Source organism: Cololabis saira, chromosome 3, assembly GCF_033807715.1.
Source record: "Cololabis saira isolate AMF1-May2022 chromosome 3, fColSai1.1, whole genome shotgun sequence".
Lineage (NCBI taxonomy): Eukaryota > Metazoa > Chordata > Actinopteri > Beloniformes > Belonidae > Cololabis > Cololabis saira.
The window spans coordinates 44,709,503-44,775,940 of NC_084589.1; the positions used below are offsets into that span (position 1 = coordinate 44,709,503).

General features: G+C 41.0%; 2 protein-coding genes across 2 annotated transcripts; both read right to left on the minus strand.

The window, feature by feature from the left end:
* Window positions 1–7,887: 7,887 nt before the first annotated feature.
* LOC133441177 (glutathione S-transferase 3, mitochondrial-like) lies at window positions 7,888–8,491 on the minus strand. The gene has a single exon (XM_061718577.1). It carries the CDS (start codon window positions 8,482–8,484, stop codon window positions 8,005–8,007), a length of 480 nt encoding a protein of 159 aa, XP_061574561.1. The 5' UTR covers window positions 8,485–8,491; the 3' UTR covers window positions 7,888–8,004.
* Window positions 8,492–18,025: 9,534 nt separating this feature from the next.
* LOC133440668 (zinc finger protein 436-like) lies at window positions 18,026–36,743 on the minus strand. Its single transcript, XM_061717990.1, has 4 exons — window positions 36,638–36,743; window positions 25,819–26,848; window positions 22,506–22,509; window positions 18,026–19,343 (listed from the first exon to the last, which is right to left on the minus strand). Exons 2-4 carry the CDS (start codon window positions 26,694–26,696, stop codon window positions 18,321–18,323), a joined length of 1,905 nt encoding a protein of 634 aa, XP_061573974.1. The 5' UTR covers window positions 26,697–26,848; window positions 36,638–36,743; the 3' UTR covers window positions 18,026–18,320.
* Window positions 36,744–66,438: the final 29,695 nt, after the last annotated feature.

Genomic DNA, 66,438 nt, shown 5'->3' on the forward strand with positions numbered 1-66,438 from the left:
TGGGAACGTTCTCTGTAACTTTTTCCACATGTTTTGCAGACGTAGAGCTTCTCGCCCTTGTGGATCATTTTATGTTCCTTGAGCGTTGCTGAGTTTCTAAACGATTTTCCGCAGGTGTTGCACAGGTACGGCCTTTCACCAGTGTGGATCTTCATGTGATCCATTAAAATACTTCTTTTACTGAAGTCTTTCCTGCAAGTGCTGCAAGAAAACGCCTTCTTCCCCGTGTGGGTCCTGGTCAGCTTTGATTTACAGTTGCTGTCTGACGGGACAGCAGCATCTTCGCGGCCACCGTGTCGTCTCATATGCTCCGGATCTGCAGTTTTACTGGAGTCTGAGCGTAAACTTTCAGTCCCTTCCTCATCTTTGTTTTGAGCTTCAGGAGAAGTGTGCAACAGCAGCTGGCCACAGTTTGGTCCTGGTTCACCATTTTCAACTTTCACATCAGTGACATTGACCAATGAGACATCCACCTCTACGTCCTCGTGCTTCATCTCCTGACCGCTGGAGTCTTCCTCCAGTTCTGTAGTCTGTGGATGCCCTGGTTCCTCCTGGTCCGGGCTGCAGTTCCTCTCCAGGTTATCCAGGTGCTGGTCACTGAAAACCCCGTCCTCCTCCACCTTACAAACATTTTCTTGTGGGAGTTCTGGAATTACAAAAAGAGACAAAAAGATAGGATTTTAACAAGTCAAAAGTGCTTCCCAGTGTTGATTGTTTGGTTGTATTTGTGAGGTTTAAAGTTTGTCCTGAACCTTCGGTCTTCCCCTTCATCTATGTAGTATATTTGAAAACAAGTGCATTACTCTGTGTGACCATTAGGCGGCACTGTGACTGTACTCTTGTTTTACTGCGTTGGTATCGAGACAGTTGAAGAATAAAGTTGTTTCATTTCAGGTTGAGCAATTCTGAATTCTTGTGAATTCTTGTATTGTCTGCATCCCGTTTGTCCAGTCTTTTACACACTACCCAAAGTGCACAAAAGCCTGTCAAATCCTCCTGGTCACCTTATTGTGGCCCAGATGAACGCTTTACTATCACCTTTGTCAGAGTTTGTGGATCACTATATCAAACCGTATGTCCAAACACTACCAGCGTATATTAGAGACTCCACGGATTTCATTAATAAGATCTTTAACCTCACTAACCTTCCTGATGATCTACTGTTGGTAACCTTTGACATCCCCAGTCTCTACACTAATATTCCCCATGATGGAGGTAGAGAAGTCTAAAAGTTCTATTTGCAGGACTTACTCATGCCCCCGGGTACGTTTATTGTTGACTTAGCTACTTTAATCATGAAGAAAAACTACTTTAACTTTAATAGTGAATATTATTTACAAGTATCTGGTACCATCTCTATTTGTGCTCCGAATTACACAAATCTATACGTGAGTCACTTTGAAAAAAAACTTCGTGTGAAATCCTGAGCAAAATATTTTTTTGCCAAAAATCTTAAAATGGTACAGATTTATTGATGACATCTTCTGTCTAATTAAAGCGGCACTATGTAACTTTTCCACCTTAATATCATATTTCCAGGTCATTGTGATGGTACATCAACTTCCAACAGGTTTAATGAACCTCTCTCATGGTCTGGGGGGGTCTGTATCACCTTCACTGGCACTATGTAACTTTGAGGAGCATGGTAGGAACCCTGCCACACTAAAAAACTACACATTTTTACGGCTTTGACTGCTTTACGGCATACGTCACTTCCCCCTCCTTCCCGATTCGTAGTCGAGACGAAAATGGGTGGGGCTTGGAGCGCAGCTCCACAGAAGCTGGTAACCCGTTGCTGTGTTGTGGCTGCAGCAGCTCCACATGACAGACGTGGGGAAAAGATCGCTAATGGTTTAACTTTTCACCGGTTTCCTGCTTGGAGGCAGAACCACAGAGGCCGGCCAATTATCTGAGATAACAAATTAAAAGAGTAAAAGAGTCGTCGGCTCGGATGGATCGCGGCTGTAACGACCAAACATAACGTTCCTCGGTAAACAAACAAACACGCACACAGACGGGTCGGATCAAAACACGGGTTTATTAAACCACAAAACAAACACTCACAGACCGGAGTCGGATCATTCAAATGGGTTTTATTCCCCACTTCTCCAGCTAAACGCAGTTGTTGGCCAGCTCTCTGCGGTGCGATTCATTTTGTTGAGGAAAAAATATTAACTATTTGATTTCTTGCTGCAGAGGAAAAAAAAATATTGCTCATGCCTCGGAGCCGTCAAAAGGAGTCAAAAAAAGAAAAGAGACGTAAGAGGGATACAAAACATGTACTGTATGTTGTACTATTATACTAATTCATTGAAACACATGGCGAGTCAAACATTTACCAAAGCAGCTGCCAAACACTCCTAAACAAGGTAGTAAGACGTGGGTTCTGCAGAACTGCGTCAGTAAATCCTTCTAAAGAGTGGAGCTCCGACGAGGAACTCCATTCTTTAGTAGGGATTTCATATGGATCAAGACCGTTAATAATCATTATTTTCTCCATATACCGCTCCCTGGCTTCCTTGTTTAAGGTATCCCGGTAAATTCCAGTTCCTTTCCAGCAGTTTAACATCTTTTTTTTGCGTTCAATCAGTTCACTTGGTGAAACAGAAAAGCGTCCCGTCTTCTCTTAAAACAAATGTACGCGACGGGACAGGAGTTTTCCGGCAGTACGCGCTGGTGCTCATGGGAAATGTAGTGTTCTTTCTGGTAAAGCACTACCGCTTTTGTCCAAAAGATGCCGACAAACTCAGAAAAGCTGAAAGTTACGTTGTGCTGCTTTAAAGCTGATGCTAATGAACTGGAAGACTTTTTAACCTTACTGAATAGCTTTGACAGCAACCTCCAATTTATAATGGAGTATAGTAGTGAAAAAGTTCATTTTCTAGATATGTGGGTTGAACAAAAGAACGGCTCCTCATCCACTTCACTCTACCGCAAAGAAACCGAAGGAAATACGTTCTTATTGGCTAGTAGTTTTCATCCTCCTCCCCTTAAAAGAGGCCTACCCAAAAGCCAGTTTTTTAGACTCCGGAGAATTTGTAGCAGTACAGAGAATTTCATAGACAAGGCATCAGAGAGGAGCTCTAGATTTGTCCAGCAGGGATATCCTATGGATTGTATCCAGAGGGCGTATTCAATTCAATTCAATTCAATTTTATTTATATAGCGTCTAATACAACAGAGTTGTCTCTAGACGCTTTACAGAGACCCATACCCAGAACATGACCCCCGAGCAGTTATTACATAAACAATGGCAGGTAAAAACTCCCCTAGTGGGAGAAAAACCTTAAGCCAAACAGGCCTTTAGGAGGGAAGAAACCTTGAGCAGGACCAGGCTCATCAGGGGGGACCCTCCTGCCGAGGGCCAGACTGGTGGGTCAGGGACGGCAACAGCACAGCAGGCAGGTGGAAGCAGCAACGGGATGACCGGGGGTGGGGACCGCAGGCCAGCACACAGCTCCCGAAGCTCCGGCCCAATCAGCAAGTCCCAGGTTGGGGTGCAGGGTCAGGAAAAGACTTGTGCTCCGTAATGCAAGCTACAAGCCACCCACGGCCACCTGCAGGACAAAAGAGAGAAAAGGGAGGAGAAGGGGGGGGCAGCAACGGGATGACCAGGGGTGGGGACCGCAGGCCAGCACGCAGCTCCCGAAGCTCCGGCCCAATCATCAAGTCCCAGGTTGGGGTGCAGGGTCGGGGAAAGGTTGAGAAGGGGCAGGGCCAGGGAGAGGAGTCTTGAGGGACGAACATTCTCCCCCGCCCAAAAGGGGCCGTTACCCTGCCCCCCTCACTCCCACACTGCAGGTTCCGGTGTCCGGCAAAGGATGCTGCAACATGGACAAAAGAGAGAAAAGGGAGGAGAAGGGGGGGCCAGCACAAGAAACCACAGGAGCGACTCTGACACACTAAAGTTTACACTACCTAGAGATTTACCAACACCAGCTAGAGGTTTACTAAACACTAACTATAGGCTTTACTAAACAGAAATGTTTTAAGTTTAGTTTTAAAGGTGGAGGTGGTGTCAGCCCCCTTAACCCAGATTGGAAGTTGGTTCCATAGTAGTGGCGCCTGATAGCAGAACGCTCGCCCTCCAAATCTACATTTAGATACTCTAGGAACTACGAGTAAACCTGCACTCTGAGAACGGAGAGCTCTGACAGGAACATAAGGCACTATCAGGTCTTGCAAATAATGCGGAGCTAAGCCGTTTTGGGCTTTATACGCAAGTAATAAAATTTTAAATTGGATTCTGAATTTTACGGGTAACCAATGGAGCGACGCTAACACTGGAGAGACGTGGTCTCTCCTGCTAATTCCTGTCAGTACTCGTGCTGCTGCATTTTGGATCAGCTGGAGCCTATTCAGCAAATTACTTGGACATCCTGCTAACAACACATTACAGTAATCTAGTCTAGAAGATACAAACGCATGAACTAGTTTTTCTGCATCACTCTGTGAGAGGATTTTCCTAATCTTTGCAATATTACGGAGATGGAAAAAGGCTATTTTACAAACCTGATTGACATATGGTTTAAACGACAAATCCTGATCGAAAATAACACCAAGATTTCTCACAGTTGCACTGGAAGCCATCGCAACACCATCTAATCCCTTCCTAAGATGCTCTGGACCAAGAATGATAACCTCTGTTTTATCTGAATTTAGAAGCAGGAAATGTACGTATGATGCGGCACGGAAGAAATCACGCTCAGAACTGCTTCAAAAAAGCCAAAAGAAAGAAAGGAAGTTCTCTGTGATATCCACATTTGAGAAATACTGGCACATCCTGACCTCGGACCCTGAATTGGCCCCCACTTTTAAAGACCCCCCCCTCTTTGTATATAAACAGAGACAAACCTCTAAAAGACCTGCTTGTTCCCGCTGACTATACTACCCAAACACCTAAGTCACCTACTCAGAGACTGTTGGCTCCCTTACCTGCTGGAAATTACCGGTGTGGTAACTGCGCACATTGCAATAACACCTCCAAGACCAACTTTTTTTATCATCCCCACTCTAATAAAAAAAAGTTCCATCAAAGAGGTGATTACTTGCGCATCTACACATGTCATATATATGCTACGCTGCCGTTGAGGTCTAGCATGTGTGGGAAAAACTTCCAGACAGTTAAAACAAAGGATAAGTGAACACAAAAGCTCCATATGGAGAAAAGACATTAGCTATCCTGTGGCTGTTCATTTCAACGAGAACAAACATGATATCTCAACTTTACGTTTTTGTGGACTTGAAAAAGTCAGCCTTCCACGGAGGGGTGGGAATCTGGACTTGCTGCTAAAAAGTCGAGAGCTCTTCTGGATTTTTACTTTGCAAACACTGGCACCGAAGGGATTGAATGATGAACTGCCTTTGAGTGTTATGTTATGATTTGGTTTTTTATCATGTGTAGTTTCTTTCCTCACACTTCCCCACAATAACGATAGCCAGTATCTATATGTATAACTTGTGTAATGTGTATATATATATATATATATATATTCACGTCTTTTAAGTATCTTTAAACATTTTGTGAGTTGAATTTGACCAGTTTTCCTTTCCCTTCCTTTCTCCAGGGAATGGGTCGATTAGGAGACTGGCCCTGACTCCTAGTTATTCTAAGATGTTCTCCTTATAAGTTTTGATGTACTTTGTGTTTTTACAGTACATTCATCCTCCCTATTTTTTATACTGTATAAGATCAGAACACTTAGATGGGATTTTTGCTGTGTGACTCTCTTCCCTCATTGTGTATTTTTTAAATTTTTGTAAATATTTTAAATTGATTGCTACCTAAGATTAACACTTTACAGGTATAATCATCCTCCCTTTCTAATGATTATACCTTTGGATTCAATGGTCGTTGATTGATGTATTTGATGTATACACTTTATGGGTGTTGTCTCTTTTCCCTGGTTTTTGGTGATGCTTACTGACTGTATTTCGGTATGTGACCTTGTTTGAAGGTGCTCAGGTGTTTGTGTGGCGGCGCCTGATTGGACCACATAGTCCTACCAGCCTATAATAGACAAGCTTTTGTTATGATCTGTTTGATGCCTTGAAAAAGGTCTATGACCGAAACATCGGCCCAATAAACACGAGTACGGTGAGAAGAAGGTGTGCGGGAGTTTTCCTTTTAATATTTGTACAGTAAAATTGTTTTAAATTCACTGTGCCTGTAGTGAGTCTAGTTAAGAAGAGAGGTATATGAGGTATTGGGTGAAATTATGGGAGAATTCATTTTTACAGTCTCTGCAAAACAGAACCTGAAGCAAAAGGTGATTGATTTGTTTTAGAAAAGTAAGGTGTTTGAAGTTTACACCTTAATATTTCAATTTTTCCACAGTAAAATGGTTTGAAATCCAGTGTGCCTGTAGTGATTGTAGTTGTGAAAAGGGCGAAACACTTTTCTTTTAGATCTAAACCTCAAACACCTTTTCTAAAAAAGTCAGTCTCCTTTTTCGCTTAAGGTTCTGTTTTGCAGAGACTGTAAAAAAGAATTCTCCCATAATTTCCCCCAATACCTCATAAAGCCCTCTTCACAACTACAATTACTACAGGCACAGTGAATTTCAAACAATTTTACTGTGGAAAAATTGAAATATTAACATCTAAACTTCAAACACCTTACTTTTCTACAAAGGTCAGTCGCCTTTTTCACTTCAGGTTCTGTTTTTCTGACTATAAAAATGAATTATCCCGTAATTTCACCCAATACCTCATATAGCCCTGTTCACAACTGTAATCATTACAAGCATGCTTAATTTCAAACAATTTTACTGTATAAATATTAAAGGTGTAAACTTCAAACACCTTACTTTTCTAAAAACTTTTCATAATCTTGGAACTGGAATAACCTCATTATTGTACTTTGCTATGTTTTTAATTGATGGCAAAGTTTTATTGATTGTTTTTAATGTCCTTTTGTACGGCGACCTTGGGTGTCCTGAAAGGCGCCTATAAATATTTATTATTATTAGTATAGGAATATAAATATTTAAAAAACACAGCTGAACAATAAGGACAGTAAAAGATAAAACACATTGAAATACACCTTTAATATTTATACAGTAAAATTGTTTGAAATTCACTGTGCCTGTAGTGAAGAGGGCTATGTGAAGTATTGGGGGAAATTATGGGAGAATGAATTTGCATAGTCTCTGCAAAACAGAACCTGAAGGAAGAAAAACATATCTGCATTATCTCAAACTCAGAACTTCATATATTTCCGTTTCTGAGCCGCGTTCATTCATTTACCGTAAAGACTGAAATAGGAGCACATGAACATTTAGGAGCGGCTGATTTGACAGCAGCTGGTTGAGCTGGGGAGTTTCCCATTTAGTTCGTTTGCTTCATCACCACGGCTTTTAACTGGAAACAAAGGGATCTTGTAGGAGTCATACTCATGTGTTCATTCATTCAACTTTCCAGGGTTACGTACCGACTCTGTGGAGTCTGATTTCAGGTTTCCAGGCGAGGTCCAACAGTCTGCGCTGACGGTCGAGCTCTTCTTCATACTCCAAGATGCTTTTTTCAAACACTGACAATATTTCTACAGCAGCTGCTGTTAGTCGCTGACCGATAAACTCTCTCAGATGATTCACCTTAGACATTGTTGAAGAGGAAAAAGAAAGGAAACAACAGAACCGTCCTCCTCAAAGGAATCACTGCTCACGTGTTCCGTTCGCTCCAAACTTTCGCTCTTCCGCCAGGTGTTACAATCTGGATTTCCGCATAGACATGTCTCCTCCTCCTTCCATGGAGCTCATGGATGTATTATATAACTGGATACCGGATCGAAAATGGCCGCCCATTCATTTTTTTTTTTTTTTTTTTTTTTTTAGTCTAAAAACCTTCTCCTTTATTAACATGACCTAGATGACACAGACACTTAGGCTCTGTTGATTCTTTTTATATGAGTGGTCCATAACGGCATTTAATAAACTATATTGAGACTGTAGTATTATTTCTAAAAATGCTACAGGAAAATTTGCAAACAAGTTGACAACCATCTTAAAAGACTCCGAGCAGCTGCAAAGCTACAGAAATGGATAGAAAGATGACTCCAAAATATCCAATGTAGCCATAAACCCCCTTCATCCTCTTCGCTGGATCTCCTGTGTAGTAGCCCCAGGCGTAGGAAAACTTGCTGGTCACCCAAATACACCCCAGCACAGATGCAGATAACGGATAAACAAGGGCTGCAATGGTTTGGAAGACGAGCCACTGAGGGTAAACCTCCAGGGTATTCTGATGGGCTCTCTGGATACAGTTGAAGACCTGTTCCTTGTCACTGTACATCGTAGGATACTTCACGTCGTACTTCTTCCTGGCAGCCCCAACCTTGATGCCCAAATAACTGAGCATAATCCAGCTGTAGAAGTAAGTAAATATGACATATCCGAAGTCGGACGGTAGGACGGTGAGGATATTCATCTTGGACCAGAATGAAAGTGCCTGATGAGCCGCACTGAGCTGCAGGTCTGTGCGCATGCGCAGCCCTCACTCGACCCTTTTTTTTTTTTTTTTTTTTTTTTTTTTTTTTTATTGAAAATATATTCATATACAAACAACAAGGCATAACATTTTTTTTCAACATGTATCAGGGAAAAGGTGCATAAAGAGAGAACAGAAGGAAAAGAAATAAAATAAAAAAGGAAAATAACTTAAGGGGCTAGGGCTTATCCAATAAATTATATTCTTCAATTGTGTTCAAAAGTTGTACTGCATTTCTTTTTGTCATGAGTTTAAGGGCTTTAAAAAAATGGAGGAATTCGTTGTGGAATATACAAAAACGAGGTTTCACCTTCATATACTTAGATTTGTGGATGTGGAATTTACCCAGAATTATAATATTATTGATAAGGAAATCATCGATGTTATTGTTCATTGAAAGTCCAAAAATAATAGCTTCACGTGAAAAGTCTTGCAGGTCAAAAACCTTTGGGTGAAGCCAGTCATGTATATCCTGCCAAAGGGTTTTAGAATACATACAATGAAAAAATAAATGATCAGTAGTTTCACATCCATCACAGAACATACAGTTATTAGTATCAATACCAAATCGTTGTCGCAACAGATCACTGGATGGATATACACCATTTAAGGTTTTAAAATGGAGTTCTTTTGCTTTGGGAGTGATTGGAAATTTTAAATATTTTGTTCGTAACATGGTGATGATATGTTTGGGGTAAAATTGTAAGATTGAGTTTCTATAGGATACCAAAGGGTATGAAATGAAATGATTTGTTTGGAATTTTACCGTCGTTAAAGTCACAGCCACCAACCAAAAGTTGTGGAAAAAGAGGGCTAATAGGAGCAGGGTTAGTTACAATACCCTTTATTAAAATCAAAATAGATTTGGGGATGGCCTTGGTAATAGATTTAAATGTCGTACGGTTGCAGTCTAGGTCATATTTAAGGCAAAAGTTCTCATATGATAACAAATCACCACCACTGTCAACTAAGTGAAGGACAGACCAAATATCCTTTTCCATCCAGTTCTTGTTGTACAACGACTTGTTTCTGACTGTGATATAGCGATTGTTCCATATTAGACTATTGTGGGGGGTAAAGTTATGATTATACAATAGTTTCCAATACAAAAGTACCTGCTGGTGAAAACTGGATAATCTGATTGGAAGTTTTTGAATGGCGAAGTCGCATCTTAGTAACAGTTCAATGCCTCCCAGTTTATTAAAAATTACTCTGGGGATATGAAACCAAAAGCTCTTATTGTTTAGAAAAGATTTCAACCAGTTCATTTTTAGAGTGCCATTAATAAAATCAAAATCAATAGCTTGCAGGCCTCCATCTTTGAATTCTTTGGTTAGTTCGGTTTTCCTGATGTAATGAATTTTCTTTTTCCAGATATAGTTAAAGTTAACCTGGTTAATCTTTTTAATTACACTATTGGGAATAGATAGTGAGTAAGCCGGGTAAATACATCTGGAGAGGCTTTCCATTTTTGTCAAGAAGATACGACCCAGTAAACTTATGTCTCTTAATAACCAGGAGTTGAGCTTGGTTTGGCATTCATTAATTACCCTCCAGACATTTTTATTTTCACTTTCTGCTGAATCTTTAGAGATAAAAATGCCAAGATATTTGACAGCGGATTTTATAGGGATGTTGTATGCCTCTGATAAGTGACTATGGTGGATTGGCATTAGCTCACATTTGTTTAAATTTAATTTCAGCCCTGAGGCTTTGGAGAAAATATCAATAATATGCAAAATTTTAGGGGTTTCAGATAATTGTTTCATGAAGATGGTAGTGTCATCTGCTAACTGGCTAATGATTACAGGTATTCCAAGAACCTCTAAAGGTGCAATATTGGAATTTTTGATGAGGATAGAGAGCATTTCTGTAGCTATTATGAAGAAAAATGGAGAAATGGGACAACCTTGTTTTACTCCTCGTTTAATTGTGAATCGAGGTGATGTTCCTTCTGGTAAGGATATACAGCTATTTGAATTTTCGTAAAGGGATTCAAAGATGTTTCTGAATTTATCACCAAAACCAATTAATTTTAAACACTGAAAAATGAATGGATGCTCAATAGAATCAAACGCTTTATAGAAATCAAGAAACAAAATAAAACCATCATCTTCTATTAAATTATTATAATCTAGAAGATCAAGGATTAAGCGAATATTGTTGTGAATGGATCTACCTTTCACGAAGCCAGATTGGGAGTCACTTATGATTTTATGCAAGTGCTTTTTTAATCTGTTGGCATAGATAAGGGTAACAATTTTGTAGTCGTTGTTTAATAAGGTGATCGGTCTAAGATTTTCTAATATTCTTGGGTTTTTGCCCGGTTTTGGAATCAGAGTTATTATTCCTTGTTTCATACTAGAGGGAAATGTGATATTGTCTGTTGCTTCTTTTAACATAAGAGAGAATGGCTCTTTCAATAAATCCCAGAAATGTTTATAAAAATTTGCAGTAAGACCATCACTCCCTGGGGATTTGTTCAAAGATAAACTGTTTACTGCGCTGTCAAGTTCAATAGAGGAGATATCGGAATCACATAAATCTGCAAACTCTTTCTCTATAGTAGGAGTGAGACCTTTAATATGGTTAAAAAGGTTGTCAGCATCATCTCTAGAGAAAGACGAGGAGTATAACTTAGTATAGAAGGAAACAATTTCTTTTGCAATTATAGCTGGATCTGTGACAGTTTGATCATTAATCAACAGTGTTTTGATTGAATTTCTTTCCTGTCGTCCTTTTTCTAATCGACAAAAATATGCTGTGCTTTTTTCTCCTTCCTCTATCCATTTTGCTCTTGATCTAATATATGCACCTTCAGCTCTTCTGATATAGATTTCATCGAGCTTAGTTTGCAGAATTTGTAATTTCTGTTTATCTTCATCAGTCTGGGAAGTTTTGTTACTGTAGGAGTTTATTTCTTTAATGATATTAATTTCTGATAATTTGTTACTTCTGTTAAGTGATTTTCCAAAACGAATAGCAAATTCACGAATTTTGAATTTTAAGAATTCCCATTTAGAAACATAAGATATTATTGACTCATCATACATTACATCTGAGATTAAGGTTTTGATACCATCATGAAAGGACTGACATTTTAATAAACTTGCATTGAATTTCCAGTATCCTTTATTCCTCCGATTGATACCAGGGGGTCCCAAATTTAGCTTGATGGTAGAGTGATCTGTGAGAGGAGCAGCAGAAATAGAGCAATCAGATACGGAGGCCAACAACAAGTCCGAAATTAACCAAAAATCAATTCTTGATTTTGCTAAATTATTTGGTTTGAACCATGAATACTGTTTGGAATCGGGATGTTTAAGGCGCCAAACATCCAGTAGGTTATGGGAGCTGCAGAAATCAGAGAGGACAAGGTTAGCAGAAATGTTTTGAGATTTGGGAGGATGTCTATCAAGGCATTCATCATTAACCATATTGAAGTCACCACCGATAATTACATTGGCTGTTGGGAAGAGCTGTTTAAGGTTTGTAATGGCAATGGAAATATCGGAAATCAATTGTTTGTTCTGATTAAGGTTATTAAAACCATATATATTAACCAGGATAATGTGTTGATCATCTAAATTCAGGACACCAATTAACCAATGACCGCTATTGCTATTTCTAGATGTCACCAATTTAGCAGGAGAGTTACAGAATAAGATGGCTATCCCTGCTGATTTTTTGGAGCCATGATCAAAGATAATCTTGTCGCCCCATTGATTTCTCCAAAATGTTTCATCTTCTAACGTAGAGTGTGTTTCTTGTAACAAAATAAAATTAGCCTTTTCGCCCTTACAAAATAAAAAAATAGATTTTCTTTTAGTGTTATCTCTTAAGCCCCTAGCATTGAGAGAAATACATGAAAACTGAACATTCATTTTGAACAAAGACTAGCAAACGCTAGTAAAAATGTAAATTTAACTTAAAGAGAGGTGAAAAAAACCCCACAACAGGCAGCGTCCCTTCAAATTCAACAGTCATAACTTGACTATCCAGCTTGTAAACACATTAAAAGTGCCTTTTAACATAAATATCACATGGATTATCACTGAAAACCTTATGAGATGAGTAGTTTTAAGTAATTTTTTGTCCGTCGATATAACCTGCACCACCTCTGTAGTACGCTCGTTTTCCAGCTGCTCTTGCTTGCTGAATCCTTGGCCACAGTGCTGCTCTCGATTCTCTGTCAGCCTTGCAGAGGTCCTCCATGAAGCCGACCCCTAGCTCCCTGCAGACTGCCGAGTCCTTGCTCATCCTCCACAGCGCGTCACGATGCATCCTCTGGGTAAACTGGACGATAACATGCCTTGTTTTGTTTTCCTCACGTCTGCCGAGTCGGTGGACTGAGTCCACAATATGATTAATGTCTGGGGACCATGACGGGGAGATTTTCAACAGAACATTAGCGACCAGTTCACGTGTATTTTCTCCATCCTTTTCTTTTATTCCTCGGATCCGAAGATTCCAGCGGCGCTTGTATCGTTCAATCTCCAGGACTCGCTCCATTAGCTCAGCGTTGTCTTTCTGTAGCGCCGACACTACTCGACCGGTGCTTTGAAGCTGAGTTTTACAGTCTTTGATCTCTGCCGCATTAAACTCGACTGCTGTGGCTATGCTAGATAGCATTACGGAGTTTTGTTGCATCTGGGACCCGAGTGTATCCACTTTTTCAGTTAGCTGTTTTATAGCTTCCAAGACAACATTCAAAGCTTCATTACCGTTTTCTGCCCCTGTATCCGCTTTTTTAGTTGCTGGTGGGTTCTTGAGTGGCGAGAAGGGGTCTTTTCTTTTGGCGTTCACTGTGGAAGTTTCCATCTTAGCAGCGTAGTCATGTCCGGCGTCGGCAGGCGTGCTGGCGCGGGTTGAAGTAGTATTATTCTTTTTTGTTGACATTATGGTGCAGAATTCTTGGAATATCGTTGTTTACTTAATATCCAATATATGCTCAGTTAAAAGGGGGAATAAAAGCAGAGCTGGATAGTAAAGTTCGTGTACAAATGGGACAGGGAGACAGAGCTTAAAACGTTGACTGCACCCGTTCCGCCATCTTGCCCCCGCCCATTCATTTCAATGGAGTTTGCTCACCCAGCGCATCCGCCGAAAAGATTTCTGACTTCCTGGTTTACTTCCTGGTACACGGGCCCATAGAGCAGTGATTCTTAACCATAGGGCCGCGGCCCAACGTTGGGCCGCGAGCGCCCTCTAGTGGGCCGCAAAAAAAATTCAGTTTTGTAAGTGTGGGCCGCGAGGGCCGCGGGACTGCATAGCAACTCCCGACCAAATGAGGAGAAGAAGACACTCAGCTAGCTGTACGTGTAATAGTAAGAGAAATGGTGTGTATTTACAGAAAAAATCATTTATTTTGCACAGAGTAGGTTTAGATCCACCAGGATCAGGGATTCTACGGCGTAGGCTCTGCGTCGATTTACACGGAACCATAATTCAGGTTTAAGGCGGACGTAATTGAAGCCACCATGAGAAGGGGGAAGGAGGGCGTGATTTGCCAGTGATTGCCCGGCGGCGGCTCTGGGCGGGACACCTGGGGCGGACGGCGAGACCTGGGGCTCGCAGCCGAGAAGGAGACGAGACTCCCGGGGGAGCTCCCCCGCAGAGGCGGGCCGGAGAGTGGGAGGAACCTCCCGACTGAGTGGGAGCCGACGCGTCCCGGCGGCCGCGGAGCGGCAGAGGGCTCCGTCGTTACTGCTGAAGGATTGTAGATGCGTGGGCTGAAGTGTCTGCTGGACTGGACTGTTGTTGCAAAAGCATCGGAAAGTGACTGGGCTGCAGCGCGTCGCAGCCCGTCGCAGCTGATCAGGCTCGGATGGAAGCCCGACACGCTGAGTCCTGACAACTGATTAATTTAATATCTTAAATAAAATAAATCTTAAAACACCCATGTTTGAGTCCAGATACAGCTGTGAGGCAGCTTTCTCCACAATGAACATGATTAAAACTAAATATCGTTCCAGGTTCACCAGCACCTTCACATGTGTATGAGAACCTGACACCATCCAGCCCAGATTTAAAGTCCTGGCAGGAGAAATTAGAGCTCAGTTCTCTCACTGAACAACAGAAAGTGGGGGCATACGATTAAAGAAAGACAAACTGCAAAACTGTTCAATTGCTAAGATGTGTTTATATTGATTTATTATAAAAATGTGTTGAGACAATTAACAAAGAAAAGGGGAAAATCAAACTGCTGGTAGAGAAATAAAATAAGATAGCATTTGAAAAATAAAATAAAATCAATTTTATTTTTAAGAGAAAAAAATGTGTTATTCAAATTACACATGTTAAGTGGCAAATATTTTTGAAATGTACTTTTTTTAATGTAACAGTCAGATGCAGATGTTGATACAACTAGTATGAGGCTACTTGAATATATACACACACATAATAAATATATATATATATATATATATATATATATATATATATATATATATATATATATATATATATATATATATATATATATATATATATATATATATATATAATGATGTTCTGGACCTTCGCTTGAGTAAATCTTCTCTAAATGGACCTCTCAAAGTTTTAGTTGAATACCCCTGCTATACAATTTTAATATTTAATGGGCCCCGGGCCACTCTGTACTGAAAAAATTGGGCCCCACGGTCTGAAAGGTTAAGAACCCCTGCCATAGAGCATGCGCAGTTGAGTCACCTCCCATGATGCTCTGGGGCCTCCCATCATGCCCCGGGGCAATGTGAACGAGCGCTGCGCGCTCTGGACAAGCGCTGCGCGCTCATGAGTCCTTCAGACCGGTAATGATAGATGTACACAATGAAATTAGGGATTTATAGGGCAAATCAACCGATGCTGTTCTCAAACTCATGGTTATAGACTATACATGGTTCATTTGTGTGTTTTTTTTAATTAAAGATAAAACGAGTCATTTTTATTTAAGATGAGACACCCCAGGTTAATAGGCTAAAATAGGGTAAAAATGTAAATAGCAGGTATCACCATGAAACTTCCCAAGTGTATTACTTACATTAAGACAAATATTTTTTGTATTACAAGTTTTGTCAAGTATTATGTTTAAATATGTCAAATATTATGTTTAAATGTGGTTAATTTGTGGAGTTTAATTTTTTTGAGTAAGGATAAAACGAGTCATCTTTATAAAAACAAACAAACAAAAAAACACATGGGATTCCCCACAATAACACAAGCTGTCATATGCTATTTATCTATATACCTTTGGGTAAATCTTTTTGTCTATTAATGATCGTGCAGTCCGAATGTTAGGCGTAATTAACTTTGCATTTTCTCTGATTCTTTTACAGCTTCTGGGCTCACATTAAGTGTTATTCCTGCCTGATATCTTATTTTCACAAACCATACACCGTTGGCTACAACGGAAATGTTTAAGTACAAGAATGACAAACCATTATTATTCTTGCTATTAAACATTTCCGTCTGTGATCCCCCTGGTCAGGGCGTTTAGACCGAGTGTGACCTGAGCGTCCCACCTGAGCTCTGTGCCATAGCGCGCAGCTCCAGCTCAATGAATGACAGAGGGTCTCCTGCTCAGCTGCTGCTCAACACTGATCAGAGCAGCTCCCCCTCGTTTACTGAGGTTTTATTATAAACCCAATGTCTTTTGTCATGGAAAAAAAAATTAAGAGACCACAAAAACACACCTTTGAGCCGTGTTTTCCACTTTTCTGAGTGATTATTCCGCCGAACGGTTTAGATTCAGCCATGCTCGTTCCCGAGACACACACGACCGCGCTTTGCGAGTGCACGGACAAAGCCGTGACGTCACGCCCAGAAAGAGACTTTTCTTTGACTTTTCTGGCCGTTATAAAACATTTTTGACGGATATAAAGTCCATGACTTAAAAATATAGAATACAAAGATTAGTAATTGCCGGTGATTACAGCTGGAGGTGTCCTGTGAACAGTTTTAGAGGCTTCTCTTTTACTATTGCGGTCTATGGGAAAAAAGCTTTCTGGGCCCCATGGGATTTTTTGTTGCAGTACCGCGGCTGGCCACTGGAAAAAATCGGCGTGCCTTCTGAGCGCGAGACTGGGGGCCTGATGGAGCTGCTGATACGTCAACGTCGCCGCCATATTGGATGTTCAAGACTGCGCTGTAAACTAATACAAGTAAATGGACTTATTTTCATAAAGCGCCTTTCTACAAAGAAATGTACGTTTTACGTCTCATTTATTCATTCACACACGCACTAAAGTGCATAAACAAACAAATAAACAAATGTACTTGGGAAACAGTTAGGCACCAAATATAATATATTTAATTTTCTGAGATGGCAAAAATAAGAACTTTATTGATCCCACATAGGAGTAATTCATCAGCTATAGAGAACAAGGTAGTGCCGAAAAACAATATATATCCCCCCTCACAAAAATAAGAAAAATAGAGAAACATATTTTCTCATCAACAAAACAAATTTTAGATTTTTCAAATAAAAAAATAACATATTTGAACCATTTTCCAGACAATATCTGTCAATATCTCTATATAACTGAAAAAATCTGAAAAATGATTGAAATGTTATTTTGTTACTTGAACAATGTTAAATATGTTTATGTAAAATATGCTACAGGAATATGTAGTATATGTATATGTAGTATATGTAATGATATGCAATAAAAAATAACAAAACAATTTATGTTCAAGTAGAGTTTATAGTTGTGTTGTAATCCTCACTCGCCAGTGCGCCCCCCCAGAATGTTTTATCACCAGCCGCCACTGCTTGTTATTATTATTATTACAATAGATTGTTCACTCTTGGGTTTATGCTGAGCTTTTATAACTCACCACCAGGGGGCACTGCTGCTCTTTCTACATATGGAGAGTGTAATATTCCAGAATTATAAACAATAAATCTACAATGAAAACTTAATTACATTTTTCATGATTATTTCTGACTAAATATGAGTTGAGGTAAAAAGACATTTACTCCTAAACGGATGTCTGATATAAAAAGGTTAAATCCAAAGTCTGTCCTCTTCCTGGAATCTGATCCCGATGATCCTCCCTCTTCTTCCTGCTCTCCAACCTGCAGATCTGCAGCTTCAACACGGATCTCAACATCAGCTTTAGAATAAATCATGTGTCAGACGAGTTGTAAATCTAGTACAACTTGATTGTGTACATGTGACTAAATAATATTGTTAATTTCATATTATTTAAATAATATGAAAAAAGTACACAAATATGTTGTAACTTATAGTTACAATAACACAGCATGGATCATTTGAATTACATTGTTTTGACTTAGTTTGTTCCATGAATTATCACAATAATCTGATGTACGCGCAGCTCAGATTTTAAAATGCATAAAGCCTTTTACAGTTTTCAGCGAACTATGTATAACATCACAATATATAACCTCTGAACGGAGTAGAAGGAGAGAGTTTAACAACATGGAGCTGCAGATTAACTTTACAAAGAATGTGAGTGAAGAAGGACGTGTGTGAGAGGCTTTGTAGATGAATTAAATAAACTGTGACGTATAGCAAATACTAACAAACCTTTATTTGCACCGTGGGGACGGTAAGTTACCAACAGCAAAAAATAAAACAATTTTAAGAAGGAAAAGAGATTCAAACAAACTTAATGCAGAACTTTAAAAAAAAGTACACAACCATATCGTTCCTTCTGTGTCAAGTTGACGGAGAAGCATAAATCCAGGTTGAACCTGCAACCCTTGTGGGGAGGGGATTAGGCTCATCAGCCACAGGAGGTGGTGGTTGGACTTCTGCGGGTTCTTCTTCTGTGGGTCAGACAGGAGTGGACAGCTGCCCCGGGGACGACAACATGAGCTTCATTTGTCACGAGTCAACAGACTTCTCCTCTGGGTGATTTTTCATGTGACTCAGCAAATCAATTCTGTGGCTAAAACCTTTGTTGCACGTCTTGCACAAATATGGCTTCTCGCCCGTGTGCGTGGTTATGTGCTGTTTAAGAGTTGATGATTCAGTAAAGGTTTTTCCGCAGGTGTTGCACAGGTACGGCTTTTCACCGGTGTGGGTCCTCGAGTGAATCACCAGGGTGGAACGTTGCGTGTAACTCTTTCCACATGTTTTGCAGATGTAGGGCTTCTCGCCCGTGTGCGTGGTTATGTGGCTTTTAAGATTTGATGATGTAGTAAAGGTTTTGCTGCAGGTGTTGCACAGGTACGGCCTTTCGCCGGTGTGGATCCTCGAGTGAACCACCAGGTGGGCACGTAGCCTGTAACTTTTTCCACATGTTTTGCAGATGTAGGGCTTCTCGCCCGTGTGCGTGGTTATGTGGCGTTTAAGATGTGATGATCTAGTAAAGGTTTTGTTGCAGGTGTCGCACAGGTACGGCCTTTCGCCAGTGTGGCTCTTAATGTGATCCATTAAAAAACTATGTTTACTGAACTCTTTCCTGCAAGTTCTGCAAGAAAACGGCTTCTTCCCTGTGTGGGTCCTGATCAGATTTGATTTGCTGTCTGACGGGACAGCAGCATCTTCGTGGTCACCGTGTCGTCTCATTGGCTCCGAACCTGCAATTTTACTGGAGTCTGAGCGTAAACTTTCAGTTCCTTCCTCATCTTTGTTTTGAGCTTCAGGAGAAGTGTGCAACAGCAGCTGGCCACAGTTTGGTCCTGGTTCACCATTTTCAACTTTCACATCAGCGACATTGACCAATGAGACATCCACCTCTACGTCCTCGTGCTTAATCTCCTGACCGCTGGAGTCTTCCTCCAGTTCTGTAGTCTGTGGATGCCCTGGTTCCTCCTGGTCCGGGCTGCAGCTCCTCTCCAGGTTATCCAGGTGCTGGTCACTGAAAACCCCGTCCTCCTCCACCTTACAAACATTTTCTTGTGGGGGGTCTGGAATTACAAAAAGGGACAAAAAGATAGGAATTAAACAAGTCAAAATTGCTTCCCAGTGTTGATTGTTTGGTTGTATTTGTGAGGTTTAAACTTTGTCCTGAATCTTCGGTCTTCCCCTTCATCTATGTAGTATATATTTGAAAACAAGTGCATTACTCTGTGTGACCATTAGGCGGCACTGTGACTGTACTCTTGTGTTACTGCGTTGGTATCGAGACAGTTGAAGAATAAAGTTGTTGTTCTAGAAATGGCTTCTTCCGCGTCATAAAACGATCTAAATACAAGTACTGCATATAAACACCTATATGAACATCCTCCAACCATCATGTTTTTTGCCAGTGTCATCTCACATCTTACAAGTTCTAGTTCTAAGGTATAGAGTGTATAACAAAATAAATGTTGACCGGTTTGAGATGCAGGTTGATGACATCCTATGGGATGATGGATACACCCATGATGATGTTGAACAAGCATATCAGTCAGTTTTCAAGTCTTTCAACTCTGTATTCAACAGGTGCTTTCCTCTTCATCGTCAGCAAAAAAGCAAACAAGGTCTCTGCATTTAGAAAACCCTGGTTTACACCAGATCTCCATAAGTCTCTGAAAGCTAAGAATAGATTGTATAAGAAATTCATCAGTAATCCATCCCCAATTAATATAGCAAATTATAAGACATTTCGTGACAATTACAATCATCTTGTTAGAACTGCCAAGAACTTTTCCGACAAATTCAATGAGGCTTCTAATAACATAAAAACTATCTGGGGAGTCATTAACTAGCTTCTAAATATAAGTCTACAGCCACTCTTCCATCTCGATTTGTTGATGAAAATAGAGTCTACTCTGACCCATCTGACATTGATATGTTTTTAACAATTATTTTGTTAATATTGGTACAGTTCTTTCAGAAAGGATAACTCCTATAGCCGGGTCTCCATCTGAGTTTCTGTATCTTGGACATAATGATGTGCCTGAAAGACTCAGCTGCTGGTCATGATGAGGTCAGATCTAACTTAATTATGAAAACCAGACATTCAATTGCTAAGCCTTTGACCCATATTTTCACCAAATCTCTAGAAACTGGAATAATACCCAATGACCTCAAAATTGCCAAAGTAGTCCCTGTTTACAAATCTGGAGACCATAGTGTATTTAGAAACTACCGGCCCATTTCTGTTCTCCCATGTTACTCAAAGATCCTGGAGAAATTGGTCTATAACAGAATGATGAAACATTTGCAGGACTGTAATATACTGTATAAACACCAATATGGATTTAGGAAAAATCATTCTACAGAAATGGCTTTACTTCAATTGGTTGATAAAATTCACACTGCAATCAATAATAATGAATACACTTTGGGAATCTTTCTTGATTTATCCAAAGCTTTTGACACAGTTAATTTTGATATTCTTCTTCAAAAATTACTACACTATGAATTTGCTGGAATCACTCATGTGTGGCTTTTCAATTATATTCATAACCGTCAGTAATTTGTCATCATTGACCGTAAATCATCAGAGAGGACCGTCTTAAAATGTGGGGTCCCCCAGGGGTCTATACTAGGGCCCCTGTTATTTTTGATTCATATAAATAATTTGGCCGCAGCCTCGTCCTCCTTGTTTCCTGTACTTTTTGCCGATGATACAAACGTATTTATTTCACATAATGATTTTCATCTCTAATGGGAAAGGCCAACCATGATTTACAAAACATTTCAAAATGGTTTAATATTAACAAAAATCACTGAATATAAAAAAAATCTAATTTTATTATATTTGCATCAAAAAATAAATATATTGTAAATCTAACACAGGTCTGTCTATAGGAGATGTCCCGCTCACTCAGGTTACATCAACAACCTTCCTTGGTGTAATTATCCATGAAAGTTTAAGCTGGAAAAACCACATTAACCATGTCTGTAAAAAATATCTAAATCTATTGGTATTATTGGCAAATTCCGTAGTTTGGTGAATGAAAATTGTCTCCCAACTCTTTATTATAGCTTCATATATCTATATCTCATTTACTGTAATATTATTTGGGGAGCTACCTACAACACACATCTTCATAAACTTCACATTTTGTAAAAAAGATTCTGCAGGATTGCCACACACAGTAATTGGTCTGCTCATTCTGCCTCTCTTTTCAAACAACTCAATATTTTACACATCTTTAAGTTAAATACATATCAAACCTGCAATTTTATTTTCAAAGTATTTTTCCTTCCACTTTCATTTTCTTTGCCATGTAAAGATTGTTTTCAGTTCAACAGTGATATGCACCATTTTAATACAAGACAGGCTAATCATTTAAATCTCCTGAAGTTCCGTACTGGTTTGTGTCAGTTCTCCATCAGATACAGTTATGGAACACCTACAGCAATCTCGTCTACCTCTACTGCATTCAATCATTTTAAACGTAAGCTCAGGACACATTTAATTGATCACATTACCTAATGATATTTCTAGATGTGTTATTTTTTTCTTTAATCATGTAGATACCATGTATTCTATTCATGCTGCTGTTTATTTGCTTTGTCTTTGTTTTTAGACTGCAATCATGTATTCTGCATATTTTAAATCTTTGTACAATATTTTGCTGTATTTTACAGGTAGAGGCCTCTATAAGCCCCTTGGGCAGCCGTCAAATCAGCCGCTCCTAAATGTTCATGTGCTCCTATTTCAGCCTTTACGGTAAATGAATGAATGAGGCTCAGAAACGGAAAGTTCTGAGTTTGAGATAATGCAGATGTTTTTTTCTTATACCCATACTTCCACTGTAATATTTACACGCCATTACTGTAAAAGAAAAGGATGAAACACTTTTCTTTTAAGATCTAAACTTCAAACACCTTACTTTTCTAAAAAGGGCAGTCTCCTTTTTCGCTAAAGGTTCTGTTTTTCCAGAGACTATAAAAATGAATTCTCCCATAATTTTACCCAATGCCTCATATACCTCTCTTCACAACTAGAATCACTACAGGCACAGTGAATGTCAAACAATTTTACTGTGGAAAAGTTGAAATATTAACATCTAAACTTCAAACACCTTACTTTTCTACAAAAGTCAATCGCCTTTTTTGCTTCAGGTTCTGTTTTGCAGAGACTATAAAAATGAATTCTCCCATAATTTCACCCAATGCCTCACATACCTCTCTTCACAAATGCAGTCACTACAAGTATGCTTAATTTCAAACAATTTTACTGTAGAAATATTGAAATATTAAGGTGTAAACTTCAAACACTACTTTTCTACAAAGGTCAGTTGATTTTGTTGCAGAGACTGTAAAAATGAATTATTCCATAATTTCAGCTAATACCTCATATACCTCTCTTCAGGACTACAATCACTGCAAGTATGCTTAATTTCAAACAATTTTACTGAACAAATATTGAAATATTAAGATCTGAACTTCAAACTTTTCACTACAGGTCTGCTCAATTTCACATTCACTGTAATTTTATAATCCACACAGAATCACAGGCTCAGTCCCGTCACCACAATCGCCTCATTGTTTTATAATCATCCTTAAGCACACTATGTGGATATTTGATTTAGTTTTAGAATTCATTTTTACAGTCTCTGCAACAAAGGCGACTGACCTTTGTAGAAAAGTAGTGTTTGAAGTTTACACCTTAATATTTCAATATTTGTAAAGAAAAATTGTTTGAAATTAAGCATGCTTGTAGTAATTGTAGTTATGAAGACTGATATATGAGGTATTGGGTGAAATTATGGGAGAATTCATTTTTATAGTCTCTGCAGAACAGAACCTGAAGCAAAAAAGGCGATTGACTTTTGTAGAAAAGTAAATTGTTTGAAGTTTACACCTTAATATTTAAATAATTGTACAAAAAAAATGTTTGAAATTCACTGTGCCTGTTTAGATGTTAATATTTCAATTTTTCCACAGTAAAATTGTTTGAAATTAAGCATGCTTGTACTAATTGTAGTTGTGACGAGGGCTATGAGGTATTGGGTGAAATTATGGGAGAATTTATTTTTATAGTCTCTGAAAAACAGAACCTGAAGTAGAAAAAAAAAAGTGTTTTCCTCTTCCTTTTATTTTACAGTAAGAGTTTGTAAATATTACGGTGGAAGTTTGGGTGTAATCAAGGTAATGAAAAAAAAATATATGAAAAAAACATATCTGCATTATCTCAAACTCAGTACTTCATATCTTTCCGTTTTTGAGCCGCGTTCATTCATTTACCGTAAAGGCTGAAATAGGAGCACATGAACATTTAGGAGCGGCTGATTTGACCACAGCTGCTTGAGCTGGGGAGTTTCCCATTTAGTTGGTTTGCTTCATCACCACGTATTTTAACTGGAAACAAAGGGATCTTGTAGGAGTCATACTAATGTGTTCATTCATTCAACTTTCCAGGGTTACGTACCGACTCTGTGGAGTCTGATTTCAGGTTTCCAGGCGAGGTCCAACAGTCTGCGCTGACGGTCGAGCTCTTCTTCATACTCCAAGATGCTTTTTTCAAACACTGACAATATTTCTACAGCAGCTGCTGTTAGTCGCTGACCGATAAACTCTCTCAGATGATTCACCTTAGACATTGTTGAAGAGGAAAAAGAAAGGAAACAACAGAACCGTCCTCCTCAAAGGAATCACTGCTCACGTGTTCCGTTCGCTCCAAACTTCCGCTCTTCCGCCAGGTGTTACAATCTGGATTTCCGCATAGACATGTCTCCTCCTCCTTCCATGGAGCTGCTGATACGTCAACGTCGCCGCCATATTGGATGTTCAAGACTGCGCTGTAAACTAATACAAGTAAATGGACTTATTTTCATAAAGCACCTTTTAACAAAGAAATGTACGTTTTACGTCTCATTTATTCATTCACACATGCACTAATATACTTGGGAAACAGTTAGGCACCAAATATAATATATTTAATTTTCTGAGATGGCAAAAATAAGAACTTTATTGATCCCACATAGGAGTAATTCATGTTATACCAGATAGAGAACAAGGTAGTGCCGAAAAACAATATATATCCCCCTCACAAAAATAAGAAAATATTTTCTCATCAACAAAACAAATTTTAGATTTTTAAAATAAAAAAATAACATATTTGAACCATTTTTCAGACAATATCTGTCAATATATATATATATATATATATATATATATATATATATATATATATATATATATATATATAATAACTAAAAAAATCTGAGAAATGGTTAAAATGTTATTTTGTTACTTGACAATTTTTAAATATGTTTATGTAAAATATGCTACATGAATATGTAGTATATGTATATGTAGTATATGTAATGATATGCAATAAAAAATAACAAAACAATTTATGTCCAAGTAGAGTTTATAGTTATGTTGTAATCCTCACTCGCCAGTGCGCCCCACAACATTTTTTATCACCAGCCGCCACTGCTTGTTATTATTATTATTACAATAGATTGTTCACTCTTGGGTTTATGTTGAGCTTTTATAACTCACCACCAGGGGGCCCTGCTGCTCTTTCTACATATGGAGAGTGTAATATTCCAGAATTATTAACAATAAATCTACAATGAAAACTTAATTACATTTTTCATGATTATTTCTAACTAAATATGAGTTGAGATAAAAAAGACATTTACTTCTAAACGGATGTCTGATATAAAAGGGTTAAATCCAAAGTGTGTCCTCTTCCTGGAATCTGATCCCGATGATCCTCCCTCTTCTTCCTGCTCTCCAACCTGCAGATCTGCAGCTTCAAGACGGATCTCAACATCAGCTTTAGAATAAATCATGTGTCAGACAAGTTGTAAATCTAGTACAACTTGATTTTATACATGTGATTCAATAATGTTGTTAATTTCATATTATTTAAATAATATGAAAAACGTACAGAAATATGTTGTAACTTTAGCTTGTATAGTTACAATAACACAGCATGGATCATTTGAATTACATTGTTTTGACTTAGTTTGTCCCATGAATTATCACGATAATCTGATGTACGTGCAGCTCAGATTTTAAAATGCATAAAGCCTTTTACAGTTTTCAGCGAACTATGTATAACATTACAATATATAACCTCTGAACGGAGTAGATGGAGAGAGTTTAACAACATGGAGCTGCAGATTAACTTTACAAAGAATGTGAGTGAAGAAGAAACAGACGGGAAAAAGGACGTGTGAGAGGCTTTGTAGATGAATTAAATAAACTGTGACGTATAAAGAAACTTCAGCAAATACTAACAAACCTTTATTTGCACCGTGGAGACAGCAAGTTACCAACAGCAAAAAATAAAACAATTTTAAGAAGCAAAAGAGATTCAAACAAACTTAATGCAGAACTTTAAAAAAAAGTACACAACCACATTGTTCCTTCTGTGTCAAGTTGACGGAGAAGCATAAATCCGGGTTGAACCTGCAACCCTTGTGGGGAGGGGATTAGGCTCATCAGCCACAGGAGGTGGTGGTTGAACTTCATATGTCACGAGTCACCAGACTTCTCCTCTGGGTGATTTTTCATGTGATTTTTCAAACCAATTCTGCGGCTAAAACCTTTGTTGCACGTCTTGCACAAATATGGCTTCTCGCCCGTGTGTGTGGTTATGTGGCTTTTAAGTTCTGATAATCTAGTAAAGGTTTTGCTGCAGGTGTTGCACAGGTACGGCCTTTCACTGGTGTGGATCCTCGAGTGAACCACTAGGTGGGAAAGTTGCTTATAACTTTTCCCACATGTTTTGCAGATGTAGGGCTTCTCACCCGTGTGCGTGGTTATGTGGCTCTTAAGAGCTGATAATTGAGTAAAGGTTTTTCCGCAGGTGTTGCACAGGTACGGTTTCTCGCCCGTGTGGATCCTCGAGTGAACCAGCAGGTGGGAACGTAGCCTGTAACTTTTACCACATGTTTTGCAGATGTAAGGCTTGTCGCCCGTGTGCGTGGTTATGTGCCGTTTAAGATCTGATGATTTAGTAAACGATTTTCCGCAGGTGTTGCACAGGTACGGCCTTTCACCAGTGTGGATCTTGATGTGAGCCATTAAATTACAACTTTTACTGAACTCTTTCCTGCAAGTGCTGCAAGAAAACGCCTTCTTCCCCGTGTGGGTCCTGGTCAGCTTTGATTTACAGTTGCTGTCTGACGGGACAGCAGCATCTTCGTGGTCACCGTGTCGTCTCATTGGCTCCGGATCTGCAGTTTTACTGGAGTCTGAGCGTAAACTTTCAGTCCCTTCCTCATCTTTGCTTTGAGCTTCAGGAGAAGTGTGCAAAAGCAGCTTGCCACAGTTTGGTCCTGGTTCACTATTTTCAACTTTCACATCAGCGACATTGACCAATGAGACATCCACCTCTACATCCTCGTGCTTCATCTCCTGACCGCTGGAGTCTTCCTCCAGTTCTGTAGTTTGTGGATGCCCTGGTTCCTCCTGGTCTGGGCTGCAGCTCCTCTCCAGGTTATCCAGGTGCTGGTCACTGAAAACCCCGTCCTCCTCCACCTTACAAACATTTTCTTGTGGGAGTTCTGGAATTACAAAAAGGGACAAAAAGATAGGATTTTAACAAGTCAAAAGTGCTTCCCAGTGTTGATTGTTTGGTTGTATTTGTGAGGTTTAAAGTTTGTCCTGAACCTTCGGTCTTCCCCTTCATCTGTGTAGTATATTTGAAAACAAGTGCATTACTCTGTGTGACCATTAGGCGGCACTGTGACTGTACTCTTGTGTTACTGCGTTGGTATCGAGACAGTTGAAGAATAAAGTTATTGCATTTCAGTTTGATCCATCCATCCATCCATCCATCCATCCATCCATCCATCCATCGTCTGCCGCTTTATCCGTTCCCGGGTCGCGGGGGCAGCAGTCTCAGCAGAGATGCCCAGACTTCCTTCACCCCAGACACTTCCTCCAGCTCTTCCGAGGGGAGTCAGAGGCGTTCCCAGGCCAGCCGAGAGACATAGTCTCTCCAGCGTGTCCTGGGTCTTCCCCGGGGTCTCCTTCCGGTGGGACATGCCTGGAACACCTCCCTAGGGAGGTGTCCAGGAGGCATCCGGTACAGATGCCCAAGCCACCTCAGCTGACTCCTCTCAATGTGAAGGAGTAGCGGCTCGACTCCGAGCTCCTCCCAGGTGACCGAACGCCTCACCCTAATCTCTAAGGGAGCGTCCAGTCACCCTGAGGAGGAAACTCATCTCGGCCGCTTTTATCCGCGATCTTGTCCTTTCGGTCACTACCCAAAGTTCATGACCATAGGTGAGGGTAGGTGCGTAGATTGACCGGTAAATCGAGAGCTTCGCCTTTCGACTCAGCTCCTTCTTCACCACGACGGATCGGTACATCGACCGCATAACTGCGGACGCTGCACCGATCCGTCTGTCAATCTCCCGCTCCATCGTTCCCTCACTCGTGACGTCACAAAACCCCGAGATACTTGAACTCCTCCACCTGAGGCAGGACTTCTCCACCCACCCGGAGAAGGCACACCACCCTCTCCCGGTGGAGAACCATCGCCTCGGTTTTGGAGGTGCTGATTCTCATCCCTGCTGCGTCGCACTCTGCCTCAAACCGCCCCAACACAAGCTGAAGATCTCGGTCCGATGAAGCCAACAGCACAACATCATCCGCAAAAGGCAGAGATGAAATCCTGAGGTTCCCAAACCGGATCCCCCTCCGGCCCCTGGCTGCACCTAGAAACCCTGTCCATAAAAATAAACAGGACCGGTGACAAAGGGCAGCCCTGCCGGAGTCCAACATGCACCGGGAACAAGTCCGATCTACTAGCAGATGACACCACACTCTTTCTCGGGGATCAAAATCAAGTTTCTATTGCCATAAACACCATAAATGAGTTTTCCAAGGCCTCTGGCCTAAATCTGAATCTTAATAAATGCGAAATTATTTCCATTAAGGATTCTGAAAAAACATAAATTTGTAGTATCCCAGTCAAAAATAAAGTTGTTTACTTGGGTATTACAATAACTAAGGACCAACAAAAAAAACTTAACATATGTGTAGAGCCTGTACCAATAGGCTATACTCAGGGCAACAGGGTTGGTTTTGTTTGGACGCGTGCTTCTCATTGATGCAAACGCTCAGACTTAGAATCCAGGTCGGATATGCCAATCCATTTATTTCGTTATCAGCAGTAGTCAAAGCAAAAGTAATTTCACTGTTTAAACTTAACATAAACTTATGACAGAACGCCACTCTCTGTCTTACACGTCTTGCACGGTTGCACGTCTTGCACGGTCAAAAACTGTTTGTCTTCCCCCTGTCGCACCTGCCTGCAATCACCACCCAGGAAGGTTATAATGGTTTCCATGACAACCACCCACCTGGCTGATTGACAGGCTAATCATGACGTAACAAAAAAGGGGGTCTGACAACTCATATTCAGCTAAATAAATAAAACAATAAATCAAAGTATTTTGGCTCCAACACACCGGCCCCTAATTGAGAACTGCAGGAAGCCGTGAACAATTCAACTTAATAATCACAATGGAGCCAATATTTATACAAAAAACTCAAAACAAAACAATCCTCTCGTAGAGGTTTAAGTGTCTGCTGTTTGAATCAAGCAAAGCTTGGTTACTGATATGTCCAGTGTACTGGTCCTGGTCTTTGATTCTCTGATGGATGATGTCTTCCAGCTGTAGTGTAGTCTCTTCAGTGATGGCGGGAGCCATCCTTGCTGTCTGCTCAAACTCCACATCTTCCTCAAGCATGCTGTTCACAGGACGGGTCTGCGCCATCACCTTTCCCGACAGCTGCCACGGCTTCTATGTGAGAGCTGCTTTCTCCAGCTCCTCCATCTTCTGCCACATCTTTTCTTGCCGCTTCTCAAATGAAGACTTTACTTTAGGCTTGTCTGTGGTTGGTGCTTTTCCTCCAAAAATGTCCATGTCATCATCATTATCATCATCATCATCATCAGAAGGCAGGTCCCGAAAATAGTCCAATTCATCCTTGAGCTTCCTGGTGAAGTTTCTGTCAATTTCCTTTTCCTTTCGGTCCCAGTTTCCCTTCCCCCCAAAGGGATCAACGCGGGAAACCTCAATGTAATGAGCCCCTATGTAGTCTTTATTCTTCTTCTTTCCCACTTCTTCAGAGCGTAAATCTACATAGACGTAACCTGTTCTATTCCCACTTTCATTCTTGCCAATCCTGACTGCTATAGGCTTCAGCGGGGGCATGAATTCTCTGATTAGTTGCTTTTTAACACTGAACGGGATTCCTCTGAGCTTCACTGTGAAACCTGTCGTCGGCTCCGTCTCCTGTTTGGCCGTTTTCTTCACTTTGCTCTGCTTCTTATCAGCGGCAAGGTTCGTTTTTGAGATGGTTTCTCTGTCACTGCTCTCATAGGCACTATCCGGTTGCTGAAAAAAATCGCCATCCTCTTCTTCATCATCACCGTCCTTCATCTCATCTGCCTCCTCTTTGGTGTCCTCTGTTTTTGTCATCTTAAAGTCATGGTTGTACTGATTCTGTAGCAACTCCTTCAGGTGTGTTATGGAGGTCCTGTTGACATTAACACTTTCATGCTGCTCACTGTAGCTGGAAAGGGGACCATTAACGACCCACCCCAATAGGGTCTTAATGGCGTATGGCCCACTGCCACGACTGTTTACAACTTCCCACGGTTCAAGTACTTTAGAGGCATTGGTACCAATCAATAGCTCAACGTCAGCTTGAATGCGTGGGAGAACAACCCCATTCAAATATGGCCACTTAGCCAGCTCCTCTTCATTAATCATGTTTCTGGTTGTCACGGGCATTTTATTTTGGGTGTAAACCTTGGGCAGGCCGTAGAACTGTTCTCCAGTGAGGCTTGAGATTTCCAAGTCTGTCAGGATGTAGCTGGAGACAGATGCCTTTGGGCCCATGGTGAGAAGGCTGATTTTTGCTTTCCTCCCACTCAAATTCAATTTTTCCATTAGCGTTTCGGAACAAAATGTGTCTGTGCTGCCGGGATCAAGGAATGCATAAGTTTGAATTATTTTGTCCCCCATGCTGGACTTCACTTGTACAGGTAGGATGGACAGAATGCCATTGCTGTCACCGGCCCCTGTTTGTCCACAAGAGACTTGTGTGTTGCTCACTGATGGTTTCTTTGGCTGGTTTGTGTTGCTTGCTCTCTCTTTAAAGTCAATATGAAGAAGACTGGGATGTGTTTTATTGCACACTTTGCAAGTCATACGTTTGTCACAATATTTGCTCATGTGTCCACCACAAAGGCAGCCAAAACAGATTCCTTTTTGCTTTATAAAGGACACTTTGTCCCTGTGGGATTTCTTCTCCATCTGTGGACATTTATCTAGAGTGTGATGTTTTGAGCAGCATACACAAGCGTTGGTGGTGTGAGCAGATGTGTTACTTTGCTTGGGACTTGGTGGAGATCCGGTTTGGTCTTTAACTTCAGGTTGAGAGGTTTCAATAGTAGTGGCAAAACTGTCTCCCTTGTACATGGGCTTGCCTTGTGACTTCATTCCTTTGACCGGCCTTACTGTGCTTTGTGAGGTATTTTGGATGTCACCAAAGACTGGATCCGACTGGATTTTGGCCTGGCGCTCAATGAAACTCACAATATCTGTGAATTGGGGTCGGCGGTGGAATCTTTCCATTATGCCACATGCAGACACTCTCCAGATATCTCTGAGCTTATAGGGAAGCTTTGAAATCACTGTTTTCATGTTGGTGGGCATGTCAAGTTCTCTCATATATTGTATTGTTTCCATGGCATTACAACACTGACGAAGGAAAAGTGAGTAAGCTTGAAGGGATTTGGGATCTTCAGATTTCAACACTGGCCACTGGAGCACCTTCTCCAGGTATGCTGCTGTGATCTTATAAGCATCTCCAAAGTGTTGCTCAATGAGAAGTCTGGCCATGTCATAGCCTCTGTCTGGTGGCATGAGTTGACAGCTGCGTACAAGCTCATTGGGCTGGCCCTTGGTGTACCTTTCCAAGTAGTACAGACAATCACCTTTGTTCGTTGTGTTTCTTTCCACGCAGTGTATAAAGGCCCTGACAAAGGTTTTGAACTGTAATGGATCCCCATCAAAACATGGAATCTCCCTTGGTGGCAGTAAATGAGAGGTTTGCTGTTCCATTAGCATGGCTGTGATTTCATTTTGCTTTTGCAAAAGGTCACATACAGTTGAGGTTTCATTGGGTTGGGAAGAAATTTGAGGCTTTGTCACATCATGGTTCAGGTAAGTAGCGGGTTTATTGGCCGCTGCTGCAGTCCATGGTAAGTATTGTTGGTCAGATGGATTATTGGATGGTGGTGGTTGTTCTTGTCGAGGTGGTTGTTGCGTTTGTATGCATGCTTGCTGCTGCAGTGGTTCTATTTGAGTTGGAGTAGGTGTTTGGATAGATGGTTGTACGGATGGTACATACTCTGTGGCTAGGGGGTTGAATGAGACTGAAGGTTCTTTTGGTCTGGCTCCTTTCCTATAATATGAGTCCATTCCATCAGAGTGTGTCCGTGAAGGGGTTGGACTAGGAGATTGTAGAACTGCTATTTTGGCATTTGCAGCTGCCAGTTGTGCATCCATCTCCATTTTCTCCTTTTTCTTTCTTAACATTTCTCTTTCCCTGTGCAGCCTTTCCTCCTCTTCTTCAATGGCATGCTTTTCTTGTAGTGCTGCAGCACGTACGGCTAGGGCAGCTCTCTCTGCCTCCGCCTGCCTGCGAGCTGATGAGGTGCTGGACCTGCTGGACCTGCTGGACCTGCTTGTTGCAGACCTGGTGTGGCTTTGATGAGTGGATTTTGTGCTTTCAACATTTGAAATGCTGTCATTGGGACGGATTTCATCCTCATCACTTTGCTGCAGAGTTTCGCTGCTTTTGGTCCATTCATTCACCTCCTCAATGAATTCATTGACGTTGATCATTTTGGCTTGGAACCATATATCATGTTTGCTCTGTTCCTCAGGAGGGATTAGTGGCAACAGAGCATTCTGTGCATCTCTTGCATCCTTGCACAGGTTGAGATATTTTCTGAATTCCTCTTGAACTTCTTGTTTGCATCCTCTTCCTCTTTGCATTAACTCTCCAATTGTTTTCTGCAAGTGGGATGCTTTGGTGAACTTAGATTTTCTCTCCTTTTGAAGTGAGTCAATTTTCTCCATTAAGGCCTTGGGTGTTAATTTTATCTTGCGTTTTGTGATAACCTGTGATCCAATCTGTGATTCATGTTCACTGTGAGCACTGCGACCTGCTGTGGTCACATCGGACTGTTTTTCAGCCTCTGAAGGTTCCACCATTATTTGCATTGCATCATCATTAGAGTGCGTAACGTGCGAGTCAGCCACGGAGGGCTCTCCATACACGTTTGGCTCAGTTTGAACCAGAACACCATTATCTGACTCATTTGGACCCAGAACACCATTATCTGAGTACATCTTTGCAATACCAAAAAAACAACCAACAGTGTAAAATGTAAAACAGTACCTTTGCTCTTCAAAACCCACAGTTGTTCATCACAGTTAAAACCAGCTTATTAAATCCAAGTCCTTGAAACCATAAAACCACCAATGCATTGGATTTTTACCAGAGCGCTCGTTTTTGAACCTCTTTTTTTTTCTTTTCTTTTTTTTTTTTTCAAAGTACCCTTTGTGTGCACACAGTGTTTTACTATATGGCCATCTAACCAGCTGGTAGCGCGCTACATACCTTGATGTGTATGCATTTCTTCAGACCGGTCCACTTTGAGCTGGTAGAGGCTGCCAATGCCACGATCAAGCACCAGGATGCTGAGGTGATCCTCCAACTCCTCCGAACAGCGTGTAATCCCCCCGCTTGCCGCCACGTAGAGGAGGTGATCCAGCCAGGCTCTGCTCCAGGCTCTCCTCCGAGCAGCACGTAATCCAACCACGACGCCGCCGGGTAGAGGTAGTGATCCAGGCTCCGCTCCGAGCAGCGCGTAATCCAACCGCGATGCCGCTGGTAGAGGCGGTATCCAGGCCAGGCTCTGCTCCAGGCTCTGCTCCGCGCAGCGTGTAGACCCTCCGCGGTGCCGCCGGCAGCCCGGGTGGTGCGCTGCGCTGCGGTCCTCCGAACGCCGCGTCTCAGCAGCGGCTGTGGCGTTGTCCTGCACACTTAGAACCCCTTCCAATGCAGGTTTTGCTTCAACTATAGTCCGTTCCAAACGAAGACTAAAGTTTCTTTGACAATAGTCCGTTCCAAACGAAGAGTATAGTTTTTGACAATGTAGAGCCTGTACCAATAGGCTATACTCAGGGCAACAGGGTTGGTTTTGTTTGGACGCGTGCTTCTCATTGATGCAAACGCTCAGACTTAGAATCCAGGTCGGATATGCCAATCCATTTATTTCGTTATCAGCAGTAGTCAAAGCAAAAGTAATTTCACTGTTTAAACTTAACATAAACTTATGACAGAACGCCACTCTCTGTCTTACACGTCTTGCACGGTTGCACGTCTTGCACGGTCAAAAACTGTTTGTCTTCCCCCTGTCGCACCTGCCTGCAATCACCACCCAGGAAGGTTATAATGGTTTCCATGACAACCACCCACCTGGCTGATTGACAGGCTAATCATGACGTAACAAAAAAGGGGGTCTGACAACTCATATTCAGCTAAATAAATAAAACAATAAATCAAAGTATTTTGGCTCCAACAATATGCATCTCTGTCTCTGTTCATGGACAACAAACGTGTTACTCAGATTGACAGGCTGCTTCTCAACTTCTTGTGGAAAAATAGAACTCATCATCTGAAAAAAATCTGTTCTAATGAATGACTATGAAAATGGTGGACTACATTTTCTAAATTTCTGCACCCTAAATAACACATTTAAGATAAAATTGGTTGAAACAATTCTTCAAAAATCCTAACTCTATCTGGAATGTCATATCCTTCCATATTCTGTCAAAACTGGGTGGATTCAACTTTTTTTTAACCTGTAACTACAATATTGATAAAATCCCGATAAAAATGTCTCCCTTTCACCGTCAGGCCTTCCTGTCATGGTCTCTTATTTTCAAACACAACTTTTCACCCCACAAATACCTCATATGGAACAACAAAGACATATTGTTCAAACATAAATCCCTATTTATTGAGTACTGGTTTAATAACAACATTGTATATGTAGCTCAGTTGTTTAACAGGGACGGTCTTCTCTACTCCTATAATGAGTTTCTAGCAGAATACAATATTCCTGTGTCACCTGGCGACTTTGCAAAAGTATTTGGAGCAATCCCTTCTGGTGTTTGCATGTTTTTTAGATCTCAACCAAGAGTGGAAACCCAACAATTATCCCTGTTATCATTGACTGATACTCCAATTGGCAAAATCTGTTTGTCCTGTAACCATGGTAAGAACAATAAGTTGATTAGATTCTTGTTTAGACAGGATGTCACCACAGTTCCTTATGTGGTCTCACACTGGAATAGGTACATGAATCATATTGGCTGGAAAAAGGTCTGGCTCTTACCCAACCGATACCTGTTGACCAACAAAGTTAGAGAAATATTGTTTAAAATAATTAATAGATTTTATCCTTCTTGATCATATTGTTAAAAGGTTTAAAATAGACATTGATGTGAAATGTGCTTTCTGTTCTGTAAATATTGAAACAATTACTCATTTATTTTGACTCTGTCCCATTGTCCAAAACCTCTGGATTGATATATGTCATTTTATTGTTAACAATATTGAACAAGAATTTAAGTTGTTTTGGAGGGATGTGCTGTTTGGACTCTATGACTTTGACAGGATTAAGGCAAAACCCAATGAAACATTCATTATTAACCTCGTCATACTGTTGTCAAAATTTCACATTCACAAATGTAAATTTACACATAGAAAACCCTCTTTTGTTGCTTATTACAATGAGCTCAAACATCGACTGCATTCAATTTCCTCTTAATCTAAAGGCGATCAAAACTATTAATATCTGTGCTCATTTTAATGTTTTCTTGTAAACTCTTATCCCCCCTGGCATGAAATGTGATTTCTATGTTCTGTTGAAGAAATATAATTTGTAAACTTCATGTTTTTGTGAAATAAAGTTTTTGAAAAAAAATGAATAAATAAAAAAAAATAACGATCTAACTACAAGTCCTGCATATGAACTCCTACATGAACATCCTCCAACGATCTGGTTTTTTGCCAGAGTCATCTCACATCTTACACGGAGCCACTGTGATCTGCATCTTTTCTACTAAATAAACGATTAAGTCTAAAGAAATGTATGAATCTGGTTAATAAATGTATGGATCTGGTGAAATACAAAACAGCGCAAATAATGTTCAAAGCAAGGAAAAATCTACTACCAAAAAGTATCAGAGGAATGTTCACTGAGAGAGAAAGGGGCTATAATCTAAGGGGAGAACTAAATTTTAGAAAACATAAAGTAGGAACAACAATGTGCAGCATGTGCATATGGAACTGTGGAGACTCTGTGGAACAGTTTGGAGCTGGAAATGAAAAGGTACTAACATAAATCTGTTTAAAAAGAGATACAAAAAATTATTTATAAACAGGTATATGGAAGAGGAAATGGGGTAACGAGTGTGAGAAACAAATAAAATAGGGAAAAATGGTAAATTATACTTGCTTAAGATATGTTTAGATATTTATGTGGATATTTATGTAATATATATTATATGTTGAGAGGGATAGTTATAATTATGAAATATATGTTATATATTTATTAGGTATGTAGCATATATATATTTATAGGGATATTTATGTAGTTTTATAGTATATATTTATATAGATTTATAAAATATTTGTATTTTCTATATATTGATATCATTTTCATGTAATATTTATATTTTCTATATACTTATATGGATAATTATGTGGTAATAGGCATGTTTTACATAGTATTTATATAGACTATATTTATATGGATATTGTGTAGATATAATAATAGCAATAATGTAAATTCATAGAGTTATAAAGGGGTAGGAACTAGGAAAAAGTGTAGATTTCTTCCTACTCCTTTTTTCCAACATATGTGAATATGAAGATGTTACTGTTTATTTTTATTTTTTTTACATGTTCGAAATAAACATTCATTCATTCATTCATTCATTCATTCATTGATAAAGTGTGAAATATGAGTCTGGTCCAGAGTCTGAATGGAGCATGAAAGGCAGCACCAAGTAAACAGAACAACAAGTTAGTTCGGGATGTTTCCGAATCCCACATCAGCAGCTGCTTGAGCTGGGGAGTTTCCCATTTAGTTGGTTTGCTTCATCACCACGGCTTTTAACTGGAAACAAAGGGATCTTGTAGGAGTCATACTCATGTGTTCATTCATTCAACTTTCCAGGGTTACGTACCGACTCTGTGGAGTCTGATTTCAGGTTTCCAGGCGAGGTCCAACAGTCTGCGCTGACGGTCGAGCTCTTCTTCATACTCCAAGATGCTTTTTTCAAACACTGACAATATTTCTACAGCAGCTGCTGTTAGTCGCTGACCGATAAACTCTCTCAGATGATTCACCTTAGACATTGTTGAAGAGGAAAAAGAAAGGAAACAACAGAACCGTCCTCTCCTTCTTCTTCTCTAGGTTTAATGGCGGATCACAACCAACGTTATTAGGTTCTACCGCCACCTGCTGTACCGGAGTGTGTAACATCAGGATCATTATTACACCAGGTTACAGTCTAACTTAAAGGGGGGAAAAAGGAAATACCTAAATAAAATAAGATAACCACATTTAAATCTTATTATCTATCCCTGCATCTTTAAGAAAGACAAGGATTTCCTTATAAAAATCCCTCATCACCTCACTCCTCCCTAATAACCTACTAAACTCCATTCCCGTCCCAGCTCGTACATCCTGTCTCTTAAAGCGTTCCTTTCTACCTCATACTTGCCACATTTAAGAATCACATGCTCTACATTCTCTGTGACATCACACTCATCACATTTATCACACACGGACTTTGACATTAAATACAGAGTTGATTTTAAACTAGTATGACCTAATCTTAATCTAGAAATGATGACTTCCTCTCTCCTACACTTTCCTTTGAAAACCTTCACGTTAATTGACTTCTGTATGTTATAAAAATGTCTCCCTTTTACACCGTTGTCCCACACCTTCTGCCATGAATCCCTCACTGCCTTTCTAATTCATGATTTAGCTTCACCTTTACCAAAAGGAATTTCCATAATTACCTCACTACTCAATTTCAATGCTCTTTTAGCAATATTGTCTGCTTTCTCATTGCCATCAACACCCATGTGGGCAGGAACCCAACAAAACTGCACAGTAATTCCAGTTCTGCATAACCTCCACAATACCATTAATATTTCCAACACTAGATCTTCTATTATTGTTTTATTTGAAGTCAAACTTTGAAGGGCTGCAGTGGAGTCTGAACAAATGACATAGTTCCTTCTCGCAGTTACAGTAAGTATTTCATTTACCAACAAAAGTAATTAGAACAAAATGCATACAACATTCTTTTCATCACTGGTTTACTACGACTTCTGTCATTTAGCAGACGCTTTTATCCAAAGTGATTTATATCTGAGAAAACAACACAAGCAAGAAGGTTTAGAAAGAGTTTCATTTTTTACGACACATTGAGAGCTGACGCAATTTATATGATAAGCTTCTGATTGTTAATATCAATGTATTAAAAAAAAATATTTTTTAATTCATGTGTTCTTTATTTGTCATAAAACATTGATGTTAAGAAACATTTATTGCAATGGGCTTCAAAATAATACACATACTCTTTGAGACATTAAAACATTTGAATATCAAACTGATCAAACTATCAAACTGATTTTGGTGTGAAATATATAGATATACAAGACACATTTAAAGCTGCAGTTTCCAACATTTAACCACTAGAGGGAATAAAGATCCCAAACTAACCCCCAAACTCAGAATGACGGTTCATTCCTGCATGAATCACCCACAGGTTTTCTGCAGGGGTTTGAAGCCTCTTTTTCCTCGCATTGTGGCAGGTTGGAATTATATAAAGCAAGAAGTTTAATGCGTAATTAGGGGCATGGCCTTTTGATTGGCATTAATTTGTCCAACCTGTAAATAAATACTTTTTCTAAGATCTTAGAAAATGTTGGGAGTAAAGAATCAGGCCTGTAATTAGTGAATTGGTGTCTGTCTCCAGTTCTGTACAGTGGGATGACTTTTGCAGTTTTCATTTATTTTTGTAAATGTCCCAGTTCTGAGCGACTGATTACAGCTGTATGTCAGTTAACAATCCATCAATAACCTTTTTGACTATTGTCATATCACCACAGTCAGTTGACACCTTGTTTTTACATTTACTTACAATATCTATGATTTCTCTCTCCTCCACAGCTGTGAGAAACATTGAATCTGGATTTCTACTTATTAATGTTTCCTTCCATCCATCAGCTGATCCAGGATCACACATTTTTCTGCCAGTTTTGGTCCAACACTCACAAAATACCTGTTAAAATGATTAACCACCTCATTCATATCATTAATGACTTCATCGTTATTGGTTAAATATTGTGGATAATTAGTCTGTATTGAACTTTTCCTAAAAGCATCGTTCAATATATTCCAAATACCTTTAACATTATTTTTAGTCCTTATTCATGAAGGAATTCATGTCCCTCTCCATGAAGGCAAGTGGTCTCAGCTCTGAAACAGCAAAGTCCTCCCTCCATTATCATATTATTATTTTTATTATTATTGTAATTATTATTACAAAAGTGCATCTCCACTCGTTGAGTTTGCACTTTGAAAGAGATGGAAAATGGACTGGTACCAAAAGCCAGGCTTGTTGCATAAGGTTTTGAGGAACTGCAAGTTTCTGCTACAGAAGGAATCTCCAACCTGTGCTTCAGTCTCTGAGGCTCCTTGTGGCAGGAAGTTATCAAAAACAATGGACACTGCATTTGATGGACATAAAATCTGCCTTCTTTCATGGACTAGAAATGTGGAGAGACATTTTCATTAAACCTTCTCCAGAGACCAACAGAGCAGATCATCTTTTTTTAACCCACATCAACTCCATGGTTCCTGACACAGTGGATTCCTATCAGTTTTCCTACCGTGCCAACAGATCAGTGGATGAAGCGATGGCTTCGGCTTCACTTCACCTTCCAACACCTGGACAGGATGAACACCTATGCACGGCTTCTGTCCCTGGATGTGTCATTTGATGAAGCCAAGACCAGTGAAATAACAAACTGGATCAAAATGACGTGATTGAGGAAGTGGAGGATAAAGGACAAAAGTGCATCTCCACTTTTCAACTTCATTTGATGACATTTCTCTTTCAACATTGTTTTCTGAGCTAAATGCTGGTTGTACTGATCACGCTGTACCAATAATCTGCGTCACTGACAACTTTCCTCTTGTTGATACACTGAAGTTTTTTTTATTTGTGTTTTTAATGATTATTATTACGATAGATTGTTCATTCTTGGGTTTATGTTGAGCTTTTATAACTCACCACCAGGGGGCACTGCTGTTCTTTCTACATATGGAGAGTGTAATATTACAGAATTATAAACAATATAATAAGTCATCCATCTAAAATGAAAACTTAATTACATTTTCATGATTATTTCTGACTAAATATGAGTTGAGGTAAAAAGACATTTACTTCTAAATGGATGTCTGATATAAAAGGGTTAAATCCAAAGTGTGTCCTCTTCCTGGAATCTGATCCCGATGATCCTCCCTCTTCTTCCTGCTCTCCAACCTGCAGATCTGCAGCTTCAACACGGATCTCAACATCAGCTTTATAATAAATCATGTGTCAGACGAGTTGTAAATCTAGTACAACTTGATTTAATACATGTGATTCAATAATATTGTTAATTTAATATTATGTAAATAATATGAAAAACATCCACAAATATGTTGTAACTTTAACTTGTACAGGACTGTCTCAGAAAATTAGAATATTGTGATTTTCAGTAATGCAATTACAAAAACAAAAAAGTCATACATTCTGGATTCAATACAAATCAACTGAAATATTGCAAGCCTTTTATTATTTTAATATTGCTGATCATGGCTTACATATTAAGAAAACTCAAATATCCTATCTCAAAAAATTTGAATATTCTGGGAATCTTAATCTTAAACTGTAAATGGTGACAGATGGTTGGCTGTTCTGTTTCTGACGTGTTGATGGTTGCATTTCTTCTTTTGTCCTCGTTTCTCTGAAGTTTCTTCATGTTTTTCAGAGGAACGTTGTAAAAACTGAACATGTAAATATATCAAACTTGGATTAACCTCTGAACGGAGTAGAAGGAGAGAGTTTAACATGGAGCTGCAGATTAACTTTACAAAGAGAATGTGAGTGAAGAAGAAACAGATGGGAAAAAGGACGTGTGAGAGAGGCTTTGTAGATGAACGAAATAAACTGTCACGTTTAAAGAAACTTCAGCACATACTAACAGCTCTTTATTTGCACCATGGAGACGGCAAGTTACCAACAGCAACAAAAAATATGATTTTAAGAAGGAACAGAGATTCAAACAAACTCAATGCAGAACTTAAAAAAAAAAAAAAAAAAGTACACAACCACAACGTTCTCTCTGCGTCAAGTTGACGGAGAAGCATAAATCCGGGTTGAACCTGCAACCCTTGTGGGGAGGGGATTAGGCTCATCAGCCACAGGAGGTGGTGGTTGGACTTCTGCGGGTTCTTCTTCTGTGGGTCAGACAGGAGTGGACAGCTGCCCCCGGAGGACGACAACATGAACTTCATTTGTCACGAGTCACCAGACTTCTCCTCCGGGTGATTTTTCATGTGACTCAGCAAATCAATTCTGCGGCTAAAACCTTTGTTGCATGTCTTGCACAAATATCGCTTCTCGCCCGTGTGCATGGTTATGTGGCTTTTAAGATCTGATAATCTAGTAAAGGTTTTGCTGCAGGTGTTGCACAGGTACGGCTTTTCGCCGGTGTGGGTCCTCGAGTGACCCACCAGGTGGGAACGTTGCCTGTAACTTTTTCCACATGTTTTGCAGATGTAGGGCTTCTCGCCCGTGTGCGTGTATATGTGCCGTTTAAGATTTGATAATGTAGTAAAGGTTTTGCCGCAGGTGTTGCACAGGTACGGCCTTTCGCCAGCGTGTATCTTAATGTGATCCATTAAATTACAACTTTTACTGAAATCTTCCCTGCAAGTGCTGAAAGAAAATACCTTCTTCCCCGTGTGGGTCCTGGTCAGCTTTGATTTACAGTTGCTGTCTGACGGGACAGAAGCATCTTCGTGGTCACCGTGTCGTCTCATTGGCTCCGGATCTGCAGTTTTACTGGAGTCTGAGCGTAAACTTTCAGTCCCTTCCTCATCTTTGATTTGAGCTTCAGGAGAAGTGTGCAACAGCAGCTGGCCACAGTTTGGTCCTGGTTCATCATTTTCAACTTTCACATCAGCGACATTGACCAATGAGACATCCACCTCTACGTCCTCGTGCTTCATCTCCTGACCGCTGGAGTCTTCCTCCAGTTCTGTAGTCTGTGGATGCCCTGGTTCCTCCTGGTCCGGGCTGCAGCTCCTCTCCAGGTTATCCAGGTGCCGGTCACTGAAAACCCCGTCCTCCTCCACCTTACAAACATTTTCTTGTGGGAGTTCTGGAATTACAAAAAGGGACAAAAAGTTAGGATTTTAACAAGTCAAAAGTGCTTCCCAGTGTTGATTGTTTGGTTGTATTTGTGAGGTTTAAACTTTGTCCTGAACCTTCGGTCTTCCACTTCATCTATGTAGTATATTTGAAAACAAGTGCATTACTCTGTTTGACCATTAGGCGGCACTGTGACTGTACTCTTGTGTTACTGCGTTGGTATCGAGACAGTTGAAGAATAAAGTTGTTGTTCTAGAAATGGCTTCTTCCGCGTCATATATAACGATCTAACTACAAGTACTGCATATCAACACCTATATGAGCATCCTCCAACCGTCGTGTTTTTTGCCAGTGTCATCTCACATCTTACAAGTTCTAGTTCTAAGGTATAGAGTGTATAACAAAATAAATGTTGGCCGGTTTGAGAAGCAGGTTGATGACAGCCTATGGGATGATGGATACACCCATGATGATGTTGAACAAGCATATCAGACATTTTTCAGTCAAGTCTTTCAACTCTGTATTCAACAGGTGCTTTCCTCTTCCTCGTCAGCAAAAAAGCAAACAAGGTCTCTGCATTTAGAAAACCCTGGTTTACACCAGATCTCCATAAGTCTCTGAAAGCTAAGAATAGATTGTATAAAAAAATCATCAGTAATCCATCCCCAATTAATATAGCAAATTATAAGACATTTCATAACAATTATAATCATTTTGCTAGAACTGCCAAGAAAAAGTACCTTTCCGACAAATTCAATGAGGCTTCTAATAACATAAAAACTACTTGGGGAGTCATTAACCAGCTTCTAAATATGAATAAGTCTACAGCCACTCTTCCATCTCAATTTGGTGATAAAAATAGAGTCTACTCTGACCCATCTGACGTTGCATATGTTTTTAACAATTATTTTGTTAATATTGGTACAGTTCTTTCAGAAAGGATAACTCCTATAGCCGGGTCTCCATCTGAGTTTCTGACAGGTTCCCATCCTTCTATTCAGAGCTTCAAGCCTCCTACAGAGAAGGAAATCTTGGACATAATTATGTGCCCGAAAGACTCAGCTGCTGGTCATGATGAGGTCAGATCTAACTTACTTATGTTATTGCTAAGGCCCAAACCCAATTCCCCTTCACTCGCCCTTCTTTTCTTCACACGCCCTTCTTTTCTTCCCTACCCTTTCTTCCCTAAATGATCATGCCGCGCTCGCTCCCCGTTGGAGTGCGCAGACCCAAGTAATCAATCCCTGATCGTGGCGGATCTAAACGTACTCTCTGCAAAATGAAGGATTTACTATACACTATACTATATGTAAATACACACCATTTCTCTTACTATTACACGTACAGCTAAATCTACACGGAGCCAGTGTGATCTGCATCTTTTCTACTAAATAAAGGATTAAGTTTAAAGTATGAAATATCAGTCTGGTCCAGAGTCTGAATGGACCATGAAAGGCAGCACCACTCTTATCCCCCCTGGCATGAAATGTGATTTCTATGTTCTGTTTCAGATATATAATTTGTAAACTTCATGTTTTTGTGAAATAAAGTAAACATAAAGAAAACATAAAGTAGGAACAACAATGTGCAGCATGTGCATATGGAACTGTGGAGACTCTGTGGAACAGTTTGGAGCTGGAAATGAAAAGGTACTAACATAAATCTGTTTAAAAAGAGATACAAAAAATTATTTATAAACGGGTATATGGAAGAGGAAATGGGGTAACGAGTGTGAGAAACAAATAAAATAGGGAAAAATGGTATATTATACTTGCTTAAGGTATGTTTAGATATTTATGTGGATATTTATGTAGTATATATTATATGTTGAGAGGGATAGTTATAATTATGTAATATATGTTATATATTTATTAGGTATGTAGCATATATATATATTTATAGGGATATTTATTATTTATTATTATTTATATTTATATATGTTATATAGTGTATATTTATATATATTTATAAAATATTTGTATTTTCTATATATTGATATAATATTCATGTAATATTTATATTTTCTATATACTTATATGGATAATTATGTGGTAATAGGCATGTTTACGTAGTATTTATTAGACTATATTTATATGGATATTGTGTAGCTATAATAATAGCAATAATGTAAATTCATAGAGTTATAAAGGGGTAGGAACTAGGAAAAAGTGTAGACTTCTTCCTACTCCTTTTTTCCAACATATGCACTAGCGACGCTGGCGCAGGTTTCCGGGTTATAAAAACCCAATGTCAACAACATTTCAAAGTAGAGGGCCCCCCCTCTGCCCTAAGGGGGGCCCAATGAGAGGGCCCCGTTTTGTGTGATACGTTCATATATAATCGTAAAATTTGTAGGTTATAATAACGATAACATGTGCATTGTGCGGCCAGTGTAGGTTAATTCTTACTTTACAACTGTCCTGAACGCATCAGGGCTGTGAGCCAACCTGATTGGCTGGAACTTAACTTGTTTCGTTTTTTTACATTTGAACTAACTCGTCTTGTATGTGAGACTGCGGCATTTTGGAGGGAACTTTGAAAGAGGAAAAATGGAGAAGAAAAAGCACCAGTCTCTGGATCGTTAAAAAGAAAGGTAAAAGAGAGAAAGGAGAGGCTAGTTGCTTCCTGTCCGCCGCTCTCCTCATATTTTGCAACGGCGCCGGTGGCTGATGAGGAGGCTAGTGTTAGCTGTAGCGGCCGTTACATTGTTTTCCACGTTACTTGGAATATATTGTTCGAACCGAGGATGATGTTCTGGAGTTCGGAGTCTGTGAATTGGTGCAGCGGCAACAAGCGCAGAGACAGCAATCGGTGAGCACATAAATAATGATCAGAATGTTGTTATTGCCTTGACCACCTTAATGTACCTTGTGTTGTTGTCAACTGTAATAGACCGCCGAGTCTATTTTCTATTTTCTATTTGAATGCATATTGTGTGCAGTTGATACATTTTTAATAGGCTATGCGTTTTGTTGTGTTTAGACCGCCGTGTCTATTTTCTATTTATAGATCTCATTAATGGCTTATAGACAATTGTGTCTATATTCTTTCTGAATAGATTGTGTAATTGTAGTTTACATTTTATGTTTTAAGTTGTATTAAAGTTTGGCTCAGACCCTGTGAGTCAGTGTCACACCAGCACCAAGGACAGCGATGCTCTCAGATTGACGGCTGTCAGGCTGCGTGTGTGTGTGTGTGTGTGTGTGTGTGTGTGTGTGTGTGTGTGTGTGTGTGTGTGAGTGAACTGGTTTGAGGCTTTCTGAGGCACCTAGGCTTGCTTGGCTCAGTAAATGTGAGCATTTGTGTTGTTTGCTGGGTATGATGAGGTGTCCGTTATCTTTAAGTTGTTGAATAGTAAAATAATTATCATAAGGGCCCATTGAGAATGCTCCGCCCCCTCTGTGAAACCCACGCTCCGCCACTGGCGGAGGCTAAAACAAAACATAAGAAATCAGGAGCACAGAAACGAAAAGATAGAAAAAGCCATTGTAATGGCACCTTAAGTTGTTTTATTGTAATTTTATTGAGTATGTCAATTTTATTTATATGCTGCCATGTTGGTCAGTCATGTGTTTTTTCTTATTTATTGTATTTATTTATTTTGACATTTTGTATAAAATACCAGTCTGAGATGGATGTTTGTTTAGCCCTATATGATGCAGTGAGTTGGAACTTGGAGGTCATTGGTATTTTGCTGAATGCAGCAATAAAATGAGGAGGATAATAATTATAATTGTTGTCATGACACTTTCTTTGGCTTTCTCGTTTCTCATTCAGTTTTTACTCCTTATATTGTCTAAAATTGAATAGGGGAATACACAGAGCTTTGCCCTGTTGCACTATTCACCACCCTGCAGTTATTATTATCCTGTGCTATGCATTCATCTGCTGATCTGGAATGGTCTTTTTTGTTATAATCATTGAAGCTGCTTGTGGCTGTCAATCTGTTTCTAAACGACTTAAAGTCATGCAAAGTTAACCGATCCGACCCGTAAGATCCCAAAAATTTTGCCTGTTTAGGCCTCCGCTATGCGGGGGCCCCTTTGGGCTCAGAACCCATAAGGGATTACACCTGGCGACGCCCCTGCCAATCTCTCTTTTACATTTGTATGTTACTTGTTCTGTTTTTTATACTGTGCTGAATAAATCAATAAAAAAAAAAATCTACACGGAGCCAGTGTGATCTGCATCTTTTCTACTAAATAAAGGATTAAGTTTAAAGTATGAAATACCAGTCTGGTCCAGAGTCTGAATGGACCATAAAAGGCAGCACCACTCTTATCCCCCCTGGCATGAAATGTGATTTCTATGTTCTGTTTCAGATATATAATTTGTAAACTTCATGTTTTTGTGAAATAAAGTAAACATAAAGAAAACATAAAGTAGGAACAACAATGTGCAGCATGTGCATATGGAACTGTGGAGATTCTGTGGAACAGTTTGCAGCTGGAAATGAAAAGGTAATAACATAAATCTGTTTAAAAAAAGATACAAAAAATTATTTATAAACAGGTATATGGAAGAGGAAATGGGGTAACGAGTGTGAGAAACAAATAAAATAGGGAAAAATGGTATATTATACTTGCTTAAGATATGTTTAGATATTTATGTGGATATTTATGTAGTATATATTATATGTTGAGAGGGATAGTTATAATTATGTAAGATATGTTATATATTTATTAGGTATGTAGCATATATATATTTATAGGGATATTTATGTAGTTATATAGTGTATATGTATATAATATTTGTATTTTTGTATATATTGATATATTTATGTAATTTTCTATATACTTATATGGATAATTATGTAGTAATAGGCTTGTTTTACATAGTATTTATATAGACTATATTTATATGGATATTGTGTAGATATAATAATAGCAATAATGTAAATTCATAGAGTTATAAAGGGGTAGGAACTAGGAAAAAGTGTAGACTTCTTCCTACTCCTTTTTTCCAACATATGTGAATATGAAGATTTAACTGTTTATTTCTAATTTTTATTTTTTTAGCACCAAGTAAACAGAACAACAAGTTAGTTCGGGATGTTTCCGAATCCCACATCAGCAGCTGCTTGAGCTGGGGAGTTTCCCATTTAGTTGGTTTGCTTCATCACCACGGCTTTTAACTGGAAACAAAGGGATCTTGTAGGAGTCATACTCATGTGTTCATTCATTCAACTTTCCAGGGTTACGTACCGACTCTGTGGAGTCTGATTTCAGGTTTCCAGGCGAGGTCCAACAGTCTGCGCTGACGGTCGAGCTCTTCTTCATACTCCAAGATGCTTTTTTCAAACACTGACAATATTTCTACAGCAGCTGCTGTTAGTCGCTGACCGATAAACTCTCTCAGATGATTCACCTTAGACATTGTTGAAGAGGAAAAAGAAAGGAAACAACAGAACCGTCCTCTCCTTCTTCTTCTCTAGGTTTAATGGCGGATCACAACCAACGTTATTAGGTTCTACCGCCACCTGCTGTACCGGAGTGTGTAACATCAGGATCCTTATTACACCAGGTTACAGTCTAACTTAAAGGGGGGGGAAAGGAAATACCTAAATAAAATAAGATAACCACATTTAAATCTTATTATCTATCCCTGCATCTTTAAGAAAGACAAGGATTTCCTTATAACAATCCCTCATCACCTCACTCCTCCCTAATAACCTACTAAACTCCATTCCCGTCCCAGCTCGTACATCCTGTCTCTTAAAGCGTTCCTTTCTACCTCATACTTGCCACATTTAAGAATCACATGCTCTACATTCTCTGTGACATCACACTCATCACATTTATCACACACGGACTTTGACATTAAATACAGAGTTGATTTTAAGGATTTAAGAAGGGTTCAACTAAGAAGGTACCCTAAGATACAGGTGTTTCCCAGATGACTTCTTAACACCGTTCTCAGGACCGCTCTTAAGATCGCTCTTTCAGAAGCTCTTTGGAGGAGCTGTCCACCACCGCGGTTCTGAAACCAAATCAATCGATGCCAGGCAAATCGATCACCGATCAATATCAGCGCATTTTCACACGCAGCACTGCTACCTAACGCACTAATTCCCTGCTGCCTGTGCGTTATGTGCGTTATAATGAAAAACTAAGATAATAAATATACTTCAATGACCCTTTTTCATGATGAAAACAAGACTGCAACTAAATAAGAAGTAGTCTTGGTAAGAGAATAATGAGGAAATGTATTGTTTTTATTAATGTGAAAGATGGACGAAAGGAGAAATTAACTTAACAATCAGCATATAGGACCACATTGTATCCTCCTGACTAGTAAAACAGAATCCTTCACCTCAAAAAAATATTCTGAAGTGTATTTAGCTGCTTGACCTTTTTCACTACTAAGCAGAATCTTGCCATCATCAACGTTGTATTTGCGGGTGTGTGGAGACACGCAGCGCTGCTCCTCAACACCAATCACCCGGGGGATCCCAGCCATGGCGTGGAAACCTTGGTGGAACTGGCGGATCTCCTCCCTTGTGGTGGCATCTGGATGTGGGCGCGGGCACGGCGCAGGAGGATCGGTGTCACGGCTGCCACACTCCGTGACACCGACGCCTTGCTCAGTCCGGTGCCGTCCCCCACCACCTCCAGGAAGCTGCCCACTGCGTAAAAACGCAGTGCAGCCAGTAACTGGACCTCCGGGCTCAGGGCGAAATTGCACCGGGTTTCCCTCCGGATATGTGGAGACACCATCGTGATGAGGCGCTGTATCTCAGCCCGTGGAAGCCGGTGCCTCATCTGGACAGCCCGGTCCGACAGCACGTCCAGGGGATTGAAGTGCTGACGCACCAATGCGTTCATATAAACAGTTCTGTTTTGCACACGGCAACGCGGTTGATTTGCAGAGAGAATATGCTGTATAGCAGCCATGGTATCTCACACGTGTGATAAATGATATTCATGATGATCGTTTTATTTGTGCGTAATGCATAAAGCATATACAGGAACACACTTGTTATGCCTTATTTTTCTTTTTTTTCCCCTTTGCTGTCACCAATGAATGCTAAACAATATAAATCTAAAGTATAAAATAGATCAAAATTTGTGCGGTGTGTATTGTTTTAATATCTCATTGCTTGGTGTGATATTGATTTGCCTGACGCGGCTGGATCTGTGAGTCTTTGTTCACTAAGATGATTGTAAAGACTGGGTCAGCAGTATCTTGCATTTCCTTCTTAATGAAAGAGCTTCTTAAGCTAAGAAAAACTCTAGGAAATGCGTTTTTCTTTCACAGGCTCCTTAAGAAGGTTTGAAAGAAGCCTTTTGCTGTTAAGAGCTTCTTAACTGATCTGGGAAACCCGGCCAATTGTCGGTAGTAAGACACAGGAGCCCTGTGAATCATGGGACTTATTTTGAACAATGATGAACCAAAATAAATGAATACACCTAAAAAATCTCAGTTCATTTACTGAATAATTTAGTTGAAATTAATTAACAAGCTTCAATATAAATTGTCACCTTCATTTTCAAGTTCAGCCAGATTATTTATTAGATTCTTCCTCCTCCTCCTCCTCCTCCTCCTCCTCCTCCTCCTCCTCCTCCTCCTCCTCCTCTTCCTCCTCCTCCTCCTCCTCCTCCTCCTCCTCCTCCTCCTCCTCCTCCTCCTCCTCCTCCTTCTCCTCCACAGGTGCAGCTCTGACTCATTCCAGGATCAGTTCAGTTGTGTCTCAGTGGGTTTTGTTCAGACTGCAGAATCTTCATCTTCAACTCTTTGGATGGTTTGCACTTTGTCTTCGGGAACTGTGTTGTAGCTGTTTTGCATGAATGTAATTTATGTTTAAGAGGATTAATGCTTTTTGTAAGATTCCTTTGGTTTGGTTGGTTTGGATACCAGTGACAAGTCATAAAGCAGAATATTGCAGTTTTATTGGCTGCTGTATGTAGAATAAATAAAATAGAATAGAAAGCCTTTATTATCATAATACTGGTATAATGAAATTATACGAAATATACGCAGTGAAAGTTTACAAGTCACTGGACCTTTTAGCAACGCAGTCTTTTGACTAGCAAACTTTATTTTATTTGTAAATTAAGGATTTGCTTCTGTATTTTGTGTGATTTTTCAGTTTTTGTAGTAAACATACAAAAGTAGAACTTTGCGACAAGATCTTTCCTTTCCGTCATCGGTGTGCTGGGTGCAAAAAACTTTAAAAGCTTGTGAGGCAGCTGCTGCTGCAACCACAGATCAGAAACACAGTGATAATCAGCCTGGTGATTAGTTTTATTCATCAATCCAACCGTGAGGTGTTTTTATTTCCTGGAATTAAGCTGTCGTCTGCAGCGTTAAAGTCAGTTTGGTTCCTGGAAGAAGTTGTTCTTTGGTACTTGTGTAACTACTGAAGATGGCGTATCTTCGTCCAAAAGTCTTTGTGACTGAACTTCCAATAGTGTCAAAGTTGACACAGAATCTCGCCAGAGGTTCATGCAGACGGGGGTCCAGACAGCTGGACACAGCTGCAGGTCATCTTCCATCTCTCCTGGACATTTACATCAGGAGATACAAGAACCCTGATGGACTCAACCCACCCCAACAACAGGCTGATTGAATGAATGAATGAATGAATGAATGAATGAATGAATGAATGAATGAATGAATGAATGAATGAGTTAATTAATTAATTAATTAATTAATTAATTAATTAATGAATTAATGAATGAATGAAAGCTTTATTCTGAACATGGGAAAACATAAAAATAACACACAAGTCAAAATAGTCAAAACAACAAAAAAATAAAATAAACAAATGTTGCCATGTCCGAAAAAGGAGTAGAAAGAAGCATGTGCTTATTTAATCCTACCCCTTCTCCCTTCTCAGTTATTAACAATCCTCAGTTGATTTCATTATCCTGTCTCACTACATTTTCACAACTACTGCATATATTGTGTACCAACACCTCATGTATATACATATTTACAAACAAGAAAATAAATAATGTAAGTAAACAAGTGACTAAATGATGTGTGGAAACAGCTGGTGATCGTCAAAGCCCTTCATTCTCCCTGTTTCCTGTGAAAAACATATTTTTGTACCGCTGTTTGAACCGGCTCATGCTTGGACATTTCTTGAGCTCCGCACCCAAACTGTTCCACAACTTCACTCCACATATGGAAATAGTAAGGCCCAATCTCAATACTCCCCCTACTTTTCTCCACTCGCCCTTCTTTTCTTCACTCGCCCTTCTTTTCTTCCCTACCCCCTAAAAAAGAAGGGGGGGATTTTAGGGCACTTGAGATCTAGGGCACTTGGCCCAGGTGCCTGTCCCAATTCTCCCCCTACCCCTCGTTTTCATCCCTACCCTGATCAGGAAGCAGAGATCCAAAAGCTGTTTTAATTTCAGCTGTAGCGCTGTTAATATGGCTCTTTATTACGTTTTAATATTTTTTCAGGCGTAAAAGTAACCGTTAAGATCCCCAACCTGGGCTCAGTTTATCCAAATAACGCCTGTTAAGAAATTTGCTCCGAAGATTTCGGGATTTCTGCTTGACTGCCGGCTCCGGAGCTGATTATGGTTCTGCGTTAAATCGATGCAGAGCCCAGGGCGTAGGTTACGTAACCTACGAAACCTACGTAACCTACGCCATACGTAACAGCCTTTATTCCAGTGCGATCTTCGCAAACAACGGACAAAAAAGGGATTATGTACATTCACTGAGTGAATATTATGAAAGTAAAATATATGTTTCTCGCTAGAAATGTAAAGAAAACGCATTTTTATGCAGAAACTAACTCAAAATATTGATTTTATTCACAAAAAAATAAGAAATGTCCTCCATGTTTTTTTTTTGGATTCAGTCCGCAAATGACGACGAAAAGCATTCGGGGAAATTTTCATACCCCCTCGCTCGTGAAGTCAGCATCTGAAATCCCTCGATGTGAAGGGGCTATTCTCAGCCCCTAGCCCTCGTTATGCCCCCTCCCCCTAGGTGAAAAGAGGAATTGGGACACCACTACTCTCACGGGAACGCGCAAAATTTAGGGGTAGTGAAAAAAACGAGGGTGAGGGGGAGTATTGGGACGGGGCCTAAATGTTTTTAGTGTTGTGCGGACACAAAGATGTTTTGAATTTTTCTCCCCCCTCAAATTATAATCTCCATCTCTGTTAAAAAACAATTTTTGAATATTTCCAGGAAGCATGTTGTTTTTTGCTTTGTACATAGTTTGTGCTGTTTGAAAGTGAACCAGATCAGTAAATTTTAATCTTTTGGATTTTAAGAAGAGTGAATTTGTGTGATCCTTGTAACCGGTATTATGAATGATCCTTATGGCTCGATTTTGCATCATTGATAATGATTGTAGTGTATGTGGCGTTACGAGGGGCTGTTATTACTTTTTATAAATAGCAGAATCTACAAAATTGGAGGACCAACAACGCCACCCTGGGAGTTTCACCCAGGGAATTCTAACTAACTAAATCTAATAAGGACACACAGGTAAATTATACAAAGGAAATACTAGAGACGTGGTTCACCATTCAACAGGCCATAGACCATTTATTTGTATATAAAACAGGTTAAAATTGTAACAAAAGGGCCAACAGAAATAACACCAAGTTGTATTAATAGCTGAGGCTTACCGATGGTGAGGGGGGGACAGGGGTGAGGAATCCAAAATTAAAAAGGAGCACCCCACTCACACACACGCACAGCAAAAGGTGAGGTGCACAAAAACCAAACTCAGGACCACAGCACACGAAGGGAAACCACCACCGGGGATACCACCACCACCACTGGCTCTCAGCAGCTGCACAACAAAAGAAAAACAGTTAGACACAATAATTACTAAACAACTCCTTCAAAAGAAAATATGAAATACTGTTAACACAATAAACAAAAGCCGTTATAGGTACCAAAGAACTAAAGCAAAAGTAATGAGCAATTTATACAAATGATGGAAAAGAAATAAAGAAAAAGGAATCTCTGGCCAGAGTTACCAATTCAACACAAAATAAACATGAAACAAATATCCAGCTTAATCTCAAAACAAACAAAACAGCCCTATACTAAAACTCACTCACTCATCCACACTGTTGCAGCAACTGCTACAAACTTCTGCCACAAACACCCGCACACGCAGCCCAGACAGGGAGACTACAGCCCGGGCCTGCGGCTCGGGGAAAAAGTCTGGGACCAGGACTAGAACACCGCAGCTCCCGCAACTGCCGCAAGCAATATGCTCACAGCGGCTTCAGAGTTTAAGCCGGGAGCGACAGGCAAAGCAAAAAAGGAAACGGAGCACAGCAAATAAAGTCCACAGCAAACAAATCACACAAATAAAAAAGGGCATGCGAAGCAGCAGTGTCCCCTGTCCTTATCTTGAGTTCAGTCAGTGGCCACGGGTCTTTTTTAGCAGTTGTCCTCCGGTGATTAGAACCGAGGAGGCTTTACACAGCTCCGTGTTATGGTGCGCTGGCGATGCGTTCAGGAAGCACTTGTCTTTTCAAAGCTTGTGACACACATAGAGAGGATCGCCACCATCCACTAGACCACAATGGACCACTGCACTGAACGCTGCGAAGGAAACGCCGGGAAACAGGAAGAGCTTGGAACCAGGAAGTGAGAGGGCGAGGGGAGGGAACACAACCGCCTTTTATTCCCTCACCCTCCGTGCTAATAGGCTGAGGCCTGAAATTGAGTGCAATTCTACCTGTGGTAGAATTACGCACAGCAGGACATCATACTGCCACAATCCACCCCCGCCTTTTTCATCGTCGACCCGACGATGCATTAGAAAAGTGTAGGGGTTAGTGCCAAGGTCTGAAGAAGGCAGACACTGCATTCAGATGGGCTGCCAGGGGCGTCGGATTGGCCCCTTCGTTGGCAGGTCTGGGGAGATGATGGAGATTTGAATGATGGCCAGCCGTAGATCGGGCTGTCCGCCGTATTGCAGTCTCATTACTCCCCGTGCGATAGACTGCTGGGGGGGCAGAATGAGCGGAGGGTGAGGATACCATCACATCAGCAGGAGGGGACATCGCCTGCTGTGGTGTACGTTGCGACTCAGTCCCTCTGCTTTCCGGGGGAGACGCGGCTGAGGATGCTGGATGGAAAGGGGGCACAAGTACTGTGGCAGCTGCAGGTGGAGCCAAGGCTGGTGCAGTTGGAGCTTCTCTTTCCCCTGGACCAGCTGGTGGGAGAAGAGGTTCCCTAACCAAGGCCAACAGATCATCATCTGATGGTTCGTGTTGCATTTCCAGCTGGCCAGATGGGGTAGGAGGAGAAGCATGATCGCTGTCTGGGGAAGCAATCCCCACGACTGCCTTAAGCAGCGTGCGGTGCACCCGCTCGACCTTGGCAAGGTCATCCAGTGGAGCAATGGCGTACACGGGACCTTCTCCCGGGGGAGCCTGAACCACCCTGTGCACCACTGGATTCCACTTGTCCTGGATCTTACAACAACCTTTCCTGCCAAGGTCTCGCAACAGCACTAACTGACCTTCCACCAGGGGTTCAGACCGGACAGTCTGATCATGGTTCCTTTTCCGGCGCTCAGCTGCGACTTTTAACCTATCTCGAACACTGTCAAAGGCCAGATGCAACCGGGACTGGTGTTCTTGCACCCAGTCGTTTACAGTCCCACCAACAGGGGCCTGCACTCTCCCCAACAGGAAATCAACTGGGAGCCTTGCCTCACGGCCAAACATAAGGAAAAAGGGCGACTCCCTAGTCGATTGGTGGGGAGTGGTGTTATAGGCATACAGTACCTGTGGTAGACAAGAATGCCAGTCTCTTTTTCGAGAGGCTGCAAGGGTGCGCAGCATGTCATGCAGCGTGCGGTTGAAGCGCTCGCATTGCCCATTCCCGGCGGGATGGTACGGAGTCGTACGGGACTTTTCAATCCCATACAGTTCACATAACTGTCGAATGAGCGCACTTTCGAAGTTCCGACCTTGGTCCGAATGAATTCGTGCTGGAACACCAAACTTAGAGAACCACTCGGTGACTAGGACCTGGGCCACAGTAGAAGCTCTCTGGTCACGAGTGGCGAAGGCAAGGGTGTATTTGCTGAAAACGTCGGTCAGCACAAGGACATTCTCCAGCCCGTTATGGGTTGGTTCAAGCATGGTGTAATCCAAAGCCAAAATTTCGTTTGGCTCCGAGGCTAGCAGATGCTCCATGAAGCTTCGGACCGATGGCCCTGGGTCCTTGGCCACCTGGCACCGCTCACAGGTTTGACACCAACGCTTCACATCGGCGGTCATACCCGGCCAGTAGCAACGCTGCCTTAGCAATTCCAAGGTCCTCTCTACACCTTGGTGGCCATGGTTTTGGTGAACCTCGGTAAGGACCTTCTCCTTTAACGCAGCCGGTAACAGCACCTGGAGAACGGCTTCTCCACCATCGGGCCGTGCAACCTTTCTATAGATCACCCCCGCTTGTTCAGTCAGCCTATCCCACTGTTTGAGAAGCACCACCGCTTGCTGGGACAGCCGCCTGCGTTCTCCCTGGTCGGGATATTGTTGCTGCTGCCAAAACGTCAACACCTCTAAAAGCACCGGATCACCCTGCTGAAGTGCGCCAATGTCAGCAGGAAGGTGCTGAGGCAGAGCTTGGACAGCAGCCTGACAAGCTTCGAGCCCTCGAGTTTGTAGAGCTCGCTTCAAGGGTGGTGGAAGTGACGTACCAGGGAGTACAGTTTCCAGGTTCGCTGCAACAGGGGGGTACAAGCGGGACAGGGCATCTGCATTTGCATTGTTCTTACCAGGGCGGTAGCGAACTTCGAAATCGAAAGCTGCCAGCTGAGCTGCCCAGCGTTGCTCCAGTGCACCAAGTTTAGCTGTGGACAAATAGCTAAGGGGATTATTATCCGTGAAAACCAGACACTTGTGCCCGAGCAAGTACTCACGGAATTTTTCCGCCATTGCCCACTTTAATGCCAGAAACTCTAGCTTCATAGAGCTATAATTAACTGGGTTGCGCTCTGTCGGCCTCAAACCTCGGCTGGCAAATGCTATAGGCCGCACCTTTCCCTCCTGCTCCTGTGAGAGTACCGCTCCCAAGCCTCCATGACTGGCGTCTATCTCCAGGATGAAGGGGAGGGTAAAGTCGGCATAGGCAAGCACGGGGGCATTGGTGAGCTTAAACTTTAAGGCATCAAAGCTCTGCTGATGTTCTGACGTCCATTTGTCCGACACCGGACGTGGTGACCTCTTGGACTTAGAGCACCCCAGCTCTGCCACAAGACGGTGTAGAGGGGCAGCCAACTTGGCGAACCCCTCCACAAAGCGGCGATAGTAGCTTGCAAAACCGAGGAAGGACCGCAACTCCAAGATGGTGGTGGGGGGCTGCCAGTTGGCTACCACCTCCACTTTGCCCAGATCAGTGGAAACACCACTGGCAGAGATGACATGCCCCAAATAACTGACCTCTCGCTGGAAAAAGGAGCACTTTGACAGCTTAGCCTTCAGGCCCTCCTGTTGTAACCGCTGCAGCACCACCTCCAGACGCTCCAGATGTTGTTGAAAGGTAGAGGAGAAAACCACAATGTCATCAAGATATAAGAGCAGGGACTGACATTGCTGGTCTCCAAAAATCCTCTGCATGAGCCGCTGGAAGGTGCTAGGCGCGTTACACAGCCCAAAGGGCATGCGGTTCCACTCGAACAGCCCGAACGGAGTACAAAAAGCTGTCCTGGGTCGGTCGGGCTCCGCAACTGGAACCTGATTATAGCCGCTGGCTAAATCCATAGTGGAGAACCAACGAGTAGGGCGAGGTGGATTATGCCCCGCTCTGCATTCCTTTGCAAAATGGCCAGGTTGGTGGCACCGCCTGCAAAGTAATGGGCCACGGTAAGGAGAAGAATAACGGTGCTGGCTGGTCTGCAGCTGGGCAAGAGTCTCAGTGAGCCTGTTAAGCTGTTCCTGTTAGAACTTTAACATGTCTTTCACCTCCCGTAGCTCACCAGCCTGGGATGGTTTCTCCACCAGAGGGGCACCCTGCACACCACACTGTAAACCCAGCACCGAGGGAACCGAATGGCTCCGGCCCCGCACACCTCCCGGCGACCCCTCTCTCTCCCATCTAATTGCCTCCGCCCTTACCTCAAGCAGGGAGGCAAACGGCCGCCTGCGTACAAGCTGCTTCAGCTCTCGACGAAGGGAACCGTCGATAACATTCTCAACGAACTGGTCCCGCAACAAAACATCGGTATTTAACGTGTCGCTTGGAGCCTGTTGCTTCACAGAAGCCATCAGATTCATGAGCACCAAGGAGAACTCCTGAAGAGTCTCCCCTTCTTGCTGGCGTCGTGAGAAGAAGGCCTCCTGTAAAGCAACGTACGAGTCAGAACAACCATACAGCTCCCGCAGAGCAGCAATAATTTCAGCTGGGTCACTCCTCTCTGCGCTAGACCGATGTTTGATCTCATCACGAGGCTCTCCCTCCAAGTGGTCGAAAAGAAAAAATGCCTGATCGGATGGGGACAGATGGCGAGCTCTCATGCATGCCTGAGCCTCCTCTATCCACTCCTCTAGCCCTAGACCTGACCTACCCCTGAAGTTTGGACACTTCCTATCTCGAGGTACTAAGATCAGTCTCTCCATGACAGAAGCGCTAGAGGTGGAAGGTCCTGGCGGAGGCTCGGTGAGACTGGGAGGTGCAGCACTAGTACCCGGCGCGGCCGTAGCCCGCTCCCGCTGCAACCTCTCATTCTCAGCCCTCAGCTGAGCCACTAAGTCCCTCAACTCTTCCAGCTCTCCTTCCATTATATTACCGCTCTCGATAAACCCGGGACACTAAACTTACCGCGACAAACAGGAAACCCACTGCTGCTTCGCCTTAAACTCAATGCCTACACATACACAAATTTCACTCACAGAATGGCAAACCAGGACACAAAAACAAAACAGAACACACGTCTCTACCTTCACAATGTATATCCTGCCAGCAACGCCAAGTGTGGCGTTACGAGGGGCTGTTATTACTTTTTATAAATAGCAGAATCTACAAAATTGGAGGACCAACAACGCCACCCTGGGAGTTTCACCCAGGGAATTCTAACTAACTAAATCTAATAAGGACACACAGGTAAATTATACAAAGGAAATACTAGAGACGTGGTTCAACATTCAACAGGCCATAGACCATTTATTTGTATATAAAACAGGTTAAAATTGTAACAAAAGGGCCAACAGAAATAACACCAAGTTGTATTAATAGCTGAGGCTTACCGATGGTGAGGGGGGGACAGGGGTGAGGAATCCAAAATTAAAAAGGAACACCCCACTCACACACACGCACAGCAAAAGGTGAGGTGCACAAAAACCAAACTCAGGACCACAGCACACGAAAGGAAACCACCACCGGGGATACCACCACCACCACTGGCTCTCAGCAGCTGCACAACAAAAGAAAAACAGTTAGACACAATAATTACTAAACAACTCCTTCAAAAGAAAATATGAAATACTGTTAACACAATAAACAAAAGCCGTTATAGGTACCAAAGAACTAAAGCAAAAGTAATGAGCAATTTATACAAATGATGGAAAAGAAATAAAGAAAAAGGAATCTCTGGCCAGAGTTACCAATTCAACACAAAATAAACATGAAACAAATATCCAGCTTAATCTCAAAACAAACAAAACAGCCCTATACTAAAACTCACTCACTCATCCACACTGTTGCAGCAACTGCTACAAACTTCTGCCACAAACACCCGCACACGCAGCCCAGACAGGGACACTACAGCCCGGGCCTGCGGCTCGGGGAAAAAGTCTGGGACCAGGACTAGAACACCGCAGCTCCCGCAACTGCCGCAAGCAATATGCTCACAGCAGCGTCGGAGTTTAAGCCGGGAGCGACAGGCAAAGCAAAAAAGGAAACGGAGCACAGCAAATAAAGTCCACAGCAAACAAATCACACAAATAAAAAAGGACATGCGAAGCAGCAGTGTCCCCTGTCCTTATCTTGAGTTCAGTCAGTGGCCACGGGTCTTTTTTAGCAGTTGTCCTCCGGTGATTAGAACCGAGGAGGCTTTACACAGCTCCGTGTTATGGTGCGCTGGCGATGCGTTCAGGAAGCACTTGTCTTTTCAAAGCTTGTGACACACATAGAGAGGATCGCCACCATCCACTAGACCACAATGGACCACTGCACTGAACGCTGCGAAGGAAACGCCGGGAAACCGGAAGAGCTTGGAACCAGGAAGTGAGAGGGCGAGGGGAGGGAACACAACCGCCTTTTATTCCCTCACCCTCCGTGCTAATAGGCTGAGGCCTGAAATTGAGTGCAATTCTACCTGTGGTAGAATTACGCACAGCAGGACATCATACTGCCACATGTACATTTATAAGTATTGCCCCAAACCTCCGCACAGTATTTTAGATATGGTAAAATCAGTGAACAATAGACAATGTGGAGTGATTTGTGGTCCAGAATATGTTTTGCCTTATTGATTACGGAGATGCTTCTTGATAGTTTGTTTTGTACATGTTTTGAGTGAGATTTCCGGTTTATTTTATCATCTATTATTACACCGAAAAAACATATTTTCATGAACTCTTGCAATATCCACACCTTCTACTTGCACCTGCACTTGAGTATCCCTTTTACAATTACCAAATACATGATTTTAGTTTAACTTAAGTTTAATGATAATTTATTTCTGTCAAACCACCTCTTTAATTTGCACATTTCTGCAGTGATCATATCCAGTAGCCCCTTTAAATCCCCCCCAGAACAAAAAATATTTGTGTCATCGGCAAACAATACTAATTTTAATATTTTTGATACCTTGTAAATATCATTGATGTAAAGCAGGGGTATTCAACTAAAACCTAAAGAGGTCCGGTTAGAGAAAATTTCTTGAAGCAAAGGTCCGGAAGATCATAATGTCTAACTATTTAGTGTGATATATATTTAAGTAGCCTAGTAGTTGTATTAACATCTGCATGTACTCAATACCTGCCTGTCAAATCAAATTAATTCAGTACGATTCAAAAACTTTTGGATAATATTTATTGTTACGTAACATAGAACTGAATAGAAATGTATGACTGCAGATATATAATAATGGTATAATAATGTTCTCTCATTAACTAAATAAAAGAAGGGCTGCATTTCAAAATAAGAGAAAATAAATAATAATAAAATAAATGAAAATTGCATGTTCAAATAAAGTGCTTAACTTCAGAAAAATAAAATAAATGGAGGAAAAGCTTGAATTTCCCTTTTTATGTTTCACATCTTGACTCAACAGTCTCAACCAATTTTACAGATAATAAATCTCAACACATCTTAACAATTGAACAGTTTTAGAGTATTACTTTCTTCCCCTCTTATATCCCACTCTCCCACTTTTTTGCTCAGTGTGAGAATTTAGCTTTGGCTTGCCCAACCAACATTTTAAATCTGGGCTTAAAGTGGAAATGAAGCAGTCAGTCAAGTATACATTATTTGCTAAATGGATATCCACTCTATGCCACCAATTATGTAATAAACATGAAAAACGTAATACAATAAAAAATAAAAAGAACTCCCGTTATAGCTTTCATAGCACGGACGCCGCCATCTTGGCCGTGACGTCACGGGGTTGGTTGGTACTTGCTCTGAGTATAACTGGTGCTCTACAGACCGCCCTGTACACACTGACATCAGTCATCAGTCCGCCGCAAGGAAAGAGCAGTGAGACGCACCAAAGAGGCAGGGAAGAGACAGGTAATAGCCCCTAACGCAAAGGCAGTATTCACAAACATCAGTCACAGAAACCTAGCTGTTTGACATCATCATCACTGAAATAAAGTTTCACATCTCCTGCATTGAACACATCTTTCATTCCAAACAACAGCACTCATAACACCTGTCGCTGACAGCACAGACACTCCCCCTAGATTTCCATATCATCTCTGCAGCAGAAGAGTTTAGCTATACAATATAGCAGCCAAAAAGACAGTCAGAAATTAAAACTGAACCACATCTATTATAAACATCCGGGCTACAAAGCAATTCAGCCAAAACCTACGTTTTTCCACACCATACTGCTTCGTAAACAAGAGAAGCTAACAGCTGATGCACACAAATATCTGGACAGCAATAACGTTGAACAACTACTTCATGACAGATACTGTCAAATATCTGTCTCTAGACACAAATAGCCTACTGGTAACTATTACCAATTACGCCAAATAAAAAATGTCTGCTTTTTCCAATAAAGATGATTTACTTACAGATCGTGTTTTCCAATACAACGAAATGCATCCAACTGCCTCTGGGTTTTACGTCAATTTTCCACTCAAACAACAATAAAAAAAACGTGGCTTTTATACTCCACAGCACGGTCAAAAAAGTTCACCTCTGCTCTGCAGCAACACCTGCGTCCATCAACATGGTGTGCAATCATCACCGTGATAAAATTAATTTACTTTCCCAGTACTCCAGTACTCAGTACTTGACCAGGGCCCGCACGCGCAGGACCTGGGGACGTGCGGGCTTGGACTTTTTTTTTTTGTGTTTACATCAATGTTATGGGCTGGTTATAAAGATATATCTAGTTTAAATAAACATTTTAATTTATAGATGATCTCGGATTATGTGTAGTGCGCATGTGTAACCCATATTTGCGTAGAGGAAGAGTTGGCGAGTGAGGAGAGGAAAGGAGTTAAGGCTGATTTATGGTTCCGCGTTACACCAACGCAGATTACGGCGTAGGGTACGCGGCGACGCGCACCGTACGGCGCGCGTTGCCGCGTCCCCTACGCCGTACCCTACGGCGTCTATTTAACGCGGAACCATAATTCAGGCTTGAGAGTTGAACTGTTGTCAGGAATTAATTAATGACTTTGCCCAGCGGAAGGCCCGGAAAGTCAAACTGTAATTGTAAGTAATGACCCATTATTATTAATATTTGTTATAGTGATAGTCTATCACTAGTTTGTTTGTGTTTATGCGTGTTTATGATGTTTTTATTTGTGGTGTGCCGCCGTGCCACCAAATTTCAATCTGTGCGCTGTGTGGGTTTATTATTCTCAGCTCTTGGCACTGCCGGTTCTGTCGCACACCGGCGCACTGTGTGCGTTATGCTGTTGGTTATATGTGCTACAGCTATATGGGATTTTTTTTAAACATATCTATCTGCGCTGTGGTTGTGTTAAGGGTTAAAGCTGTCAGTAGTGCCCGTTGTCATTTGAATGGTGATGCATCTGCTGTGAGATTGCGTCAATCACAGCGTGTCTGTTTTGCATTGTGATGGGCAGGGCCCGGTTTAATGATCTTGCATCGGGGCCCGGTGCTGAGTTGTTTCGCCACTGGCCATAGGGTTGCTGACCTCCACAGTCCTCTCAATCTCGTCCTCATCCATGATCTTTCGCAAAAACCACTTGCTGTCCTGTCTTGTCAATAGAGCGTTCAAAGCACCAACCAACCCCGTGACGTAAGCACCGACGTCACTTCAAGATGGAACTAGATAGAAACTACGAAAATAAATGTGTTATTTCTATGGGTTTCACAATTTATAAAAATCAGATTTTAGACAAAGTCGTTTTTTAAATATATTTGACCACTACCAGTGCCAAAACATGCACGTTTCATTTCCACTTTAAAGGAGGTCAGAGCCATTCTCATGCTCATGTGCAGATGCTCATTGGTGAGCCTGGAACGATATTTTGTTTTTATTATGTCCATTGTAGAAAACGCTGCCTCGCAGCTGTATGTGGAGCCGAACATGGTCAAGATAAACAGTGCCACTTTCTTCAGATCTGGGAAAGCTTCCTCAGAAACCATCTGGAGCCAGAAGGTGGTATATTTGGTTCTTGCAAACTGCTCTTTCAGGGCCACATCTGCCTGGAAGTCAATCATTTGCATCTGGAGAGGCCCAGAGTTTGCCCACTTGAAGTGATGTGTGACTTCATTTGAGAATGCTCTGACATCAGTGATCAGAAATGGATTCTGTATGAAGAGGCTGAGCTCCTCTCCAATGCGGAAGCTATCAAAGCGTTTTCAATCAACTTGTCAACAAAGTCAACAAAAGAGGAGACATCTCTATGGCCCTGCACTTGTTCTTTCACTTTTGGGAAGTGTGTGTAGTCTCCTTGCAGATCTTCTTTGAACACCTGAAGTTTTCGTTGAAATGAGCGGACAGCTGTCATCAGATCACAAATAGAATTGTTCTTTCCCTGTAGCTGCAAATTAAGCCCATTCAGGTGTGACATGATATCAGCCAAAAAAGCTACAATATCCATGTTTTTCCTCGTCATTTAGAAACACACAAAAGTTGGCTGCTTTCTGACTTTGAAGTTGTTCCAAGAAAGCTGTTACTTCATGTCTAATTGACCAAAATCGCTCTAGCACCCTGCCTTTGCTGAGCCATCTCACATTATTGTGGAGCAAAAGATCATCAGAGTTTGCATCAACCTCTTTGAGAAAATCCCTGAGCATGCAATGCTGACAAGAAGAAGATGCCCTGTGAAAGTTTATGATTTTCATCATTGTCTTCATCACCTCAGCATACTCATCTGACAGGGCGGAGCAAAGGACAGCCTGATGAATAATGCAGGGGTAAGAGATCAGGTCATTGTTGTCTTCTTTCAACCTCGCCACAGCTCCCTTTTCTCTCCCTATCATGGCAGGGGCTCCATCAGTGGTTATGGATATGACTTTTTTTGGTTCTATTCCTCGCTGTGATAGCATTTCCTTAATGGCCAGGTAGATGTCTTCTCCTTTGGTAGTAGTCTGCAGGGGAGTCACGCCTAAAAGGTCTTCACAGAACTCATTTTCCTCCCTGTTTAAGAATCTTATGTAAACCAATAGCTGAGCATTGTCAGACACATCCGTAGATTCATCCACAGCCAAGCCTACACACGGTGCCTTACAAATAGCTTCTTCCAGCTGGGACAGTGTATCTTGAGTTAGTATCTCACTTCTCCTTGTGGCTGTGCAGGCTGACAGGGGTATTTTCTCTATTTTGTCACAGAGCTCATCTTTTTCTTTACCATCAAGTAATGCACCTGCTATTTCAGTCATGCACTCTTTCACAACACTTGCATCAGTAAAGGGCTTTTTGTGTTTTCCTAAAACCCAAGCAACACGGAGGGAACATTCATTTGCAAGCTGTTGTGCGCTGAAAGCACGGCTCAATACCCTGGTGGACTGATCATATTGGGCAGCGAGACTTTTAATTTTCTGCGTCCGGAGTTCGGACACTTAGGTGGGTATGATTGGTGAAATGCTTTGTGCTTAGTCTCATAGTGACACTTGACATTGGCACTTTTAATAAGTGCCACGGATTCTGAGCATATGAGGCACACTGGTTTCGTGCGCCCGGCAGGAAGAATGAACATGTAGGAATCAGTCCATTCCGTGTTGAACGCTCGGTTTTCGGCATCTACTTTTCTTTTTTTTGAAAGCGCCATAGTGTTTCCCCTGTTCTGCCTGTAACTCACGACCTGTATCTTCTCACTGTGTTTCTCGCTTCAATCGCTTTTCGTTCGCCACCTTCTCTTTCATTTATCACACTGCGTCTGTGCCTGCCTCCAAACCTCGCTCAAGCTTGTAGCTCCGAGAAGCTAAGTATCTTGGAGCGATGTGATTGGCTAGTTGAACCACGTGTACTATGACTCGCATGCGATTGGTTTGTAGCTTCCAATCCAGTGCCGTTAAAGGCACGGTTGTGTCAGATAGGGGAAAAGTAAAGCCTGAATCATGGTCCCGCGTTAAACCGACGCAGAGCTTACGGCGTAGGGTACGCGGTGACGCGAGCCGTACGGTTCAGTCGCCGCAAAACCTACGCCGTAGGCTCTGCGTTGGTGTAACGTGGAACCATAAATCAGCCTTGACGCTCCGGCTTAAAATAAATTCTCTCGTCAACATTAAAAATATTTTAACAATTCATTCAGGGTCCGGATGGGATGGCATTTGGGTCCGGATCCGGACCGGAGTCCACTGGTTGCGGACCCCGGATGTAAAGGAAACAGTTTCGGACCCAGTACTGACCCCTGGGGTCCAAGCATGACGACGTAAACTCTCCCAACTTCACAAATTGTTTCCTGTCTCGTAGGTAAATTCTCACCCAGTGCAATTCTACGCCCCTGATCCCATACCGTTCCAGTTTGTTGATTAATATGTTATGATTGATTGTGTCAAAAGCTTTTTTAAGGTCTATGAAAACTCCAACTGCATACTGTTTGTGGTCTATTGCGTTTGTAATTTCCTCTATTGATTCAATTATTGCCAGTGATGTTGAGCTGTTTGTGTGAATCCGACTGTCAGAAAGTAGTTTATGTTTATCTATGAATTTGTCTAGTCTGTTATTGAATAGTTTTCTAAAATTTTTGAGAATTGTGGAAGTAAAGAAACAGGTCTGTCATGGTGTCTATCCCCAGTTTTATACAGCGGCACAACTTTAGCTGTTTTCATTTTGTTTGGAAATTTACCGGTTTGGAATGACAAGTTACAGATGTATGTTAGTTGTTCTGAAATCCCCTCAATGACCTTTTTTTTTTTACAATTTTCATATCAATTTCATTACAATCGGTGGATGTTTTATATTTACATTTATTTACAATATCTATTATTTATTTTTCTTCCACTGCTGTAAGGAACATTGAGCTGGGATTCTTATCTATAAGATTATCATTCCAATCCTCAGATGACAATAGATCAGGGATTTTTTCTGCCATGTTTGGTCCAACACTTACAAAAAAATTGTTAAAGCTATTAACCACATAATCCATATTGACCTTTTTAATGTTGTTATCAATAAAATATTGAGGGCAACTCTGTTGTCTGGAGCCATTTTTGATAATACTATTTAAAATGTCCCATATTCCTTTAATATTGTTTTTATTGTTATCTAATATTTTGCTATAGTGTTCCTTCCTACATACCCTTATCATATTGGTTAACTTATTTTTATATTTTTTATATTTATGTTCTGCTTCTTTGTTTCTTAGTTTCATGAACTCTCTATAAAGTGTATTTTTTTCTTTTTACGGGCATTTTGTAATCCCTTTGTGATCCATGGTCGATCAGTGTATTTCTGTTTTCCACTGTATTGTTTTATTGTCTTTATTGGGACAGTTTTTATCGTATAATGATGTGAACACTCTTAAGAAAGACTCATATGCATTATCAACATCATTTTCTGTGTATAAAGTTTCCAGGTTTTAGTGATTAACTGAAACATTTTGACTAAGAAACGTAAAAGAAGTTTCATCTTCCAGGTCATAAGACTTCTTCATCAAGACCACACCCAGCACTCTGGACTCTGAACTCTGTCAATCATCACACCTCATATCACATTTATTACTTGTTTTCACTGGATACAGCATGTTTATATTTCCTTATATTTGCACATTGAACATTTGTCTCTGCAGATCTACATTTAAAGTAACAAGATTCTCAAGTGTCTGCAGTAATGATACTCATTCGTAGCGATATATATAAAGTAAATGCTTCATGGCTGAGTTTTGAACGTCATCATTGGTGGCCATCTTGCCACATATAAGTTTTCTGGTGGGATCTGTGGGATCTAACCCCTGATTCTTTACTGGACTCAACAACTCAGAGATATTCAAGAACAACAAGTAAGG

Excerpts from the sequence above, each read along its gene's own strand:
- LOC133441177 (XM_061718577.1), bottom strand. The coding sequence starts at position 8,484 with ATGCGCACAGACCTGCAGCTCAGTGCGGCTCATCAGGCACTTTCATTC.
- LOC133440668 (XM_061717990.1), bottom strand. The coding sequence starts at position 26,696 with ATGAAGCACGAGGATGTAGAGGTGGATGTCTCATTGGTCAATGTCGCT.